The sequence below is a fragment of the Nothobranchius furzeri genome, chromosome 1 (assembly GCF_043380555.1).
Source record: "Nothobranchius furzeri strain GRZ-AD chromosome 1, NfurGRZ-RIMD1, whole genome shotgun sequence".
NCBI lineage: Eukaryota > Metazoa > Chordata > Actinopteri > Cyprinodontiformes > Nothobranchiidae > Nothobranchius > Nothobranchius furzeri.
In genome coordinates, this window is record NC_091741.1 from 80,920,792 (window position 1) to 80,992,880 (window position 72,089).

The 72,089-nt window shown below is 39.6% G+C and overlaps 2 protein-coding genes across 4 annotated transcripts; both read left to right on the top strand.

Moving 5' to 3' along the window:
* Positions 1 to 263: 263 nt before the first annotated feature.
* Positions 264 to 25,319, top strand: sfxn5b (sideroflexin 5b). Of its 3 annotated transcripts, none has more exons than XM_015949732.3 (14): positions 264 to 554; positions 12,796 to 12,864; positions 13,251 to 13,328; positions 14,668 to 14,694; positions 14,787 to 14,841; positions 14,955 to 14,980; positions 15,133 to 15,186; positions 16,229 to 16,285; positions 16,393 to 16,458; positions 21,904 to 21,994; positions 22,205 to 22,320; positions 22,736 to 22,821; positions 24,704 to 24,821; positions 25,016 to 25,319. In XM_015949732.3, the coding sequence occupies exons 1-14, from the start codon at positions 495 to 497 to the stop codon at positions 25,091 to 25,093; spliced, it is 981 nt and encodes a 326-aa protein (XP_015805218.3). In that variant the 5' UTR covers positions 264 to 494; the 3' UTR covers positions 25,094 to 25,319. The 3 variants fall into 3 exon arrangements, with proteins under 3 accessions (XP_015805218.3, XP_054595225.1, XP_015805210.1); XM_015949724.3 differs by lacking the exon at positions 264 to 554 and adding an exon at positions 2,777 to 2,971; XM_054739250.2 differs by lacking the exons at positions 264 to 554; positions 15,133 to 15,186 and adding an exon at positions 2,772 to 2,971.
* A 5,047-nt stretch (positions 25,320 to 30,366) lies between these two features.
* Positions 30,367 to 37,702, top strand: smyd5 (SMYD family member 5). The gene is made up of 13 exons (XM_070555026.1): positions 30,367 to 30,500; positions 31,627 to 31,735; positions 31,941 to 32,080; positions 33,045 to 33,166; positions 33,249 to 33,318; positions 33,406 to 33,510; positions 33,688 to 33,750; positions 35,930 to 36,000; positions 36,082 to 36,188; positions 36,367 to 36,423; positions 36,524 to 36,618; positions 36,999 to 37,069; positions 37,431 to 37,702. The coding sequence occupies exons 1-13, from the start codon at positions 30,408 to 30,410 to the stop codon at positions 37,582 to 37,584; spliced, it is 1,257 nt and encodes a 418-aa protein (XP_070411127.1). The 5' UTR covers positions 30,367 to 30,407; the 3' UTR covers positions 37,585 to 37,702.
* Positions 37,703 to 72,089: the final 34,387 nt, after the last annotated feature.

Below are 72,089 nucleotides of genomic sequence, written 5' to 3' on the forward strand. Positions count from 1 at the left end.
TCCATCACCTCTGGCCTTCAGGTGACAGCAGTTTGATGAAAACGTCCAGTGGAGTGATTCACACACACACACACACACACACACACACACACACACACACACACACACACACACACACACACACACACACACACACACACACACACACACACACACACACACACACACACACACACACACACACACACACACATCCTGCTGCTCTCATCCCTTCTTTTTCTTTTCTCCTCTTCAGGCCACACCTCCTCACTCAGGAGTGAACGTTTCAGCCCAACCTCAGCTGTTATCTCTCACAAGATCAATCCGAACAGTTATGCAACGCCTTTCAGCTGATCGATCATTTGGGATGTGTAGTCACGCGCATCAACTTTGCCACTGCGAAGGCAAGCGGATAAACTACAGCTCCCGACATGCTTAGCGGAAGCCACACAGCTCGACTAGTTAGTTCGCTCTTAACCCTCCGATTCAGTTCATGAATAAATAAAGAGTTTGGTATGATGGCGGAGTCTGTGGCAGGTCCTGTTTTCCAGCTCGGCAGACCTCGGTTCGATCAGGTAGGTCGGTTATGACCAACCGTCCGGTTACTTGTTGTTTTTAAAGGCTTTCGGGTGAAAACAGCCCAGTCCCCGATCCTCCGCCCTGCTCCGGATGCTGCTGCTGGTTTGTAGCGACTCCACATCTGATCACCACTCATCCTTTTGTTTCCGTGAACTTGCAGGTGATCAGAAACTTCTGACAGTGATTAGATCACTTTGTACTTTTGCTGCGGCGGTTCGGTAAATTAGAGACGTTAGTCTCGCTTCTGACACATTCAGCACGTTCACATTTATGTAACATTTTGCACGTTGATGCAATATTTAACTTCAGTTTAGTTTCTGCAGACAGCGCCATGTCCACGCTGGCGTGAGAGGAATTTGCGTGCACATTTCCCTCTAAAACCCATTTGCACTGGTCAGTCAGGTAAAGTGACCTTTACATTAACTGTCACTTGCATTTAAATTAGCACTACTGGGTTCAGTGCCTCTCATTAAAGCTGCAGCAACGAGGAAATGATTTACCTGATTGTGATGCATGGAGAAAAGTCAATATATTTGAATAAATAAGCCCATAAGCTATGGTTTTATATGTAGTTTTTAATACCACGGTAAAAAAAACACTATTATTAAACATTTAAATAAACTTCTGAATAAGATGCAAAATTAATGAATAACTTTAATCTTTTATGTATAGAGGTTCAACAGTAAATGAACCACAAGCCACATTTAACTCTGAATAATAACATCTTAAAAGCAATCTAAATGTAAAAAAGGGTCAGTTTAATGATTCTATGTTCTAAACAAAAATAACTCGCATGCCACTGTAAACAGGAAGTAGCCTACTAAAACCTAAATCAGGCTGAAGATCGTCTATCTGACATGTCAGATTCCCTTTGATGGTAAGACTATGTGGGTCTGTTTAACCACTGATCATTCATCAATGTGCTGGAAAACTCCAGACAGGAATATGGATCAATGATCAACAGAGTTTCACAATCTTACCATTAAAGGGTCTCAGAGATGTTATATAAGGGCTCTTCACCCTTGTTTTATTTTGGCAGTTTGCTTCCATTATAATTCTAAGTTAGTTAAAAAAAAGGTTTAAAAGGCTACAATTATATTTAGCTTTCATTATTTGGATTTACCTTTACATAGATCTGATTATAAATGTCCATCTTTAATAATGTGATTTAGATGTAGGTTGAAACCTTTACACATAATATTATTTTCTAAACAAACATGTCTAAAAACAGACTTTTCAAAGGGGTTAGCTTTTTTTTTGTTAGACGCTAAATGTAGCCAATTAAATGCAAAGTTTTGCAAAATGTAGCTATGGATTTGTCATTATATAACTTTATGATTGGCACCTCATAGATGAGCTGAGATTTTGTCCAAGTTATCCCTTTCTAAAACAGATCAGTGGTCATGGTTACTTTGTGGACCACAAACCCTTTCTGTAATATAAAAAGCACGAAAATAAGTATTTCATGAAGACTGAAGAAAGAATCTAGATTAAAAACATTTCAAACCATTTTTTTAAATGAACAAGCACCACTAAGTTGACGTAGGTGGATGCAAATCAGCCAAAAGGCATTACAAACCAATAGTTAAAAAAGTTAAAATATGTTGCATTGTAACAAGATCACAACAGTACAATTTAAACCATCAGCTAAACAAAACTAACTGGTACAGACCTGCTCACATGTCCAATAGAATGAGCACAAAGAATAAAAATCATCAACATCACCCAGAAAAACCACAAACGGCTGCAAGATTATTAGGAAAATATGAAAACAAGCTTAGATGGTGTTGGTGTTATTTCTGCTAGACACAGATCACGTGCAAAGACAAAGAAAAACAGCCTTGAGAAAAAAAATAAAACATCGACTGGGTCTTAGGTTGAAGGGATGGGGTATATTTACATTTCTGTGCCAGTGAACCTACATAATTTATTCCCAAACACTCCTGACACGGGATGCTTCTTTGTTCCCACAATTCCCAACAGGCAGACTTAACACTGGTATGGTTTTGTTTAAGATTTCCTTGTTGCATCTCCAAACTGGCCCAGATAAAACTGCAGTTCATCCCAGCTGTTTAAAGATGCTGCAGAACCTCACAGCTTGTTTCATTAAAGATAAATTTAGGTCACTCCTTCAATCAGCACAAATCTCGCTCAGTATTCCTGCCCTCGGTGCCGGATTCCATCTTTGCAGGCCTAGTTGTGTACTCTCTGTGGAGCTGAAACTCATGCATAATTAAAGCCGGTGTTCCGACTATCCGTGCTCCCTGTCGAAATGTGCTACTTTGGGGGAAATGCACATGCACAGGCCAATTATTGCGTCACAGGCTGTTTACAAGTTCAGACGCTCTACCTGTGGAAGTTTACTTTTAATCTCGTCACTTATCTAGTTACTTTCAACTCGTCGAAGGTCACAGTAAGTATTTCTTTGAGTTGTTTTATGAAATTACTGCTTGCTGTATGTTTACCTGACAGTTAGCTTGTGAATGGCTTCTAAAATATTGTTGTTATACTGTAAACAAGAAATGTCTCCCATTGTTTACAGTCATTCTGAAAGAGTCCCAAATTAATATCCAAAAGTTTTATATTAAACATATAATAAATTTATCATAGTTGTATAACAATCTCAAATTATACATTCAAACAAATAACTATATAGGTATTGGTGGGGAAAGCATGTTTGTTCTATGTGGATTAATTTGTCTAATAAAGGATTTAGGTAGAGAAATAGGATGGTAAGAGCTAACGTCTTACAAATCTCCCTTTTGATGAATCACTTTCTCGACATGGGTGAAAGTGCTTGGTAAATCGTCATTGTTCTGAGAATATTCAAATGTTTTTAGCAACTGGGGTTAATTTTTACGAAATGACTAAACTGTTTCTTACACTATCCACTTTTTTTCATAAAATTAATTAACAGCACCCACCGATTTTCAGTTAACATGGACAGACTGAATCAGCTGTTGAAATGTGCGTTGGTAGGAAAATTTGACGAGGAAGCACGGATAGTCAGAACACCGGCTCCTCACACGGCTCCTCTCACTCCTGCACTCTGACAGAGCAGCACATATGGCTTGTCAGGAAACGGAGACACATTGAGGAAATGGCATGGCAGTGATGGACACCCCAGAGCTGGGGACACACTCTTTGAAAGGTCTAAAGGTATTTTCCAGTCATGTCAATTATGATCTGATGCTACTGAGATAATTACAATGGGGACAGAATTTTCTGCTCTTTATAACTGATAAACATCTCAAACCAGTGAGTTGTTTTTGCACAACCAGTTTGCCAAAGAGACTCTTGGCATGAATTACAACTCAGCCTATTCAGACTGTTGGCATGAAAGCTCAGCAATTGGCATGCACAGTGTAGAAAACACCATCAGGATGTCTGACCAGCAGCTTGAAGCCTCACTTAAAGGGATATTCCACCCCTAGGTGGAATTTAGTCGGTTGCCAGTTCACCTTTAACATAGAATTATCACTGAGTAATTTTCATGGCTTTTTCACACTAAATGCTAACTGTTACCATTCACTTATATTGTGCTAAGCTAACAGACTACTGCCAGATTAGGAGAATGTCAGTTGATTACAAAATGCTTTTTCCAACTTATCTAACTCTGGGGAACATGTCAACAGACAATTTCGCTTAGGGGTGCAACATCTCTTTAAGCAGCAATCCAGCAAATTTCCTCCGTTCAGGAAATGTGTATGCTTTTTTTATTTTATTTTAGAAATTATTAAACGTAATCACTAGAGATGTTCCAGTTGATTGGCCACCAATTAAAATCGGCTGATTTCCGTTTAAAAAAAAAACGGGATTGTCTGATTTTCGATCTACTTATTTTAGAGCCAATCATACCAGTTGATTATCTGTCGCTCATACTTTGCAGCCAACAGAGACCTTGTATGTTGTATCATGCCTCCTTTGCCTGCATGTGTGCAGCACATCGACATATAAATAAATATTGGACAATGGGTTTCCATAGGCTCCAATAACACGTTTTTGAGGAGAAATTGGAGGTGGCCACCACCGCCATTTTGACAGTGTCACAGGTTCCGTCAAGCCCAGACAATTCCACAAAAGGGAAGAGAGGTGGAGCTGAGGGTGGGGCTGTAAGGCTGGGATCGACTGACGACACCCGGTCGAACTAGCTACAAGCTAACCTGAAGCTAATCCAAAGTTAACGCAGAGATGGGAGCTAAGCTAACGGAGGTAACAACTTAGCTACAACTGGAGTTAACTGTGCACAACACCAGAGCTTCTGAGTCAGAGATACGCCGGGCTGACCGCTGGGTAAAACCGGGTAGAACACAGAGGTCTCCGAGAGCTCCACAAGCCGGCAGCCGCACAGCAGACAAGCGCAGCTGCAATCTGAGATGCGCAGAGCTGCCGCTGGGGATAACCAGGTGGAAAGGTTTCCATCCCAGAGCTCCACAAGCCGGCTACCCGCGCAGCAGACAGAAGCCGCGACCAGACAGAGATGCGCCGAGCTGCGGGGAGGGGAGAACGGGTGGAAAACATCGGTCTCCCGAGAGCTCCACAAGCCGATAGTCGGAACCCAGCTCCACCAACATGCTATATTTCAACCCATTTTCTAAAGTGCAGCATTATGTTAAATGCACTGGGTTTTACCCTATTACATTTAAATTTCATGGTTAAACAGTAGATGTTAAAATCTAAGCTCAGCTTGGCAGTGACCTAAAATACATAAATATAATTTTACTTACCAAAAAAATGAAGTGGAGACTCCTTGGATGCTCTATTAATATGGAGCTAGGATTGGGACAATATTCAACGTAACTTGTACCAAGTTTTGTAACTTCGAACATGTTTCATCACATGTAACTTTGGATTTGTAACTTGTAACTTTAGTTTTCTAACTTGTAATTCTCAATTCGTACTTGTATTTCTTGTTTTGTAACAGGAACATTGTATTTTGTACATGTATTTTTTATTTTGTAAAATCAAACTTTTATTTTTTACATTTACTACTCATTTTGTAACATCAAACATTCATTCAGAAACATGAAACTTTCGTTTTGTAACTAGCAGACTTCCAAATTGAAAAAAATCAAGGTACAAGTTTGAAATCAAAACTCTCAAAACACACATTTCATTCTACAGGTACAAACCTCAAATCTACAGTGTTACAGATCTTTTTGTCTGGATTCTAGCATCAGTGGGAGGAACTTGGGTGGAACCAATGAGAGCACGAGTCTTAGCTACCAATCACGTTTCTCGAATTCCTGTCCAATCATTGGGAGAGGAGGGCAGGGTTCTGTCAGAGCTGTAGAGAGAGACTCTTTGAACTCGCCGACTCGCGGTCACGTGGTTCATGGAGCTCTCAGTTCCAAACATCCCACTGCGCCGTAAGTCAGTTTGAATGGCGTATGGTGGGACAAATCACAAAAATTTAATATAATCACATTTCCCCTGGCGATTTGTGGTAATTATTGAATTATATTATATATTATATTTTATATTATATAATATGTCCTAACTCCTTCACAAAGTAGCCTATTTACATTTTTCCGAGCATTTGTAGGAAGACAAACGCCCGTGACTGTTCTACATTACAGGAACACGACAGTCTTAACACACTGTAGAACACATTTAGACCACATGCATTACTATAATATATTATAGCAATACATTTGATGTAGTAATGCAACACTCTGCTCTAATATAAGCATATTTAATAACTTTAAGTCCTACAAGAAGCCCTAAACTCGAGTTGTAATATCCATTTTAAAGTGGTTTATTGAAAGCTAGAATTCTGCTCCAGCTTACCTTGAAGAAAATATGTAGCTGTTTATGCATTGAATGATGATCTATTATGTTCAGTAGAATACATTTTACAATCATTACTTTATATTTTTATGTGAAGACTGTACATGCATCAATAACCCAGTTTATCTGGCTTCTGTAGCAACTAATTACAAAGAAATTTTCAGTAAAACTGTGTGGTTCATCACAGTAGATAAAAAGTTTTAACTGTGAAAAAATGAACACCAAACTTGTACAACATGTTTAATAGCGTTTTTAATAAAGCATTTTACCAATATTATGTTAAGTCATTACATATGCACAAATAAGCTGAATCATTAATTATGAGCAATGTACTTAAGACCTAATGAAACTCTTTTGAATAACTTTATTTTGATTATTATTAAAATAAAATGTGTCCGTGGGTTAAAATTTGAAATGACTAATTTTAGGGTTGGATAAAATTTTAAAATGTAATTTTACAAATCTACATTTGTGGTTTAGTTAAATATTTCTATATGTACAAAAATAGTATTTTAACAAGCCCTTTATAGGTTGAATATCTTACATGGTTGGCTGCGCTGCACATAGCAATCGGTCTGAGGGAGGAATCAGAATTATGGCTTCCCCAAAAACGCAGAGAGAAGAAAATGGTTGTCTCAAGTCAGCAGGAGCAACCTCACCATGAGCAGAGATCACAATAATAAAAAGCTGTGTGCCGTGAGTTTAACGTGCACTCTATAATGTTTTCTATCAAGGCTCTACATGTTCTGCTCTCAACTGCACAAGGCTGCAATTAAACTGTTAAATGTGGCAGCAAATAAACTAATACACCACTCTACATGCACATGTAGAGGAGGGACAGTGTACTAAGCTTAGGCAAGGCAAGGTGAGACTCAGGGCTGATGCTGTGTTTGTTCATCACCCTGAACCAAGGAGGAGGAAGGACCCCGCAGTGAGAAGTACAGCAGAACCTCTGCATGTTGATCCACTGACCAGTGACCACACATATTGTACTCAAGTAAACTGTGGTACAAATCTTTTGAAATATTAGACATTTGTATTTATTTAACTGAAAAATGATTCTTTATTCTAACAGTGCCATTATAATTTCAGAGAATGAGGAAAGCAGCAGCAGCAGTAAGGCAAATGAGATGAGGGAAAGTGAGGGGGGGCATGAGATGGTATCAGGAGAGGGGGACATCCCAGGAAGCCATGAGGAGCCGGCGTCAGGGCCAGGAGGAGAAAGGAACATGCTATGCAACCAGGGAACCCAGCTGGAAAACCTAAGGGAGGAAACAGAAAATCAAAAAGGCATGAAAAACACAAGAGGCATTAAATGGAGTAAATAGACAATCAAAAAGGCTGTACAGCTCTGTTTTTCAGTGGGTTCAACAGGCTACAGGTTTCTTCAGGACACGAGTATCCCTCTGCCTGATGTTAGAACCCTGCAAAGACAAATGCAGCCCATTAACTGGAACCAGGTGTGTTGGGAGAGGTGTGTGACATGCTCAGTTTGAAGGTTAAAAATCTGACAGAGATGGAAAGAGAGTGTGTGCTTACTGTGGATGAGATGGCAATCACTCCAGGCGTGCATCACTCCATCACAGACCCAACTGGGATTTGCCACCACCGTTGTTCCCGGTCAGCTCTCCACTCAGCCACTATGAAAACATGAAGATGGACACACAACACAGTTTAACCTTTAATGGTTAAATAAGATTTTTGTTTTAGTAACTCTTTGACATTTGTTTATTGATAGTTGTGTTATTGTTAATTCTTATTTCTTGTCATTCCATAATAACAAAATTGCAAATGCTAATATTATAAAGCAAGTGGAAATGAGCAGTTTTATGGAAAATGTCTAATTTTTAAAAGTTATTGTTCGACTTCTGTTCTTGAAATATCTTAATTTTATTCTTATTACTTGAGTCCACAAAACAGAACATATCTTCTTACGTTCGTTATCCTGTTTGTCTCATGCTTCAGCAGCTTGTTGTAGTCAGTGTTATTAACTGAAAAATATTAAATAATTACTTGTCTTCACAATCACATTTTCTTTATTATTCATGGTCTCTCCATTTGCGCTTCCATTTCTGATGCATGTTCGTGTTGATACAGCAACCAGCAACGTATTGTACAAAAAATCCCAAATAAAACAAATAATGTAAAAAGTTTATAAACTATTTCAAACTGTGGGGAATATTTTTAAAACGTAGAATCAAACAAACTGAAAGAAACCCGTCTACAGCTCATCCTCCTGCTCACAACCAACAAGCTGCACACAGTTAGCTCATTAAAGGTTATCTAGCTAAAACTAGCAACATCAAATATCATCGTTGGCTTATTTTGGTATGAAGCGGTTAGCTAACGCTTCACAATGCAACAAAATGATGACATTTCATCAACTTACCGGAGAAAATCCTTCCGAAACACCGAAAATGAACTGCAGTCAATGCAGCAGCGGGGGCTGTTTGGAACTATTCGAAGCTACATGAACCACGTGACTCCTGCATTCCGTGTCGTAACTCTCTCTACAGCTCTGACAGAACACTGCCCTCCTCTCCCAATGATTGGACAGGAATTCGAGAAACGTGATTGGTAGCTAAGACTCGTGCTCTCATTGGTTCCACCCAAGTTCCTCCCACTGACGCTAGAATTGAGACAAAATGATCCGTAACTGTAGATTTGAGGTTTGTACCTGTAGAATGAAATGTGTGTTTTGAGAGTTTTGATTTCAAACTTGTACCTTGATTTTTTTCAATTTGGAAGTCTGCTAGTTACAAAACGAAAGTTTCATGTTTCTGAATGAATGTTTGATGTTACAAAATGAGTAGTAAATGTACAAAATAAAAGTTTGATTTTACAAAATAAAAAAATACATGTACAAAATACAATGTTCCTGTTACAAAACAAGAAATACAAGTACAAATTGAGAATTACAAGTTAGAAAACTAAAGTTACAAGTTACGAATCCAAAGTTACATGTGATGAAACATGTTCGAAGTTACAAAACTTGGTACAAGTTACGCTGAATATTGTCCCAATCCTAGCTCCATATATTTGTCCAATTAATGCCACAGCAAGTCATTTTGTCCAACAATTGCACAAATAATATCCAAAAAAGAATGCACAAACACTAGGGCTGGGGGTTAACGATTATTTTTAAAACGATTATTCTGACGATTATTTTATCGAATAGTCGACTATTCTAATGACTATTTAGAAAATTAATCTAATGATTATTTTTCTATTGCACAATTAACAAAAACCAGAAAATTTCAAATAAATTCCTCAAAAAAATTGATAAATTCTTACTGTAAGAGAATAAACACTATGGGCCTTCCATTTTGTATAACACTGCTTTTATTGTGTTGCGGTTGGTTATGTTCTGGTGACGTGTAGAACTTGGGAGTGCAGGCTGCTGCCTGAGAGGTGGTAGAAGATGGAGTGTCTCCATGCTGCTTTGTTTTGGTCACTTATGTGCGGGAGGGGAGTGGTGTTACGACTCTTCCTGGGGAGTTTGGCTCGTGTGCAAAAAGGAAGGGACAATAACGGGATTTAAAAGTTAAAATGATGATCAGGTTTATTTACAACAACAAAAATCATAAATCTTTCCATCCACAGGTTGGGAATAATAAAACTAATTCTGCCTGTGGGGAATTAAAACAAAGTACAAATAAGTAGGGATCCAAACTCTAAACTGGGCAGTTAAACCAAACTCAAGGTGATATTTTAAACTAAACTGAAAACCCACAACACTCTAAATGTAATAAAAGGGAGATCTACACCACAAAAAAGATGAACTCTAAACCAAAACGTAACAGCTTATCCAAACGCAAGAAGCTGTTAGCGAAAATGCTAACAGTAGCTTTACCAACGTTAAGTTCAAGTTACCAAGTTTAAATATACCAAAAACACCTAGCAGCAAACAGACCAGCACGGAGGAGAGACTGCTACCACCAAAACAGCTCTCCTCATGTCCGAAAGAAGCTCCTTTATGAAGGGAGAAACGCTCCCGGTGATTTTCTACATCTGCGGTAGACACGAAGCAGCGCATCTAATCCCGGAAGTTGTTGTCCGTTGCCGGGAGACGAAGGCAGCCAAAACAGGAAAGGAATCTAGTAGCGGACGGACATTGTTCCGGTTCTTCGGTATTTGGCGGAGATGTTAGTGAAGGCGGAGAAGAGGGCGAACTAGAGGAAAAACAGGCAGATTCCTCCTCTATTTACAAACTCCTGGGGATGCAACAAGTGGGCGCGGTGCGTCGACTTCAGGATCTGACGTCGACACATTTTTAGAATCGAGCCGTCAACGTCGTCGAGGCTTCGCTACAGCCCTAACAAACACAGAGACTCAAAATCCTGGAACAGTTTCCAGGCCAGACCGATGCTTTACTGAGGCCTTTCCACGGAGCTAGCTCTGTGGTCACGTGGGTCTGACGTGGCGGTCACGTGGGTCGGATGCTCATTAATTATACAGAATTTTAGGCTTTTAATACACTTAAACAGAAGAGTAAGAAAAAAATTCACCCCCCTCAGAGTTGTCATGAGTGTAAACTAGATAATTTAAACCAAAAATATGTTTTGGTACCAGGCTGTAAACATGTTTATTTTTGCTGTGAAATTGGTATTTTTAACATGGGAGTCAATGAGGATTTGCTCGCTTCTGACACCAGCCCCCAGCAGATGAGGGTGGAACTGCAATTTTTGGTACTTCCGGGATTGCTTCAATTTTTGAGCCACATTGTGGGAGCTTGGTGCTGCAGCAAAAGTTTAAAACTAAATTTTACTCTGTGAGAGTGATGTAATTGGTGGGGCAAGCTCGTTAAAAATGCATCAGTACAGATGTCAATCACAGTGGACGTAGTATTTATTTACAATCTGTCCTGCCTCCATACTTCCTGGTTATAGAGCCAATCAAAATCCATGGGGTTGTCCAGTCTGCTCCAGTGAGCGCTGCTGCACAGGCATTTATAATTTGATTCTATCTGGTAAAAAGCACCATCATTATGGAAAAAGTGATAAACGGTAAAGGAGCGACCCAGAAGTTATTTCTTGTATCCCTAAGAATCCACGGCCTTTTCGTTTTACTCTAACATCAGGTGAAGAAGGCTAAAAGCTAACAATGCTAACAGTGAATTAAGGAAAATAGTCTGCTCTAAACATATTTCAAGCTAACTATTTAAATTACTAACAACTCAATATTACAGTCAAATGCACGTATTTACTTATCAACTTACTCAAGGTACGGATCACACAGAGACTTCCGGGGGAGCCTTGTGAGATGGGGTGGGTCTTTAGGGGCCTTTATCCCCCAAAATGCCTTGAAATGACCGTAGGTGTGTGACTGTGTTTTGAAGGTGGTCTAAATAATATATAAAAACTAAATGCTTATAGATGATGTAGTGGAATAAATCTACCTACATTTTCCTTTTCAAACACTTTGTTAATTTTTTTTATTTGACTGTTTTTCTGTCCTATCTGTCCTGAAATATGTTTAAAAAATCTGTGTTCTCCACTTAGGTTTTTTCCCTTTTTCCGTACAAATAATTTCCAGGATTCTATTTTTAGTGTTTTTATGTGTTCTGATCATGTTTTTATTTGACTTGTATTTTACACATTACCGTAATTTCCAGACCATAGAGCGCATCTCAATATAAGCCGCACCGGGCTAAAAGCCACAGATATCTACTGAATTGAAAACGTAGTTTAACTGAACGTAACTGAACTGATCAGTATCAAACAAAACAGAAAAGTTATTGATTGGTTTATTCATCGTCCTCCTGCGCACTGACACCACTGAAGTCATCTTCTTCAGTGTCGGAGTTGAACAGCCTCAGAAGAGCTTCGTCACATACCTTTTCTGTGGCGATGTCAGTGTCGCTGTCCGTGTTGCTGTCATCATCCCGGGGTGAAGCTGGGAAAACAAGCAGCACCGTTTTACTGTGAAAAAAATCCTCCTGGGTGCTTTCCGTAGCACTCCTTTAACCATTCCTTCATTAGACTTTCCAGCGTCCATCCTTTCTGGTTGACTAAAGCCGCACCTCATTATAAGCCACATGGTTCAAAGCGAGGGAAAAGTAGCAACTTATAGTCCAGAAAATACGGTACTAAATATTTTTGTGACTGTTTAGGAGAAACATTTTTTTCAGTTTTCCACAAAGCTACATTTCGAGCAGTATGCTAGTTTCAGGTTTTCTTTTTTGAGTCCTTGTAAATATGCAGAATGTTCATAGCATAAATGTGCTAATGGGTAGTAAACATAATTTAAAGGGATGTAAAAAAGAATTTTCTGTATAACTAATTTGTGTATGTAGGTAGTTGAAACCTACAGCGTTATCACAAACCTTTTATGTGGTAACACAGGAGGAAGCCAATGCTGAATCAGGAAAACCTTTAGCGTACTATTGCTATGGATTTTTGAGTTAACTTTAAATAATATTTAACTCTGTCTTACTGTCTGTTCCAGAGTTCATTCCTTGGTCGTCTGAGACATTTTGTAGAAATCATTGACCCCAGCACCCTGTTTGTTTCACAGGTAAAACTCATTGTAATTGTGCTTCATTGACTGGTGTCTACATCGTGTTGTAGGTATTTAGTTATCTAACATTTACTTTGTTTTCGTTATCAGTCAGCTGGCTCATTGCTCAAAGGAATGTAAACAATGTGAAACAAGACTGTTGGAGGTTTTGCAGCTGGATCTGAACATTCAGACTTTGGAAATGTTCACAATTACTTCATGACAATTTGACATTGGTCAGGCGTTGTATTTTCAGCTTTTAATAGATATCATGATAACAGTGAAATTCTCGTTATAAATGCTAATATTTGTTCATCTTCACTGCTGTTGAATAGCTTCAGTTATTTCCACCCAAATGCAAAAACAAGAATTTGTGATTTTTTTCTTGTTTGTTTGTTTTGCAGGAAAAACTGCAGGAATGCATCAAACTTCTTGATGACTACAAACACGGCACCCTTCCACCCGGAACAACTGATCAGCAAGTGAGTGCTTGCCAATGTTAAAACAATGCAAATTAAAACAAAACTAGAGTTTTAATGCTTTACAGAATTGTTTTCAAACTGGTTTTAGTGGTTGTTGAACCAGAAACTTGAGTAGCTTCACACCGGACAGCACTCTGCAGTCCTCTGCTGATGAGAAACTGCACTAAACAACATTGTTGTTGGGTTGGCACTAGTGGAAGGACTCTACCTGCTTTACTGTGCTGGTAGCTCACATAAAGTCTAGCAGTTAGCTTCAGTTAGCATCAACAAAAAGCATAAGAAGAAGAAGAAGAAGTTTTTGAAATAAAGAGTTAAAACCAGAGTGTACAACATTGTAACTTACACTCATTTAAGCTGAAGGAATTGTGTTAATCAAACTAGTTATTGTTGCTTTGTCAGTTCACTTTTGCAGTTATAACCTATCTAAAAAGACAAGCAAAGTCCTATTTTTTGTTTCTGACCTGCCAATAATCATAAATTCATAAAAACATGCAAAACACCTTGTCTGTAGTCATCGTTTTCTGCAAATCTGGGGCAAGCAACAGCAGGGTTGTTTATGACTGTTGTAAATCTGCCTTCAACCAGTAGGGGGAGAAGTAGTAAAGTATTAAATATTACTGTAAATTTAAAATTGGTTTTGATAAGAAAAATAAATCAATAAATAAAAAAAAGACTGATCTGTTATTATAAAATGAGCACACTCAGCTCTAGCAACGCCAAACGTTTAGCTTGGTAAGTCATCCTATATATGTGAAAATATAGGATGGCCATAACCATTGATGACTTTCAGTCATGGGGTGGGATCTACGATTCCCTTTCAAACAGTCTCCGCGTGCTATTGGATAACTCTAAACGTGATGTACTCACCGCTACGGATGTCAGTCACCAGGGCGGTCCGCCACACACTGTTGAAGAAGATGCAAATACATAATTTTCCTAAATAAAAGACTTAAGTACTTCTGTCTGCTCTTGACTCAAAGAAAAGTCTAAATAGTCCAAAGTTGATGTCAAAGCCGTTTCAAACCAGCTGCCACCATCTTAGTTTTGCTCATTCGCACTAATAGTAATAATATTAATATAACAGCAAACCGAGTGCTGTGATTGGACCAAAATCAGACTGATTGGGGCTGCAGAGGTTCCCGTGGAGCGTGGCTAGACCAATGCAGAGCAAAATAATTTTTTCTCGGCAAACTGACGGTCTGGATTCTAGGTTACCAAACAATTACTAAATCAACATTAAACAATAACTCACAACTCCAGGAAGAAGAAAAATGTCAGCTTCTTAAAAGTAAGAGTTACCCATATTTCTTCTTAACTAACTCACTGTTTTCTTGTTTAGTTATGGGAAGCTCAGAAGATCAAACAGGTAAGTGAGTCATAAGTTGGTTCAGGTTGATCATCCATTCAACAGTCTGAGCTGCAGACAGCATGAAGAAGCTTTCCTGCTCTCTGCTGCAGGCCATCATTCACCCCGACACAGGAGAGAAGATCTTCATGCCATTTCGAATGTCAGGTGTGTTCTCAGATGAAGATCTTTGTGAAACCAGCAAATTTTTTCATCTGTCAGTTTTATTTATTAGTTTATTTATTTGTTTTTACACTAAAACCCATGTTTTCACTGTGCAGGTTATGTACCATTTGGAACCCCGATTGTAAGTCTCACATGGACGCCACATTTAATTCATGCATGTCTTGAAACGTGCCCAGCATTACAGATCTTCATGAACAGGGTCATGGACAGATGAAATAAAACTGGGAGCTTATTTTGTCACAAAATAAGCTCTTAATTCTTGGTTTCATCTAGGTCATTGGTCTTCTTCTCCCTAATCAGACTGTGATGTCCACCATTATATGGCAGGTACTGGAGATGAACATGTTTCACTGTGGTGACTGAAAGCATGTGACACTTTTAGAGTTTTCTGTGTTTCTTCTTTTTCATAATTTTGGTCAAATATTTGGAGTCTTTTTAAAAGTAGAAAACGTAAGTACTTTATAGATTTATCTCCAGTTTTTCTTTTTCCAGTTTAGAGGAAAATGTTTTAGAGCAAGAAATAAATACTGAATATAGATGTTTGTGAGATTAACACAAATTAAGAAAATATTGTAAATAGCACAGGGCAATTTTATCTATATCACTTCTCGTGGTCCATAGGGGGTGCTGGGGTGCTGCCCCGCCAGTCTCACAGGAAGAAGATGATGAAGATAGGGTTCACAAAATAGAAAAAAAAACATGAAAAATAAACTAAACGGTCTATACATCATACAGACTATAAGCGCTGTGTATAATTTACATTTAAGTGTAGTTTAAAAATGTTCTCTCACACTTTTGCCACACCCGAATCATCTTGTGACGTATTTCTTGGGGTGCAGCATTCTTTGTGCTAGCTTTTTTTTCAGCCTTTTTATTTAGCATAACTGTGTGTTGTTGAAGTAGAAAAGTGGATTCTATCATAGGATTGGTAATTTGGCATCACCTAGTGGTGATTTGTAGTTATCGCATCTGAAAACAGAGCTTAAATGCACCAAAAAATTCACCAGCCACCACTGGTCACTTCCATTAGACCAGATGACTAATTTATTACATTTATACATTATTGTTGGGTTTGCTGGCACTGTGACATCTTTTTGAATCAAGGTGCTTTACTAGCAGACTCAAAGATCACCTTTTCAGATGCATTAGTGTTGTTGCCATCTTAAAAAAGCTCTGATTTCTAAGAAGTCACAGCAGTTCAGGCACATTGTGTTTGATTACATGTTTACATGCTTTTTATATTTATCTGTGGTTAATGGCTCATTATACTTTCTAGTTAATAGTTTTAGTAAATATATAATATTTCATAACAGTGACAAAGAAAAAATTATGGAATCCTCTCTCTCTCCTCTCTCTCTCCTCTACTCAGTGGTTGAACCAGAGTCATAATGCCTGTGTGAACTATGCCAACCGTAATGCTACCAAGGTAAAAACTTGCACAAAGACATTTTTATTAGTTTATCCTTGTGTTCTAATCTTATTTTATTTGCTATAAATTTAAACTTCTTAACTTAAAACTCTTTCTACCCTCAGCCTACACCAGCATCCAAGTTTCTTCAGGGTTATGCTGGAGCAGTGACAAGTGCTGTTTCTATAGCAGTGAGTGTTTGCTTTTCTGTGAAAACATAACAATCAGATGTATTTATAAAGCGCTTTTCAAACAAAGTGCTACTCAAAGTGCTTTACAAAATGACCCCAGATTCCCATATCAGGTTAAAAACATTAACAGACATATGCAAGCACACACACAAGTAAAAATTATATTTGGCTGAGTCCAGATGAGCCAAGTAAGGTAAGGCAAGGAAATGCCATCAGAGGAGCCGTCTGCCCCGGCAGCATCAGGTCTTCCACACTAAGTCAGGGCGCTCAGTGGAGGGGGAGTAGAGACCCCCACCTATAGAGCGCCCAGGAAGCTACAGTCGACCACCGCTCCCGGGGCAGAGGGCCCCTACAGAGGAAACTGGATTAAAATGAGTAAAAAATATAACAAAAGAGCTAATATAAGGGACAAAAGTTAGAAAATAAGTAATAAATAAAATCATATAGACAGTAAAATAATAATATTAAATAATTAAACTGTGCTAAAATATAATCATACAAAACATGCAAAGCAAGCAATAAAATATAATCATGTAAAACGAGAAATAAAACTGTAGTAAATATTGATAAAAGCTAGCCTAAAAAGATGGGTCTTGAGCCTGGACTTAAAAACATGAACGTTCTCTGCAGCCCTGAGGTCCTCCGGCAGCTCGTTCCAGAGGCGAGGGCCATAACACTGGAAGGACGCCTCGCCGTGAGTGTGTGTCCTGACGTTAGGGATGACCAGGAGACGCCTGCCAGAGGAGCGCAGAGGCCGTGAGGGTTCATATGGTGAAAACAGTTCTGAGAGATAAGAAGGCCCAAGACCGTTAAGACACTTAAAAACCATTAGAAGAACCTTAAAATTGATCCTGAAACATACGGGGAGCCAATGCAATGATTCTAAAACTGGTGTAATGTGCTCCCGCCTCCTGGTCTTCATCAGGACACGTACTGCCGAATTTTGTAGAAGTTGTAATCCTGAGATGCTCTTTTTAGGAAGACCAGAAAGCAGGGCATTGCAGTAGTCTATCCTACTGGTGATAAAAGCATGCATCAGCATCTCCTTATTGGCCCGAGAGAGAATGGGGCGGACTCTGGCGATGTTCTTTAGATGATAAAAACCTATTTTTGTGATTTTTTAATGTGTGGGATAAAAGTCAGCTCAGAGTCAAAAATCACACCCAGGTTCTTCACTTGTTCAGAAGGATTAAAATACAGAGATTGTAATTTCGATAAAAGCTTCTCTCTCTGGGCCTCAGGACCAATGGCTAAAACTTCAGTTTTGTCCTGGTTGAGCTGGAGAAAGTTCTCTGCCATCCAGGATTCAATGTCTAAAATACAGTTAAAAAGTGCATCCATTGGCCGTGTGTCATCAGGAGACATGGAGATGTACAACTGAGTATCATCAGCATAACTTTGAAAGTTAACCCCGTGTCTCCTGATGACTCCGCCAAGAGGGAGCATATAAAGATTAAAAAGCACTGGGCCTAAAATTGAACCCTGGGGCACACCACATGTAATCCCATGGACCCTAGAGGAACAGGTTTCCAAACTCACCATGAAAGTCCTGTATGTGAGGTAGGATGTGAACCATCTATGTACAGCACCAGAGAGGCTGATCTGTTTTAAACAGTTAAAAGAATAGTGTGGTCTACTGTATTGAAGGCAGCACTTAGATCCAGTAGAACCAACACTGTCAACTTCTGTTTGTCATAATTTACTCTAAAATCATTTAAAATCTTCAGAAGAGCCGTCTCGGTGCTGTGGTTCACCCTAAAACCAGACTGAAATTTCTCTAGGACATTATTAGTGTTTATAAAATCATTTAGTTGATTTAAAACAACTTTTCTAAAATTTTGCTTAAAAATGATAAGTTGGATACCGGTTCATAATTGTTTAATTCATTAAAATCTAAATTGCTCTTCTTCAACAGGGGCCTCACCACCGCCCTTTTAAAGACGTGGTAATGCCCCCCTCAGAGTCTTACTCCACCCACGTATCAATTTTAAAAACTGTAACATTAGTAGGCGTTGCCTGGAGGACCGAGAGGGCGGAGCCGCGGCAGTGATGATGACGATGGCTAACTAGACGATGCTAGCTCACTTCACTCTGAGCAGTCATTAGAAGTGGAGGACGTTTCTCCCCCTCCTTACCCAGAGACTCGAGAAGAAAGGGACCAAGTCTATTTGGAGGAGACAAGCGGACCTGAGCCTTATTGTTTTGAGCTTGTGAATTGCCTGAAACTAGCGGAACCGACCCAACAGAACCAGCTCTGAATGGTAAGTAGCCATTAGCCATAGCATTGGATTAGCTGCAGGGTTTGGCTCCACGGCCCTAGAGAGCTAGTATTCAGCATGTTTTAGAGGTTTATCTGCTTCTACACACCTGGTTTTAATCAGCAACAAATAGCTGAGCTGCTTAACAGCTAATCTAACCTGTTAAAGCAGGAAAACCACTGAAACGTGCTGAATAGCAGCTCTCCAGGAGCCCTGGGCTCAAGTTAGTCTGCTGCATAGAAAGTTATGACACTACCCCATGAGAAAATTATTCTGTAATGTGTTCAGCCCACTAAAACTGCCCTGATTTCATTATTTATTTACTGATACTAGCTGCTCTTTTGGTTGCAGGTGATCCTTTGGTGTCTGCAGCTGGTCTCCTCTGCTGGTGTCGTCAGGATCAGGAGCTTCCAGAACAATGTGCCTTTCAATGACTCGTTCCCCCTTATTTGTTATATTAATTAAATAAATCTCAATTTATATATTTCCTGTTTTTGTTCATGTTCATAAATACTTAAACATGCTTGAAATTAAAACAAGCTTTTAACAGTGAGGTGCTAGTTTAATTAATCACAATAGAGCTAGTTAAACATGCAACAATGTGATAATTAAATTAATGTAATTTATAAATATCCATTAAAATATCAAAACTGGAATCAAAATGAGATATTTGGCAGCACAAAAAACTTGTCAAACACAATATTTATTATAATAATTGTAGGCAGACAGGAGACAGAGCTGATGGAGGTTCTCAGTCATCGAAGGATGGCTGAAGGCTTTCCAGGAACAGGAGATGTGGTGTTGTCTCTTCTCTCTCTATTCTGCCAGATGAGCTGATAGATTACAGGTGTGTGAGGACATCCTCATGCTGTCACAACCAGATGACAGGAGTTATCAGGTGATCAGCCAGGCTAATGATGAGATGCAGAAAGAAAACAAATCCAGGACAGTGTACAATAATAACAATAATATGTGGTGTTGCTCACCTTATGTGCTCTTATAGAGTTATTAACGTGTGCCTGCCTCATGGTGTAGAGTCCATATTTTGCTGAGTGTCCTGCAATAATGAAGGTTATTAGTTAATTTACTTTTGATAGCAAAAACAAAATATTTAATGTAAAAGTTATTTACCAGGTGAATCAGCTCACACGTCACCACCAAGTGTCAGGGCCAGAATCAGTAGCCTCCTTCATGATGTCATGATGTAATCACATACTTATGTAATTGTTAATGTCTTAAAAATTCTGAAATGTTTTAATTTTTTTTTTACCTTGAACAGTTCACTGAGCTTGCACTGTCACTGAGGTGGAAGCTGGAATCAACAGCAGACACCTCACATCTTGGTTTTTTCAGGGGTGTGGACGCTGCTCTGGGACTTTCTGGAAGATGAATTTCCGTCATGGTCTCTGTGGGTCACCAGACCCACAGAGACTGTGAGCTCTATTCTGGGTGGCTATGTAAAAAACAAAGAAGTAGCACATTTATAAATGTTTAAAAGAGCATAAAATCACGTGTAACAATAATCTGTAAAACAAATTAAAACTAGAAGGTAACCATTGCTACGGGTAAGGCTTCACGTCAGCCTGGACAAGTGCATTCTGACAGCCAGTGTCTTGGGTAGATTTAACCTGAAAAAAAAAAATAGAAGCACTTTGTTGTTGGATTTTATAAAGTCAGATAATATACAAAAGAACCATATAGGCGCTTTATAACATTCCTAGTGTGTGATCGTTATTCTAACGTAAAAGTCAGTCACATATGATGTGGAGAGCCTGAAATGCGACCTCCTGAACAGAATTCCTCATGGAACCGGGTCACAAGCTGGATTTCACGCTGTAATGCTGTCTGTCAACTAGTGCTTCATTAGTCACTGTTGCAGAATTACCGACTGACACAAAAACAACCCAAATTTTCTCCAAGCCATGTGGACCGTTTTGTCGGCCAGGGCTTCGAGATATGTTCAGATTCGCCGCTGATTCTAACCTTACATCCCGTTCCACATTTTGTGAACTTGACAAATTAGGCTGAAGGCAGTGCAGGCTGATATTAGCTAAATGGAGTGAACCACATCTCTTAAACTTTGCATTTAGGTAGGGAATTGTCTTAGAAGATGTTAAAATTTTTATTTAGCTTACTCACCTCAGACTGGAGCCCGCCGTGGTGGGGGAGCAGAGTCGGTGGGCTGCATCTAAATCGCGGAAGAGCCACGGTGGGCACAGCCTCCCTCTTCAAACGGAGACATGCAGAATCGCGGGTAAAATGCTGGTTGCAAACTACAGCACCAGGCGGGAGCTGAATGTTTTCCAGACACCGATTGCACGCAACCACTGGCGCCTAATTTCTAAGTCCAGCGGAAAGGAGTGCAACCCCACAGAGCCACCGCAACCATACTACACTACACCTTCTCACCATACTAACACGATATGGAGCACTAAACCTGAACTACTTTCCTAATTACACTAACAGCCAAACACTAACTAAACTACAATATCCAACAGCCAAACTAACACTAAATAAGTATGTATAACACAAAAAGCTATGCTAAAGACTAGGATATGCTAATGCTATATGCTAATGCTGAACTACGGCTAACCTCCTACACTCGCTTGCAAATCCAACTCCCAACTCGCCACAAGGCGTGGCCGAGACTCTCGTTGCTTTTATAACTTTGACACAGAGCTGCTACATAGTACTCTACTGGTTTACGTAGTATCTTACTCTTTAGCCATTAGCTAAAATTTATTCAAAATGACTCAAATTCTATGTTTTAAGCTGAAGGTGGCGCTATACTGTGGTATTTAGGCAGAATTTTTAAAGAAAATGCACCAAAATGCTAAAATAATGAATACACACATTTAAAACACTATTAGACACTCATTTATACAGTTCATCAGCAAAAAAAGTTAATTTAGACGTTACTTGCTCTTTAAAGGCAGCAGGAAAGACCCCCGTCTGAAGGGAGCAATTCATCAGGGTTAAAATCTCATCACTAAAACATCCATTATATCATTGTTTATAGTCTTCAGTTCTTTGAAGCATGTTCTAATGTCATTGGTGAAGCCACAGTTTAGAGTACCTCCCATTAAAAATGATGGTTTAGCAAGATTAAAAATGTGTTTTATTTTAGCTGATATAACCCAGGTGAGTACGACTGGCATTGATATATTTAGGGTTTGCTTCTCTATAGGTGGGTCTGAATGTTCTGATTCAGAAGGCCAACAAGCTGAGTCCTGCCACCAGAATGATCATTCAGAGATTTGTTCCCTTCCCAGCTGTAGGTGGGTTTTCAACGGCCTCAACCTACTTATCATGTGTTTCTTCTTATTGAAGTTATATGTTGTTCATGCTGCAGTGTCTTTAGATAAATACATTTTACAATATAGTTCTTCCTACAGTCCTTTTAAAAAACTAAACAAACAGAAACAACTTGAATTGATAATTTTTTTTTCTAAACTGTAATTAATGTTTGAGCTTTTGTTCCTTTTCAGCAAGTGCTAACATCTGTAACGTGGGTCTAATGAGACACAGTGAGCTGTCTGAAGGGATTGATGTCCTGGACAACAACAGCAATGTGGTGGGATCCTCCAAAATAGCTGCAAGACACGTGAGTGGCCTCTCAATTGGGGAGTCGGGCTAGGCAATAAATAGAATATTTATTGTTATTGAAATTTCTGTCCCTAGCCAATATAATTTTCCCATGTCAATAAATTTAGTAATAAAAAATGGAAAGAATTGTGTGGAATTAAGCTGTACCACCTCTAGTCACATGACAACGTGAGTCAAGTAATACATGTGACAGCCCCATCTAGTGGACAGATTTTTCTTTCTATGCATAGCTGTAGTTATCGTACATTTATCGTTATTGAGGTGAACTCCTCAAAATACAGTTATATTAATTTTAGGCCATATCACCCAGCCCTATCAGGGAGGTTTTTAAATGAGCTGTCATTATCTGCTCTGCTGATTCCAGTCAGCATCATATAAATCAGTGTTTACGTGTGTGTGCATATCCTTCTCAGGCAATAATGGAGACAGCCTTGACACGGGTGGTCCTTCCAATGCCCATCTTTGTCCTGCCTCCCATCATCATGTCTTACCTGGAAAGGTGGGTGCAAAAACACAATGGTGTTTTATTTTTTTAATTACCAGTGTTGATCTGTAAATACATAGTTGAATAACAAAGGAACTAATAAATATGTTGATGTCTAATGTGGTTAAAAATATAGGTGAGTTGCATATTTTGACAGGTATAAAGTACCTAGTAAAAAAGGGAAATGGCACTCTGTCACATGACTAACCTGCCAGAAGATGTCTGTTTGTGTTTTCCGGGCATTCATTAAAAACTGAGAAGAACCCATGAGTAATAAATTAAAAAACAGCATGTAGTTAGGTAAAGGTGCATCAAACCACAAATGACGTCCTCTAATGTTGAAGAAAACTTAAAACCACTTTCATGTTTTAAGTTTTTAGCTCTGAGAGCTATTACCTTCAAGGTGAAGACCTTTAAGAAACAACTTGTCTATTTCATAAAAAAGATAAACAGGCCTCTGCAAAAATGTGAGTAAACCTAACTTGTGCACAAACTAGTTTTTATCTTATTTTTGTCGAGAAACTGGGATACTAGGGGTGTAACAGTCCGCTAAAATCATATTTGGTTCGGTCCAGTGTTTTGAAGAGTTTGGTTATATTAATTTTTGGTATATTATTATTATTATTATGTTTATGTTTATGTTTATTCATTTCGCAGACGCTTTTATCCAAAGCGACGTACAATTTTTATAACCTATAGGGCATGTTGTGATCATATTTATTTAATATCTAAAGCGGCTCCTATAGTGAGCAGAACCAGGTGTCATCACAGGCTACTGATCTAGCATGATGTCTTTAATTATTTCCCAGGTTATTTGCGCAGCTATGAGTGTCACGCTCATACAGACAAGTGTTGAGTTTGACTGTTGATGCTCCATGTTTTTATTTCTGTAGCGAGCCTTAAAAACTCACCTCACACCGCCCAGAGTTTCTTCTTTAACCCTCTCGGGCTCAAAATAAGTTTTGATAAAAGGACGAACAACTAAGTCCTTCAGGGGTACTTCTGAGTTAAAAATGCTCATGAAATACGTATGTGGAGTAACGTTGCAAATCTGCAACGCCTGCCTCCAGAGGGTTAAAACTCTTTTTAAATAACCAGCTTCCTCTGCGCTGTATTTGTCATAGGATGAAAACTTTACATCAGTTGTCACAAGGGAAAGCTCATCAGACGTGTTTACATTTTTGCCGCTGTGTGCCTGCAGTGTGAGAGAAGGGAGGGAGGGGCGACGCTCAGTTCAGCATCTCTACAGGCTCCACAGTAGCAGTGACAGCCAGCTGGTTTGATCCGCTCTGAAAGACGCTGATCAGAATTTGCAGATCACATTTTTTAAATGGAGATCGGGTGCATGCAGCCATCATGCGTCACTCAATATAGCGTCTGTGCGGAAACTCGCCTAGGAACTTTTATCTGCTGCACTTAAATCACGCAAATAAAAATTCATTATGTAGCGGAAAAAATGAACCGAAACGGTTCGCAAGTGGACCAAACCAAACAGGCCGAACTGAAACGGTTCAAACCACCCCCCCCCCCCCCCCCCCCCCCCCCCCCCAAACCCGTGAACCGTTACACCCCTGTAGGAAACCAATGAGGGTTCTTGGTTTACTAGGGGATTCAGTTGGATTTACTGTGGTCTAAATAAAAATTGGGCTGCATTATAGCTAACATATGTTTTGCTACAAATTAACTTCACATAACTACACTTAAAAATTACTTTAATTTTTAATTCCCATAAAATCAGCAGTCTGATTCATTCAGCCTTCTCTGAGTTTTCCTCCCTCCAGCTAAGTGAAACAGCTCCCTTAAACGTGCACATGATCCAAAAATAACTGCAGGCATTGCAGGATCAATCCACACTGAAGGCTCACGTTGCCTTTCATCGCTGTCCCGACTTTTTCAGGCTGCGATTCCTGCAGAGGAACCGTCGGTTGTTGCTGCCCATCCACAGCGTTGTTTGCCTGATTACGTTCGGCCTCTCCCTGCCTGTGGCCATCAGCCTGTTTCCTCAGATGTCTCAGGTACAGTCAGTGCTGCTGTAGAGGCCAGATGGCTCAGGCAGCAGCTGTTCACATTAGCTTTACCCCACTTAGCGCTCACAACCCCGCACTACCTCTTATTCTGTCTCTTCTGTTCTCTAATGAAAAAGGACTGAGAACTGAAGGGTAGAGCTGATTCTTTTTCTTTAACAACACTTCTTTTTCTTTTGTGGCAGATTGAGGTGTCTTGCCTTGAGCCGGAGATCGCCATGGCAACGGATTGCAAAGTGGTAACCTACAACAAGGGTTTATGATGGATGGCATGATGTGGGAGAAGGCTGCGTTGTGAATAACTGTAATTGAGAACATATTGCAGGGTTCAGGAATGGCCAATGTCATTATTTACTGTTGGGTTCCTGTGCACTTACAGAACATCACAAATCTGGGTTATTCCGCTCCCAGGAGGGCAGCTTTTATCAAACTGTTGTTTTTGTTGGAGCTGGAAGAGGCCAGAGGATTTTTTGTCACACAAACTGTTTATAGATGAGCATTTTCTTACTGTAGAGTTCTTTTTAGAGTTAATATATTTTATGGTAAATACAAAATGTGTTTCCTCACACTTACAATGTTAAGAAGCAGCTTATGAAGTTTGACTTTTTCTAAAGAAAAAACAAAATTCATAAATGTTTTTTTCCTACTGGAAAGTTTTTTTCTGTGGTGAAAAATGTTTCAGCTTTGGACCTACAACTAAAGTTGCAAAAAGTTATGAGCCTGAAACGTTCTGGTTAAAGATAAGAATCATTACCAGTGAACCGTTTTACAGAAGAAAAAGCTGAAAACTCATGTTACCTCTTAAATCTATCTATGGGTTTATCCTTTTTGCAACAATTAAAGCTAAATAGCTCTGTAGATTTTTTTCTCCTTTCCTCAAAGTTCATTCTCTTGTTATTTTTATCACTTCATATGTTACCATCTTAAATGATTTATTCTAGAAAAAAGTGATCAGGAAAACTATGAAAAAGCAGAATTTATAGGGAAAGAAATTCAATATCTCATGTCAATAATTTTTTTAAGTTAATTTAGCAGTTTGTATAAACCAGCCTACACTTTTATCATATCAGCTTTGGAGCAATGATATAAACAGTGTTGTGATTATGTCTATTTTTGGTCTCTGAGCTCTGAAAACAAACGATCTGATTCTTAAGCTACTAAATTCCAGGTGTGGTCCCAGGTAGTCGTCATCCCACGTGTTCTGGTTTGGTTCCTCGCAGCTCATTGGTGTGAGCCACGAGTTAGACATAAGAAGAAGTAGCATGAAAGTTGCTGAATGTCAAGGAGCTGCGGAAATCAACTGATAATTTATATTTATATGCAACCCTTTAGCTGCTTTATTGCAATTAGCTTTTCCTTCCATCAGGAAACTTGTCATAAGGAACACATTCAAAAGATTGTGGGTTGTTTTCCATCTTATGTGCCATATTCAGAGAAAATGTATATAGAAAATATTGTGTTATAGATTTATTCAATGGTAAATATAGAAACCATACATGCTCACTGGACAGAGGCGGCAAAAAAAGAGAAATCTTACAAAGTAAAAAATGAAAAGAGCATAGGTAAAGCTCTTTTACTCTACATACACCTAACATGCGGCTGCTATACTGCACATTAAATCATTTAACTTGTATTTATCCATGCAGCCAGATAATCTGAGATAACATTACTGATTTAACTTTAATGATGTTTTCCTGGCATCACTGTTCTTAAAGCACAGCTGGATTTGTTCTTAACAAGTTATGCAAAAATTTAAACATAACATTTAAAAATTATTATGATGATTATGTGTAAAAACATTTGTATAACAAAGTTTATTAAATGTTTGTTAGACAAACCTTTGTATGTTATTTTCCAATATTCAATAAATGCTGTTTTGCTGTGAATGTGAGAAGTGTTTCCTACTCTTCAGCTGCAGGGTTGAAAAAAGGGTTTTCTTCTAAACTGCTGCTTTTGAATCAGTTATTCATTCATCCTAAGAACACTAATTATACAATTAACACGTAAAATGTGTTCTGACAGAAAAAGCTGAATGATTTTTTACTTTTAGTTTCATTTAGCTCACCTATTTAAAGACTACTAAATTTTTATTTAACCAACAGATGTTTTTCTGTAAGTTTGTTGTTAGGAATAAATCCTTGTGAGGTCTTTTGCATTACTAACAGACAATGTTTGCTTGTCTTTTGATCTGCATAAAACAAGTAATAGATGGCCATCATTTCTCTGCCTGTGTGGTAAATAGCAGAGATGACAATATACCGTTGACTTTGATTTCAGTACAAATGCATGATGCAGTGATAGTTTGCAGTTACAGCAAGTTGACTGATTTATTGTACCAATAAGACAAAAAAATTAATGGTGTGTGTTTCTTCTAGATTTTCATTTTCAAAAATTCCTTGTTGTACTTATAGACCAAAAACATTAACATTAGGTTCATTCGGGTATAAGCTTCTGCTAAATAATTAAACATAAAAATATCAGGAGCTTAAAGTTGAGTCCACATAATGTGTCCGTCTGGAAGTGAACGTTGTTTTTATTCTTATTGAAATTACTGATTTATAGATATCTGAAATATGTATTCAGTCTGCTCAGCCAAAAAAGTCAATACCAAAAAATACGCTCACACACCCAAATATTTTGTTGGACCACTTTTAGATTTTATTACGACGCACATTCACTGTGGCATTGTTTCAATAAGCTTCTGCAATGTCACAAGATTAAATTCCATCCAGTGTTGCATTAATGTTTCTCCAAGATCTTGCATTGATGATGGTAGAGTCTGACCGCTGCACAAAGTCTTCTCCAGCACATCCCAAAGATGGTAAATGGCTTGTATTTGTATAGCACCTTCTTGGGGTTCAATAACCCCCTAAGATTCACAACACAATCAGTCATCCTCTCATTCACACACTGGTAATGATGAGCTACAATATAGCCAAAGCTGCCCTGGGGCACACTGACGGAAGCGAGACTGTCAAATACTGGTCTCTTCGACCAACACCAGAAGGTAAAGCAGGTTAAGTGTCTTGCCCAAGGACAATAGCAGCATTCTCTGGTGGGAGCTGGAATCAAATCTACAACCTTCCGATTGCTGGACAACCTGCTCTACCTCCTGAGCTACTGCTGCCCAGATTCACAATGGGGTTAAGGTCTGGACTCTGTCGTGACCAATCCATGTGTGAAAATAATGTCTCATGCTCCCTGAACCACTCTTTCACTATTTGAGCCCCGATGAATCCTGGTATTGTAATCTTGGAATATGTCCGTGCCATCAGGGAAGATGGAATAACCTGGTCATTCAGTATATTCAGGTAGTCAGCTTGTCACAAGTCACAAGCCGAGGTGAGTGCTCCTCCTCAAATAAACCATCTTTGAGGTTCTTTTCCCACATTTGAGGAGCGGAGGGGACACCAGCTGCGCTGGATTTGTAATCAGGTGTCCTGGCATAAAGGGAGGATGGAGACACCACTCGACGCCGGATGATTGCCACAGTTTGGTTAGCCCCAGCCACTTGTACTTGTCTAGTTCGCAAGTTTATCGTGTTTTTGGATGACCTTGGATTTTGACTTCGGACTCGTCTCTGAACCCTCGTCTGTTTTGTCATGTCTAGGAAACCCTCTATCATCTCCATTATCTTTGCCGCCAGAGACCCCGGAACCCTCAGGACCACGTCCCATCCTCCTCCACGGCACCTGTCCGTCTCCTCTCCGCTGCCTCACCCACCTCGCTCACCAGGACCCCCTCCCTCGCTCACCTCGGGTCGCCACCATCCCCTTCGATCTCAACATCTTGACTCTGGACTATTATCTACTGGTCATCAACTCACTGGACTTTCCAATGCTTCTTCTGTTCCCGTTTTTGTAATAAAGAGACTTTATTTTTACTCACCACAGCAGTCGTGTTGATTCTGCATGTCTTGGGTTAGACACCTCCCACAAGTCATGAAATAGCTGACCTCGTTGTTGGAGCACATCCTGTTGCTGAACCTAGACCTGACCAACTGCAGTAACCCCAGAGCACTGCCTTCACAGGCTTATATAGTAGGCACTAGGCATGATCACAACATCTGCCTCTCTTTTTACCCTGAGGCACCCATCACCCTAGAACAGGGTCCATCAGAGCTCATCAGACCAGTTTTTAATAATGCGTTGGATCCCAAATTTAGTCATTTCTTCAATCTCCTTGTTTTGAGAAAGATGTTTTCTCAGCCAGTGATCTGACCCATCTCAAACAGACATCATCTTTCCCACCACCACCAGATGTGTCTTTCCACATAGTTGTTTAAGAAAGAAGTAACTCATTGAACCAAATGGGTCATGATCATGACACCTCCCTCTGTTGCACCAAGGCGTAATATGCATTTACAAGTCAGGCGTTGCAGTAATATCACTACCAAGTGTGGCGGCACGAATACCGTCAAATTTCTGCAACACCATGCTACCATGGCTCGTTCATAAGACACACCATAGCTGTAGTATTACGCTGATTTGCTGGCATGGCATTCAAAGTGGGCTCGAGGAAGGTGCTTTTCCAATTAAAAACACATTTCATCAAGCTTTTTCCCAAAATCAGACACACGGCATAGCATAATTAAAATAAGAATATAATTAAACAAAGTCATTTAAAATCATTTTAAATATATCCCATCAGGTAGGCTAGAGAGTCAATAGTAAATTAGCAATATGTTTTCAATAGCTCGGGGGATGTTGCAACCTGTAGGCTGCACGAAAACAGGCATAGTTACCCACTCTGAGTTGATTCTGGAGAGTGAGTGGACACATTCAATGTGGATCAGACCACCTGTTGTTCCTTCTGCAACAATCATCCTTACACCATTGTTCACCTATTCTGGACCTGTACAAATACCACTAAATTCTGGTCTGATGTCTTTTCTATTAAAGAAGGTTCTTCCTAATGCGGCAAGGTGAATAAATGAGGGCCCGGGCGGGATTCAATCTCCAGACTCCCGGGTGAAAGTCATACGCTCTAACCAGTCAGCCAAAGGGACATCCCCTTGATCAAGTAGCCAGGGCGCATCATCAATCGGGACATTGTGACAGGACGCTCATACTGTCACACTAATGTCTCCTTCTGTTTGAAACATTTTATTTTTTTAAGATAAAGAAAGTTATAGAAACTATATGCTGAACCTAATTTTCATTTTAGCTAAATGTTATATTCATAAATGTAAATATACCCATGTCAATCCTCTTTTACCTGTCTTCGTGTGTGAAATTACAAAATATGCTGATTCTATCAAAAACTCCATAAAAGCCATAAAAACTTGGAACTTATTAGAAAAACATGACTTGAATAATTGGTCATGCATTTTTTCCCTCCCTGCCCCATTTGTTCTTTGATTGTTCTTTGTATTCTTAATTTTTGAACACTGTTGGCCCCTTTGTTTGTTTGCACTTTTGTGCTTTATTACGGTGCTATGCACGATACCCAGTTTTACTAATAAGGTTTGTAAAAAACATATGTGGATTGACCGATCCAAGATGGCGGCCGGATTTCTCGTGCTCGAGTGGCCAATAAGGAGTCTATGACGTCTGTGGGTGAAAGGTCGTGTAAAACATGGCGGCACCCCTGGATGACATGTTTTCTCTCTGTGAGGATCCCGGGAAAGTCGCCAGCAGCGTGGAAGTCAGATTTATTGACAATTTAAAGGTTAGAGTCAATAATTTATCCAGATTTGCTGAAATAAGTCAGAGTTTGACGTATAGTCTGTGTTTTTGTTCGCATGTTTGCTGCAGCACTGCTGCCTTCACTGCCAGTCCCGAGCCCGGAGAGTCAGCGATATTTATTGTTTAATGAGAGAGAGAGAGAGAGAGAGAGAGAGAGAGAGAGAGAGAGAGAGAGAGAGAGAGAGAGAGAGAGAGAGAGAGAGAGAGAGAGAGAGAGAGAGAGAGAGAGAGAGAGAGAGAGAGAGAGAGAGAGAGAGAGAGAGAGAGAGAGAGAGAGAGAGAGAGAGAGAGATGTCTAAAATATATTTAGATATACTGGATTGTTTACTATTTTCTTTGTTGTCATGTTGTTTCTCTTTATCTGCTAAGCGCACATCAGGGCTGGTTTTGCGTATCCTGGTATATGCTTTAGTTTCTATGGTCACTAGGTATTGGTCAGTTTTACAAACAACTTCCTTGTTTTGCAAACTGGGGATAGTTTTAATGAGTGTCACAATTTCGCAACAAAAGTTGTAATCGCTTCCGTCAGTGCGCCCCAGGGCAGCTGTGGCCACATCGTAGTTCATCACCACCAGTGTGTGAATGTGTATGTGTGAATGGACGAATGATACACTGTAGTGTAAAGCTCCTTGGAGTCCTCTTACTCTGAAAGGCACTATACAAGTGCGGGTCATTTATCATTATCATTTATCATAATAGTTCAAGGAAAACATGCAAACACTGAAAAACATTTAGATAAGGACCGCTTATATCAAAACAATGAAATGAGGATAAATCTAATCAGAATATCTATGACAATTAATCAGATTTATTCATCAGTGCCCCCTGATTTCCAGAGATTAATGAAAATAAAGTTCTAAAGCAGCCTGATATCCCCAGAGGAAGATGGAAGCTTATTTCAAACGATTAAATTGATACTTTGTCTAAAACCGGATCCAGCAAATAAAACTATGAATATTTAATTCAAGTGACTGGGTATGCAGCACTACGCGTTTGCACTGATTTGAGACCATTTTCAAGGATGCTTCTCTCTTTTCTCCTTAAATTCTACTACAGGTGTGTTTAAACTAATTCTGCAGCTACTGAATGTTTTGTCGTCCATGTTTCAGGGTAAAGGTCTTTTTGCTAAAAAGAGCATCAAGAAGGGAGACACCATTTTTACTGAGCGGCCTCTTGTTTCTGCACAGTTCCTGTGGAATGAGCTGTATAAATATAAAGGTGAGAGATGCAGATGAAGCTCAACACAGAGTCCACAAGACCACAGAACCGTTATGATCTGACTGTCAGATCATAACGGGGTGATGTTGCATGCAACCATAAGCAGACAGCATCAGGATGCGGTCTTAAAATGAGATCATTCAGGATTTTAGGTGGAAGTTTTATTGCAAAATAAACTAAAAAATGTCTGCTTTGCCTCAAACAGCCTGTGAGTACTGTTTGCGTGCTTTGGAGACTGCAGAAGAAAATGCCCGTAGGCTCAGCGGTAACCCTGCACTCAGCCTTCCTCATGCTGAACTCTGTTGTGTTCATCCAGAACTTCACCAAGCCTGTCCTCAGTGTCAGGTACGTCCACACAGAGTCCACAAGACCACAGAACCGGTCTTCAGTATGTGGTTTAAGGACCAGTCAGTTTTACATAGATAAGAAAATGAGATCATTTCTCAGTCATATTCTTACAGTAATAATTTTGTGGACGGCACGAGTTGGGAGACCTGCTAAACTGCATTAAAGTGAAGATGAGTGATTGGGTTCTTCAGGCTGTAAAGACAAAAACATGCATTTTATTTAACTCCCTTAATCAAAATGCATAAAACAGATCAGCCTTGCCGCGTTAGCAATAAACACAGGTTTGTCTTATTTTAGGGTAATAATGTTATTAAATAACTGACTCATGCTACCTTTTGCAATCAGAGGGTTCACCCCCTGTTGTTCAGTAAATAGAATGCACTTTAGCCACTTTAACATTGGCCCGTTTTCCTCCAAACTAAAGTTTATGTCTGTTTTAAACTCTGCAAGAGTTGGAACAGAATTTTAATATTTAAAAATTTTAGAAATATCTCATTACTTTCCTACTGTACTCTTTTTCCAAACCCAGTGATAGGTCTTCTTGCTCACCAGCTTTTTTCTCTATTATTTCTGTGCGTTCTGGGCTAGCTTGTTTTCTTTCTTATTATTTTGTGATTCTACTTTTTCTCCCTTTTAATTTTATATTATTGTTTGTAATAATTAATATTTATGTGCGGTTGTGAAGTTCCTCATGATTTTTATCCCCAAAACATAACATTAAAAAATCTTTCTTCATTATCTAAAGACAACAACACATATGTTCAACAAAACATGTATATTAAAAGGAAATGTTTGAATTAATCCAACCACCATTTGTAAAAAGTATATTTCTGTCAACTCAATATTCTGTAATTATATATTTTTTTTCCATCAATAATTTTATTTCTATCCAGAGACTTGGGTGTTGGTAAGCATTACACAGCGTGCTGCCTGAACTTTTCTCACCTGTTTTCACTGACAGGTGATGTACTGCAGCAGCGAATGTCGACAAGCTGCTGCGGATCAGTACCATAAGGTTCTGTGTCTGGGTCCGTCTCAGGACGACCCAAATCATCCCATAAACAAGCTCAAAAACACATGGAGGTGAAACAGCATTTCATGGAAGATCCCAACCCTCCATTGTGTTCTCCCTCCTGTCTAACGCAGGGCTTCTGTGTATTTTTAGGAGCATGCATTATCCCCCTGAGACCTCCAGCATAATGCTTATGGCCAAAATGGTAGCTGCTGTCAAACAGGTGACTCTCGTGGGTTCTAAAAGCATATGTATCAGAGTTTCTAATCCAGTTTGACCATTCTTAATATTATGGTGGGTTGTTTTGCAGGCCAAAGACAAAGCTCATTGGCAGAAGCTGTTTTCACACTTCTGCAGTCGGACAGCGAATGAGGAAGAAGAGATCGCCCATAAGCTCCTGGGAGAGCAGTTCAGGGTACGCTAGCGTTACACTTTCTATCTGTTGCAGTCATGAGGTCACCAAAGTGTTTTAAGTCTTCTTGATGCCGTTATCACCGTGGAGAGTTGAAACGCCCACGATGGCTGAGTGTACGTGATGTGTGTTTTCTCTTTATAGACTGTAACATTAATATGTGTTGTGTTTCATGTGCAGGGGCAGCTGGCTGTGTTAAACGGTCTTTTCACTGCAGCACTTTATGACGATCACCTCAGTCGGGTCAGTGTTAATCTTCTTTGGTCTCATTTAGTCCAGATTTTTTATGATTTATGAAAACAGGAAATAAAATAGATGAAATAAATGTTCCTGTCAAGGTGTTGGATGCTTTTATTGTTCTAACACCCTGCAATGCAGTGATCTCGTAATTTACTCCTTACCTGTTTTTGCTTTTTTCACTTAAATGTTTGACACAACTAAATAAATGTCGGTATGAAAACAAAACAACCAGAGAAATCAAAAATGCAGTTTATCTGCTTTTCTTTTATTATTTTACAAACTTTTGCTGTTCATTTGTTAAAGGTGTTGACAGGGAGGGCTGTTGTTGGTTAAGCATCCAGGAAACAGCAGAGAACGTCTCAGCTAGTAGACACTAGCGGTTAGCATAAGCAACTCCACCACACAGCAGAAGCTCATCCAGGGTCGTGTTATTTGTGGAGATAAAACATCAACGTTGCAAAGCAAACAGTCAGTGGTAGAGTCACATTGCTCTAAGCCAATCAGAGGCGAGATGTCCAAATATTGGGAAGTAAGACTCCAAATCCTCTCGTCTGAAGCTCAGCTGTGATGTGGCTCACTGCTAGTTCCTGGAACTCCCCCCCCCACAGTAACTTACAAGGCGTTTATTCCTACTAAAGACATCTGCAAATGTATTGATTGAATGAGTGTTCAACACCTTTAAAATAAAATCATTTAATATTTTCCCTCCAACATTCAAAAAACAGCAGCTGCTGGGAACTTTAAAGTGGGAATATTATCTTAAATTTGAATTATTACCTAAAAATTTTCAGAACTACTTTGATATGATGAATTTATAATGACCAACTTGATATTTAAAGGGGCATTATGGAAGTTTGACAGCCAAAACATGTATAGAAATAATAAATTTCTTTTTCATACATTCTCCTGCAATGCCCTTGTACTGTAGAATGAGCCCTGGCATTTTTACTGTGATTGTCTGTTTTTCTGTAAAATCACAGAAAAAGAGTTGCTCGGGTCGAGCAGGCTGCTTCATGAGCGTTCACGCTCAGGCATAGCCCGTAGCATTTGCTATCTGTAGCTTTAGCAGCAGAGAGTGAGGTAGTGCCAACTCAGCGACTTTGTCGCCGTTCCTAAACGCCTAGTGCTGAACCTAGCTACATTTCTGAGGACCCTTAGCTACTTTCTTCTAGATATTTCCTGCAAATTAGCAACAAAATAGCCATTTTCACTCCAAACCGTTCTTTGAATGTTGTTTCAGCAGTCATCAAGGATATAAATGTTACAGATACGAAAGATGTTATTGGTGCTTTAGCTCACCTAGTAAGACGCCGGACTCTCGTGCAGAAGATCCGGGTTTGATTCTGGATGTGAACATAGTTTGTTTAGAGTTTCTTTTTTACATAAATGGTATATTTTTTTACAGTAAGATGCCCAAATTTTTATTTGAGACTCGCAGAACGGCATTGAATTCACAGTTTAAAAAGATGTGGGTTCAACTTTCATTTTGGAACAATTTTGCAAGCAAGGCAAGGGAATGATCTGAGCATGCAGGAGGACGACCCATCTTAAACCTTTGTCGGCTGTGCTGAAGAGAAAGGTACAGAACCAAATTATTTAATTAATTAGCTGCGTGTTCTCCTGTCCTCCGGGCCACCCACACACACACACACACACACACACACACACACACACACACACACACACACACACACACACACACACACACACACACACACACACACACACACACACACGGGACTGTCTCAGCTGTTATTTTCGTTAAGGAGTGTGCACGTACAGCATGCGCGGCTCATGCACGAGCCTACTATTGAAGCTGCCGTTACGCTTTTGGCCTGAGGGGGCAATCGCGAGCTTAAAAAATTCAAAACTCTGTAAAGTCCCTTTAAACATTTAAAAGTCTAATTTTCACCCTTAATAGCTGTAGAGTCCAACTTTGACTTTAAGTTGATTAATAACTAAATAAAGTAACAGATTTTTAAAATTTAGAAAATCAGAGTAATATGGAAAAATACATGCATTTGGTGAGTTTGGAGGATTATTTCCTGCTTGTCTTCCTATCACTAAGATCACTTTTTAATTAGTTCTTGAAACATGAAACCCTTAACCAATAAATAATGTTTAACTCTTATATGAAGCCTCTCTGGTGCAGAACTGATCCTTAGCTGTGTGAATGTTGCAGTGGTTTGTTCCGGAGGGCTTCTGCTCTTTGTTTGCTCTGGTGGGAACCAATGGTCAGGGAATCGGCACCAGGTAAACACCTGCCCCTGGACAACGCTCCAGACTGGCTATAACACTTTGTTTGCTGTCTAATCTCTTTGTATGTAATTCCAGTTCGTTGAGTCAGTGGGTTCACGGCTGTGATGCACTGGAGCTCCCTGCCCAGCAGAGGGCGCAGTTGGACTCTTTTATTGACCAGCTCTACAGGGACATTGAAAAAGGTCACTGTTTTATCTCAGTGCTGCAGTATTTTGTGGAGTAAAGAGTTGTTGTTGCAGCTGAGCTGATTTTTAACCGTCATTTTGTCGAGTCACAGCCAAATATTATAGGAGCTGCAGTTTTCAGCAGTGAAAAAGGTTTTATTTTGTAGCAAAGTCAGAAATGTGCATTTCCCTGCAGAAACCGGAGACTTTCTGAACTGTGAGGGCTCTGGACTCTTTCTGCTTCAGAGCTCCTGTAAGTCTAACATGTTAACAAAAAGCTGTAATGCTGAACAAGAGACTGATTGGTGACTTTTTTTTTTTTTTGGTGGGGGGTGTATGGCTGACCCTTGCAGGTAACCACAGCTGCATCCCAAATGCAGAAGCTTCCTTCCCTGACAACAATTTCCTGCTTCACCTCAGTGCCCTGAGTGACATCAGCCCAGGAGAGGTCAGCTGACACATCTGGACTTGTGGTGATAACTTCTGGTCTAGTAAAGATGGGACAGAACATCCCTCTGCGGCTTGGTGTTCTCCCTCGTCAGGCAGCATTAGCAGGCTGAGCCGTTCAGGACTGCAGCGGGTTTGTCAAGCTGTCAGAAAGATTGAGAAGCCCTTCTGCACGCCGCAGCAACGTCTCAGCGGTTGTGCTACTTTCAGAACCAAGCTCTCCTATAAATGTTGGCGAAGGCGGGAATTTTTCACTAGACTCCTCTAGCTTTCTCTTCAGCATGTAGACTTATAAGAAATACAGCAACCTGTCTGCAACCCATCAGGTTGTTGTTGGGGCTCCTCAGCCAGCTCACGGCTGTGTTTTTCTTCACTTTTCAGGAGATCTGCATCAGCTACTTAGAATGCTGTCAGCGGGACCGAAGCAGACACAGCAGACACAAGATTCTGAGGTAAACACCTGTAATCCCCGGATAAATCATTCAAACATGGGTCACACTCATGTGAGTTCTGCCTGGATCGATAAAAGCCCTTCTGGCAGGGGCGGGTTCATGATGTAAACGTTGGACTGAGCTCCCAAGCCTCAGCAAGTAGGAGAAAATATATAAAAGTTTAAACGTGCTGTTCTGTTGCTCCATCTTAAGAGGGTGCAGTCTCACTGCAGGTCCACCTCATGCTGGCTGGTTCAAAGCATTAAAAGTGACACAAGTATTAATTACGATGTTAAGCAGTGGCTTTAGTGCACAGCAGCTGCAGAGCGCTTCCTATTAATGCAGCTCTTGTTCTGAGTGCAACTCCACGTTTTCTTCCCAGGGAGAACTACCTGTTCATCTGCTCGTGTCCAAAGTGTGTGTCCCAGATGGACGAGCCAGATCTGACATCCGAGGAAGAAGAAGAGGAGGAAGAAGGCGAGGCAGAAGGGGAAACGGAGGGGGATGAGATGGAAGATGAGATGACAGATGTTTGATGAAAGACTCGGCCGTAATGCACTCGGTTGTTCCTGTTTCTGCAAGCTATGAAGCCAAAAACAATAAAAGAGCAGTTCAGATCATGATCTGCATGTCAAAGGAGCTGCTCAAAAGTGTGGAACCGTGTCGTATAAGCGGCATATTAATGGCTGTTTTCAAAGTGTTACAACACCAACCCGACATAAACCCGCAGGCCGAGGGTTTGTGGGGGGCTTAACTATTAAGATGTACAAAAATCACCTCTTAAACCTGCAACCGTTGACTTTCTTTTTTTCAAATGGATGATTGTCATGTCAACGCCTATGTTGGTTGGCTCAAAACCACACAGGGAACAAAATCAGTATTCAAGTGGTTTCTGGCACTCAGCAGGTGTGCAGAGAAGTTTGTAAGGTTTGAGCACTTTGAGTAAAGCATGGCAGAGTTTAATAAATCAGCCTGCGTTTAAACAAATCCACTGTCTTTTGAGAAAAAGTCATTAACAGAGTGAAGCTTTAGCAGATAAATGCAGACCTGCTGCCTTTGTGTTTTAATTTGATTCAAAATAAAGACCCTACATAGCCCCTACTACTAAGATGGCCACTATCAAATAATTGTGATTTTAATGGCTGTACAAACGATAAGGACATTTGAATCTTTCATTGGCAGAAAATTGTTTTTTAGAAATGAAAAATAAAAAAATAAAACCCATTAGAACTTTTTTCCCCAAAATCTTCAGTGTTCCTAAATGTACCCTCATAAGGACAAAGTGCATCTTGACCTTGAAATGCCTGATTAAACGCATAAAGAATATTTTTCCATACAACTCGAGTGTGTGGAGTCATGCTGGAATGTGTTTAAATGAGCACAAAGACCAACTATTTGATTTTCTTATTGTGACCATATTATGATTGCAAAACATTAATTCACACCTGAAACACAAAAACGAACTGAAATGTGAGTTTTTATCTCAAATAGGAGTTTGCAGTCGTGAAAGTTGGTGTCTTAAAGGCGTAGTTCAGATCAGAAGTGAGTTTCTGGTGAAAGCTTATGAACAAGTCATGGCCTCAGGAGAAATATAGATTAGTTCTTATGAAAGAGATCAGCTAACATTAGGGCCTAGTTACTAAAGCTGGGTGTGCTCGTTTTTAACAGCATGACTTCCTTGCAGAGCAAAGCTCAAGAGTCATGTTCTCACGCTGTATGATCCCATGCCCTTGTGCGACCTGACTGCCCACACTGGAAGTGTGGTAACAACTCATTGGATGGAGGCGCGCGGCCTTTGGTGCCCCCATCCGACGGAGAACCCAAAGTAGATGTCATATTCAACACACTCCCTCCCCTACTCTGGCAACCCCAATATCAGTTCAACCCCTGTCGCACACACACCGAAGGAAGATCCACTAACACCAAATTGGTGGCATTGTTTTATGAAAGAGGATTTAAAGTGTTACGTCCCTCAGCTCGCTAGGAGAGATGTGTAGGAGGGAGTAAAAGTTGTAGTGTGTAGGTTTATTAATAAAGTAATTGTGTCGCCGAACAAAGGATTTTATTACAACAAATACAAAGAAACACTATAAAAGGGAAACTGAAAGCGCCAGGCCAAAAGGGCTGGGAGGAGGGGAACTAACTAACTGAAACATTCTTTTACAAAAAACCCCTAAACTAACGAGAACCGTCCTGAGACGCTCAGGGGAAATCCAAAAGCGGAGTCGAAGGCCTGTCCAAAGTCAAAGTTTACCAAAAATCCTACCGATCGAGAGTCAGAACCACTAAAGTACCACCAAGCTAATCACACATGCACACGAGGAGAAGAGAGAAGCCTGAACACCTTTGTGCCCACACTTCCCTGTACCTTCTCCCAGACTGAGGGCAGGAGAGCAGCTTTTAACAGCTGTCCAGTGGTTGCCGGTGATTACGAACAGCTGGGCACCGGGACACTGACGAGGCAGAAGCCACCGAGGCCATCTTGTGGCCGGAAAGGGGCAAAGCACGTAACAAAAGTGACAAAGCCCTGAAATGACTCATTCTGGAGGGTACTGAAAATATTAAGAACAAACCGATGAGATCATTTTATGTGAAAGGGATTTTGTGAACAGACTCAGGGAACATGTTTGGTGTCCACCATAGAAATGTTTTAACTTAAGAAAAAAAAAGTCATGTTTCCTTAAAGGTTTACAAAATAAAACAAATGGCCACAGTAGTGACTTCCTTCCACGTTCAGCCACCAGAACGTTATAATTTAATCTGCGTTAACTTGAAGATTTGCTTCTCTTCTACTCTTATTTCCTGTCCTGGCCGTGAAGACGAGGCTTTTATTTCATCATCATTTCATTACAATTACAGCCTTGTCATTTGAAAGGCATTCAGCCTGTGAAACACCAGTTGGTCTTCATGCTATGAGCTATGGGTTTAAGTTAACTCTCCTGTAATGTATTATGGAGACCTTGAGTAGAAAATTGCTTTGTCAGTTATTGTTTGTTGTTTATTGAGAACAGTGTTTTATACGGTGGTTCCACACAGATGAGTCTGCTGCTGTTGCCACACATGAAACAATAATGCCTCGACGACTGTGATCACAAATGTTTTCAGTTACTTAAATAAAGGAAATATTACATGAAGTCCAGTCGTCTTGCTGTTTGTGTTTTTACTAGTGGATGATACAGTTGTGTAAAATTTAAATGTAACGGCAACAAACTAGCAGTGGTTGGTTTTACTGCGCGCTCATAAACCATTTAAATTGGATGACTGCTGAGTCATTTATCTGGTTAACACAGTTCCTGCTCCTACCACACAGGAACGTGCTAGCCAAATATTTGTTCACCTCTCACATACAAATGCTTAGTTAAATGGGCTTTCACGGGGGGCTCTCCAGGACAACGCATGGAGCCATTAGTAAAATAATTAGGACACAAATCACAGTTTTTTTTAAAAATCTGCTTACTTTGAGTTAAATGTTTCCAAAATTGTTGTCAGGAGCGTGTTTCCACTGATCCCTTTTAGTTTATTGGCAGATCCACTGCTGTGGTTGATAAAGCATCATGCTTTTCTTTTCTTTTTGGTTTTCATGTCATTCCAGCAGCTTGCACATGCTGTTGCTCTCTCTCTCGTTTTGTAATGCAGCAAACACCAGTAGGTGAAAGGTCTGAGGTGAGGGTCATGATGTTAAAAAATTAAGTACAAGCTTTTTACTCAGTCTTGACTTTTTAGCAATCTTGTGAAAAATGAGCTCATCATTTGGAAATAATTGAATCCTTCTAAATAGATTTAACTCAGATTAAAAACAGGACACTGGCAGAATTCATTGACATCATTTATGCTTTCCTGTGACACGCTACTAAATTACCGTATTTTCCGGACTATAAGCAGCTACTTTCCCCCCAATCTTTGAACCATGCGGCTTATAATGAAGATTTTCCTTCACCTGCCAGGGGGCGCTTTAGCAGAAAGTGAAACAGGTGGAAGTCAAAAGTGGAAATCGAGGGAAAGTGCTTATTTTAATTTAGCACATGCAAACAGCCAGCACGACGAAGAATTTTTTTTAAATCCATACCCCCTCATCATGATAACTACATGTATGAGTTTATATGATGCCGCATTTAAGTTGAAGGCCATCGATCTGGCAGTAAAGGAGGGAAACAGTAAGCTTGGCATGAATGAATCCATGGTTCGGCGCTGGAGACGGCAGCGGGAAGAACTCATTCAAGCCAGCTTCACCCGGGGATGATGACAGCAACACGGACAACGACACTGACACCGCCACAGAAAAGGTATGTGACGAAGCTCTTCTGAGGCCGTTCAACTCCGACACTGAAGAAGAGGACTTCAGTGGTTTCAGTGCGCAGGAGGATGATGAATAAACTAATCAATAACTTTTCTGTTTTGTTTGATACTGATCAGTTCAGTTACATTCAGTTAAACTACGTTTTCAATTCAGTAGATATCAAGTAGATTTCTGGGGCTTTTAGCCCGGTGCGGCTTATATAAGTACAGTTCCATGTGTTTTTTAAAAACTTAGTAGGTGCGGCTTATACTGAGGTGCGCTCTATAGTCCGGAAATTACGGTATGTCCCAGGGATGTAAGATCTTGAAGAAAATTGATTCAGAGTTTGAGGAAAAAATTATGTTTATATATATATATATATATATATATATATATATATATATATATATATATATATATATATATATATATAATGTGTGTGTGTGTGTGTGTGTGTGTGTGTATATTTGGCCAAGTGAGTGCCCAAACAGGAGAACTGCCATCTTCCTCTGTGGTACCTGTCAGTACCCTGGGTGTAGCTTTCTGGATCAACAGTTAAACCTCCAGAGCAATATTTGGAAACTCAGCTAAAAATGACACAAGAGTAGTCAATGGAGATGTTTTCAATGTCACTCTTGGACTGTAGAGTGATTGCATGGAGGAATGCTCCCTCATAGTCTAAAATGTTTATAAAGAAGGACTTTAAAGGTACAATGTGTAGTTTGTACCATTAATCTCTGGTAAGTATCCTTCGAAATTTTATTTTGAAGGATAATAATTAAAGTAATAATTAAACAATGCCCAGTTGTTGAAAAATATTAGCGGCTTCGTAACATATAACCATAAAAATAGAATTTAAAATACATGGGAGCGGGTCTAAATCTCTGGGCAACGCCATTTTAAAGTTATGTCTCGTTAGTTATCATCACTCTCAGCATTTGACCCAACCCTGTGGGGAGCTACAGCAATGGCTGCGTTCTGGAACTATTTGGTGGTTTAGACGCCATGTTTCCCTCTACGGAAGTCCGTGAGGACAAAATGATTTGTAAGAAACGATTACAAAACTTTCACCATTCATGAACGTTGTTGTTTTACACATTTACCTCTTTGCTCGTTGCCAGTGATGACAGGGAGTCTGATGTGCTCATCATTTTGCGGGAGGTTGCACTCCCAGAGATTTTTGACCCTAATGGTCATCCGTTGGTAAGGTCTTACTTGAACACCAAAATACAGCTTGCTATATTTTTGCTTTAGATTTAGGTATGCTCTGCCCCCCATCACCAGGGAAAATACACATTGTCACTTTAAATGATAAAGACTGGTATTCGTTTTCAGAACCCTTCATTCCAGTCAACTGGTGGTCTGTGGGACACACCCAGCCTGCAACACCTTTCCTCCCGGCCCCCCATTATTAGTTAATCAGGAATAGAGAAAATGCATGTTTTACTTTTTTCTATATCACATAAACAAACTAAAAAACAGCCTTTAGTCAGAAATGACTACAGATTTAGCTCTCGTTCTACATTTTTTATTTAATCTGCAGCAATTCTTAGAATCTCTGTTTTTGTACTTTCCACTATAATCGTGCATAACTGTGATGTCTCGACTAAAACTGCTCACGGGTTTAAAGTAACAAACGTACAAGTAGACAATATTTACCAGGTTGGTAGGCAGAGCCAACAAAAGGAATTGTAATTAAGGAAGGAAACACGCTGAATAAGTAATTAAAGTTATTTAAAATCCTACTTTGGAGAAAAATAATTAAAGATTAAACACTTTATGGCAAACTGAATGCTTGAAATACGACGTCAAAGTGATGGAGAGCGGAACCGTTTCATAAACGGGAAGCCTAAAATGTCATGGTTGCCCTCTAGCGGCTTGTGTTAATAAAGGAAATATCAACATGCACAATAAAAAATGTAAAAAAAAAGCAGTTTAAAAGGAAAAATAATATATAAAAATTAATATATTAAGATACAATAATAAATAAAATAATTTTAGAAGAGCATCTGGCCCATGAACAAATCTAGTTGAACCTGCTTTTTTTTTTTTTTACATAAAACCCACTGAACACTGCTGACCCTTCTGTGTGGCAAGTGAAAACAAATCAAATCTGCTTTTTTAATAGTCAGAGACTGTGTGTGAGGTATTCCAGGGAATTATAGACATTTTTTGCTTTCAGATTTAGGAAACTTCCTGCATTTAATGGAAGGTTTGATGTTCTGCTGCCGTGGCTGCCATTCATCGTCCTCTGCCAGGACGCATGGGACGTATGAAAGTTAGTAAATACCCTAAAACTCTGATGGAGTAGAATTCATTCAAGGTGACATAATTGGCTTCATAGAGCTACAGTTGCTGTTGGGGAGCATGAATCACTTTTATGTTGAGCTGTAAGATTGTTTAAGTCTGAAGATCTGAAGGAAAGAGATTTTATCTTTAAAAGTCACATTTAATTGTTTTTGGAATTGGCTGTAAATTATTATTGGATTGAAAATTCAGTTTGAGATGAGACAATAAAAGACAAACAGAGGAAACAGATCAGTGTGTCAGCGTCCATCACACACACACGCACGCACACACACACACACACACACACACACACACACACACACACACACACACACACACACACACACACACACACACACACACACACACACACACACACACACACACACACACACACACAGAAAAACCAAACTGATGCTTGTTCATTACAACTCTGCTTTAGCGTTGAATACTGAAGTAGTGACAGTAAAGCTCTCAGACTCATAACTCCACGTTTCCTGTTTAAATGTGAAAAGCTGTAATGTGCAGCTGTCAGACAGCAGGCCTTCAGATGTAAAACAAAACTGAAAGAGGAAATAAAAATTATTTTCCTGCTTCTTCTTGTATCATAACTGATGCGTTACTGCTCTTTTTTTAATATTCCTATTTTGTTGTTTGTTTTGACTGAAATAGGCAGCAAAACAGTTTTTTCATGAAAACTACTGAAGTTTTATTATTTTATTATTGAGTTAGGATTTTAAATGTTTTTTCCAAGTACAGTACAGGCCAAAAGTTTGGACACACCTTCTCGTCCAATGTGTTTTCTTTATTTTCATAAGTGGATTCTCACTGAAGGCATCAAAACTATGAATAAACACATGTGGAGTTATGTACTTAACCAAAAAAGGTGAAATAACTGAAAACATGTTTTATTTTCTATTTTCTTCAAAATAGCCACCCTTTGCTCTGATTACTGCTTTACACACTCTTGACATTTTGTCAATGATCTTCTAGAGGTAGTCACCTGAAATGGTTTTCCAACAGTCTTGAAGGAATCAAGATAGGTGAGTCTGTGAATGTTCGGTGACAGTGTGACATAGATCTGTCAGGATTTTCACATTCTGGATTTTAACTGTCTATTTTCTATCAGAAGCTAATGCAGGAGATAGGTGTAGGAGACTATTTTCATGTTCAGCCTGCATGAAAACCTCAATGACTGATTAGGATCAGAAATGAAAATGTAACCATGTTTTTTAAGTGTCCCACATTTTTAATGCTAAATGTGATAAACTTATGTATTTGAATTTAATCTCAAAATAACATTAGAATGATGATTGAGTATCAAAGTCCCCAACCTGAGTACCGAGTCAGGTCTTTAAGTCGAGTCACAAGTCTGTTTGTCCAACTTAACCCTTTGATGCATGAATTATGAAATCTTCAACCATGAGTTTTTTAAACAATTTTTTTCATTCATTTTTATGTGTGAATGAAACAAATTTCAACAAATATTTTTTGTAACATTTAATAATTAACAAATAATTTATTACATGTCCACCACAGTGGACAGCGTGCATTCTGAACTTGAACTATGTTGGCTTGACTTACTGAAGTCCAAATGGAGGGGCTCCAATGCAATAAAGTCTTCAACAGCTGTGCTTAATAGCAAAAATAAATAAAAATAAATAAATAAATACATAAATAAATAAATAAATAAATATTTTGAGAACCTGTCTACTGTAGTGACCATTATGCATGAAGGGGTTAAGGGCAGCTTGAGTTCAAATCTCAAGTCTTTCTCTGGTTTGTACCAACACCAGCCCCAACAGATGATATGAAGGAACTGTCACTAAGAGTATTTAGGTCAAGCACCATCCCGGACTTTCCAAAAGTGTTGAAATGCTGTGTGTGTTTGTGTGTGAATGAATGACTGTTTGTGTTGTAAAGTGCCTTGGGGGGTTGTAGGACTCTAGGAGATGCTACATAAATGCAGGCATTATCCTTCTCATTTCACTTCAGACTTCAGTTGCATCCCATGTTAACCTACAAAAGTTTCACAAAGTGACATGAATAAAGTGCATCATGCGTATGGAACTCAGGACACTTTGGACTCAGGGTGTCAGAGGTTTTGACCCCTGAGTGGATCTAAAGTTCCGTCAGATATTATCCCTTAAAACCACGCCAGAATCTCTGCAGGAGTTCTGTAAGTTCTTTGGGAGCGTAGCTGGTCCAGAGCACCACTGAGGGGGTTGAGCTCATAAAGGCCTCCACATCACACAATCTGCCTGTTTCAAGTAGGAAAAGCTGAGAGGTCAGAGTCTGTTCTGACAGAAGAGGGATGGATAGAAGCTGGTTTGAGGACCGAAGGGGCGAGAAGTGAAACAAGTGTTTGAGGAGAGGCAAAAGGAAGAGAGTTTTGTGAAGGGCCATTATGACTATGCAAAGAAAGAGCCTTTTATTCTGGCAAATCGAGTGTAAAACACTTCAGATGTGTTTCAGAGAGTGAAAGTGGCATATTACTGTTGTTGCTGTTTAACGCAGAGGGAAAGGTGAGGGTACTTGACTCTTTTAAGCAGAAAAGAGGACATTTACAAATCACCACAGGCAATGGTAGGTGCATAAAATGCTATATATTCATTCTTTTTGTAAAATTGGGCTTAACATGGATTCATTATAGATTTATACATGTGCAAAGTTTACCATCACTTCAAAAATGTTCAACGAAGCACCGGAAATTCTCTTTCTGAGTAGAAAAAATAGCAAATGAGCTGGACTTAACTATGTAAATGAAAAAGATCTAATTTGACATCTAGAGCAAAGAGCTTGATTGGAGCTAATTTCATCCTCTAACATTATAACGACCAGCAATATTTAGAGTATAAACAGTCTGAATGTAACGGAGCAGCCAGCATGGCCTGTGGAGATTTTCAGGAAGCTGAAGGTAAAATTGCATTAGATGAAATCATTCATCATTCAGACTAATTTTCCATGTTTTTCCACGGAAAACAAGTAAAGTTTCCGAGTGAGTGCCTCACCCAGGAATTTTTGTTACTTTTGCTCCAAAACCCTAGAGTTGAGCGATGCAAACATTTATGCAGTTGTAGCGAACAGAGTGTGTGTTAATCAGCTGTTTTTATACTATTTTATAAATTGCTGCAGCTACAGTTGCTTACTCAAACTAACCTTTCACTTATGAAGTTAGTACAATTTCAGCTTTATTTTACATCTCCATATACTTAAAGAGCAAGTCACCCCCAAATCAACTATTTTTTTCTGATAAACTATATAAATACGTGTCTAATCGTGCTGCAGACACGTGTAATCAATAGTTTTGCACTTTAGTGCATTTTAGTTAAAATTTAAATTTTCTGCCTGAAACTGTCAGTGTTGTGCTGTTATCAGGTAAAAACTCTTCACGGCATTTGAATTTAAATCTGTCACCGCTATTGGCTAAGAGGTATGTTATGACGTAAACTGGTACATTATGATGTCACAATGTCGTGAGTGTGTGTGTATTTGTTAGTGGCTCTACCCTCTCGGTCTGCTAGGCAACAGCATTTGTTGCATTTTTCAAACATGAAGTGGGAGTGAAGTACTGTATGCTTCTTGTAAGGGGTGACTTGCTCTTAAAGAGCAAGTCACCCCCAAATAAACTTTTTTTTTTGCTGATAAACTAAATAAACGAGTGTCTAATCGTGCTGCAGACACGTGTCGTCAATAATTTGGCACTTCAGTGCATCTTAGTTAAAATTTAAATATTCTGCCTAAAACTGGCAGTGTTGTGCCGTTGTCAGGTAAAAACTCTGCACTGTATTTTAATTTAAATCAGCCACCGCTATTGGCTAAGAAGTATGCTATGATGTAAACTGGTACATTATGATGTCACAATGCTGTCGTGAGCCTGAGTGTGTGTGTATTTGTTAGCGGCTCCGCCCTCTCGGTCTGCCAGGCAACAGCATGTGTTGCATTTTTCAAACATGAAGTGGGAGTGGAGTTAGACTCTGGTAGGGGTTGACTTGCTCTTTAAATGTATTTCCCTTTTTCTTTCCTTGGGTTGTCAGGTTAAGTAATTATTGTTTATTTTTAAAATGGTACCACAAGGTGGTAATAAACAACAAGCCAAGTAACTAAACCATTTCTCACCGAAACCCACCTATTTGCTGCTGATTTGTCTGCCGGGGTCATGGGGGTCCGCTTTGTTTATGACTCCAAGTGCAAAAGTTTTCTAAATGCCTCTTTGGTTGCTTGAAGTGTCCAAACTATGAAATGAGAGCTGGTTTTTAGACCTAAACACAGTGAGTGTGCCTGAAACGGATCCCATATGGAAACAATCTGCAAACAACATTAACTCTGTCCACATCAGTTACCACAACAGATACCACTGCTGCCTTGCAGGGACACCCCAGAATTAACTGATAAATGAGTGCTTCATGTGAAATCAGCCGACCTGAAGTGAAGTTATTGCACTTTAGCTCACCCCGCGTTAAAATAAACACGAGAGAAATGCTGGTTGTGGAACACAAACATGGCTGCCGAGTGACCCAATGGCTTTGATCAATGTTTGAGATTTCTGTGGTTCATTTCTGCTGAAATAATGTTCCTGGTTACCATCATGGTGTTACAAATTATCAGCAGTTCCTCTGCCATGTAGTTATCTGTGCTGCTTTTAAAACATTGCGGGCAGCTCAGTAACCTCACATTCATCTTCAGTAAGAAACGTTTAAAGCCTCATTGGCATCAAATAAATCTTGCTGCGCTGCCTGAGACTGTGGAATGGAACATGAAGAATTGAGCTGTGAATCATTCAAACGGAGGCTGTTACATTACACCAGAACATAATGGCACAAGGTTTTGACTATCTGAGAATGCCTTTTTTTTATATAGCTGATATAGTTTAGTGAGCACAGACCTTACTTTGTGTAGAAGAAAGAAGCTCCCAACGACAGTGTGTTAAAACAAATCTCTTTTATATATAGGGGCAAAATGCAGCAAATGATGAGTAAATGAACCTCAAAAAGTCCTTTTTGTTTCAGGAAATGAACTGATTGTAGTGGTGTTTCTAATGTGTTTCTGACTGGAACTTGGCATTTAACGCTTTGGAGTCATGCTAGCTCCTGTTTGAGCAAAGGTTCATAGTGTACTGTAGAAATCAAAGATACAATACTTTTACAGTGAATAAACCAGAACACAGTCTAATTGCTCAGTTATGTTGGAAGGAAGATCACATTTTAAAAGATTTCATTCTCAGCCGGCTGGGGGGTTGTCATTTTTTCTGCTTTTAGAAAGGCCAAACAGGGATGTAGTTGTTTACGATCTGTCCCACCTCTCTACTTCCTGCTTCTACAGCCAGAGCTGGGTTGCCAAGTCTTTGGTGGCAAGCACTGGCATTTGTAATTCGACACCAGCTGGCAAAACACAGCAGCAGAATGTAGCAGGAGCGACCCAGAAGATGTTTCTTGTAACCCTAAGAAGCCATGACATCTTTTTGTTTTACTCTAATGTCAGGTAAAGACTGCTAGAGGTTAACGTCCAGCTTCCTTCCCTCTTCAATCCGCCTGTTTAATAGCATGCCCCAGCAAAAATGACTGTGACCAACACTACGGTAAATCTAGATTGAACTAGTAATCTTTTATTATTGTATTCCTTTTAAAATTCCTTTAATTAAGTGTATGTAGATGTGAGCAGTCTTTTAAGTTGAGTGTATGTGTATGAGTGTTTTGATGCTGTTTTTATGTGTTTTTATGTTTTGATGCTGCTTTTATGTGTTGTGCTGACACTCTGACTGCAAATGAAGTTCCTAACAGATAAATAAAGTGAATTGAACGTTGAGCTAAAAATGCTAACGGTAAATTAGAAACAAATAGTCGGCTCAAACAATCTCAAGCTACTTTTCAATGACCAACTAGTATAGTGGTACATATTTATCTACTTATCAACTTACTGTGTATGACTCACTTTCGCTCGGCATCTAGAATCTTCTGGTGCTGATATGTAACTGGAAACAGTTCCTCGAGTGGACTCTTTGTTTTGATACTTTGTCTGCAGTACCCAAATTTGACCACAGGATGTCATTCTTCCATCAGTGTGCCCCAGGGCAGAGTGACTACATTGTAGCTCATCTGCATGTGAATGGGTGTTTGGTTGGGTGAATGACTGTGTTGTAAAGTGCCTTGGGGGGTTGCAGGACATAATAAATACAGGCTATTTACCATTACTCTTTCATGGCTTTTTAATTTGATAATTAAATCAAATATATTGTTATGATGTGCATCACATTTGTGTGGTTTCTTTAGACAATTTGAGTCTTTTTTACTATTTTTTCCAGTTGCTTATAAAAAAAAACAATGTAATGGAATTATTATTAGCACATTTGACAAAAAAAGTTTTGTATGCTACTCCTCTGCTCACTGTATGTGAAGGCCTTTGGGAGGTCTACTCTATAATTTAACTCTGAGTCTGATGCTTGGCCAATTAAAATGAGACCATTGTGATCTATGTGAAAGAGGTCATGTGTGATCAACTGCAAACGCCTGGATGGATTTTTTTTGTTTTAAGGTCATGCCAGATATTCCCACTGAGACCAAATACGTTCCGACTCATGTGGTGCAAACGAGGCATTTGAAACACTCTAGCTATTCAGATTTATCTCACTATCTCATTTTCACATCTCTTGCAAGACATTCAACATATCTTTGCTGCATGGGACTGATGCTTTTTCTTTTCTTTGGCTGTGGCCTTTCAAAATCAGGGATGCAAAAGGAGCAACAATGTCCAATTATATGCAGCTTATTCTCACCAGTCGGAATCATAAGCATGCAAGCAAGATAGCTCAGCTAGATAAGACACTTTTCAATATCAAGGGCTTCTCTCACATCCTGTGGGCAGCTGGCTAATGGACTGTTCATCACATAAAAGGTCACATTTGTGAACCAATTACAACAGGAATCTATTCCTTGTGGTGCAAGACATGAATGAGACAAGATATTTCTGTTAATCAGACAGTTTCCTCATTTAGATTACAAAAACTGACAGAGATTAAACTTCAGCATTCACAGCAAGTAGATGTATGAAAATATAAAAACTTGTTTCTAATTTGCCATTAAAGCAGATTGCTGGAGACACAAAAACATTTATGTCTAACACAATTAAACACTTAAAAAAATCTGTTTCACCCTAATATTAGTTTAGCAAATGTTCCAGAAGGTTCATCAGCCTTGCAGTAATATTTATGTGACATTTCAAGCTGTCTTATTTCTTAATTTCTTAATTATTTTTCAGCAATAAAGAAAAACTTTTGCTTTAATGCAATAATTTATAAGATGGAACAATGTTTTTCCATAAATTTTGATTAATTTAGGCCAGATATTAAAAATGGCACAAAAGGATTCTCTAAACAAAAGTAACAAAAGATGTCCAACACTCTAATACTTCAAAAATAACTGCCTTCCCTTTTAGTTTGTCCATACTGGTGTTTTAAGCTAATTTGTCTTTTCATCAATCTGAAGAATAGTTCTGAAAGAGCCATTGTAATCTGACCCGCTAAAGACGTATGGCCTCCATATTTGAATTGAAAAAGAAAAAATAATCCATCATTTGTATTTTTCTCTGCTCCGTCCCACATGAAATGGCTTGCGTGTGAAACCGAGCCCACTTTCCCTTCCTCCCACATGGACATGAAGCCTGAGGACATGGTTCAGCCAGCGAAGGGCGGGGGTTATTTAAGGACCTCAACATTTCCATTGATTACACATAAAAAGACCACAGAGGCACCTTGGTTCACAAGACCCCTTCATTATGATGTCATGGTGAGATGGCCCAGCTACCGATTTCTACATTGATGCATCACTTCCCTAAATGTCTGTGTTGCTAAATGTGACCTATGGGCAGCTGATGAATTCAGAAAAACAAAACAAAACAATGTTGACTAGTGCTTGCTTAGTCAACCTGGGTTGTTACTAAATTCTCTTCTAGACTTTGTTTGTTGGATTTATTGCAACATTTTCTGAATAAAGTGTGGTTAATTATCAATATCATTTCAACTAATTACACAAAATCACATATCCACAGTTACTAAAAGACCAAGGAATTGTTTGCATTTTTCTACTTCAGTCCTTTTGTTGGAATTGCTGTTACTGCACCGTCTAGATCTGGTGGATGACAATGCAGAGAAAATTTCAAATCATAGAAAAAAGATGAATGGCTGGAGCAAACTGGTCCTGAAATTTGTTTAACTGGTGCAAACAAAAAGAAGGTTTTGACACAAAATGTCTTCTAAGACATTTTTTTGTTGAAACATTAGTTGCCATAGATGTCCCTTGGGCTGCCAAAGCACCTGTGTCACTTATTGGATGATGCACAACGTGCTTCTCTATTATTAAAATTTCAAATCAATCAGGGAAATTATCAGTTTTTTCCTCACCCCAAATGTCAGCTGGAGTGTGTGTTGGACAGACTCCTGGAGGAGCAGCGCACATACACATCATAGACCTGATATTCTGTCTGTAACTATTGCTTCATTCAAACATGCAGTTTTTCTGTGGTGTCTGCTTCAGAGCTCAATAAAAACACCCCAGATCATTGCATTAGTGCACGTTGAGGGTAACACATCAAATCTGTCAAAGCATTATTAATGATCAATGATTTACACCCGTTTTGGAGCAGCATGTGCCAGCGTCACAATTATCTGTTTTATCAAATAATGTTTTGCATATTTCAGCAATGATGAACCATATTTAGCTGTTTTTACCACCTGACCTTGTAGGGAAAAAACACCCAAGTTTTATGAGCAGCAATGGGAGAGAATTAAGGGTCCTCATAAATATGGGAAAGAGCTTTGTATAATGTTTCACTTGTCTCATTCTAGAGGTTTCAAACATTGTATACAAATACCTCTCTCAAAAAGTAAAAGCAACAGTAGGGACATCTGCATTTTAATGTGAAATCAACTGGAATGCTAAGGACTGTTCAGGGGCGTTTGGTTATTTGTTAGTGTAAATCTTCAGTTTTCAGATATTTATCAGAATTTTATGGACAGAGGTTTTTAGGCTACAAAGTTTTCTATAATTTCAATAAGTGTTGGTACTTTAGCTTCCTTTCTGTTTTTGTCCACTATCACATTCTTCTGTACCTGCTCATGATGGGGGACTGTTGTTGAAGACAAGATTTGACACAGTCTGCTCATTTCCTAGCCTTGAAATCGAGACGGACCGTAGCCATAGCAAAATGATTCTTCTCTGCACGTCAGTCTAGTTGCACTCCATAGGGGTCTCAGCAGGTCTACCTTTGGCCTGAGCAGTTTTGTGTTATGATACTCACAGCTCTCTGTTTGGTGGGCCAATCACAGTCCTCTATGGGTTTGGTGGGTGGGATGATGCAATGGAGCAGAACAACTATGATGACTGCTTGTTTGAAATGGCTTTGACACCAACTTTTGGACTTTTTGAGTCAAGAGCAGATAGAGGTATAAGTCCTTTATTTAGAAGAGACAATCGTAAATTCCACCCCACGACTGAGATCTGTCTATGCGTCGTGGCCAGAATATACAATCACAGATGGCTTGTCAGGCTACTTATTTCCTTGAATACAACAACATTTTACTAACTGACATTTTATTATCCTCTGAATCTCATTATAATACAGTGGGATTAACTGATTGTTGACTGTTGGACTTGAATCTGGACCTGAAATAACTGGAAACATTGCTATACAGCATGTTAAGAAATGTTTTTTGTAAATTTGTGCAATTGAACAATGTAAAATAATAAAATGTTTACAAATAAATATACATAATTTTCCTTTCCGTTGTATTTTCTTGCTTTTTCAGAAAACAGACAAAAATATCTGGGACCATTATTCTACATCAGATGCTTCCTCATCAAATGAACAGATAAAACATTTTAAATGGGAATACTTTCAAAGACCACCACTATGCAACATCCAAACAAAATTTCCCACATGGCAGCACAACAATCCTCCGCAAAGCTGTTCAGCCCAGATAAATTGCTGAATCAGCCACATCTCATGTTTTTGTATGATACAGAGAGCGTCTTATTCCCCAGACAGATGTGCTTCTAAAAGACTGCTCTGTCTAAAATGGAGCTGTTCAAAAAAGTTTCTCGTTTCAGTTTCTGGCTGCAAAATCCACCAGGACAAAAAGTGAGATTTAAGCACAAGCTGGAAATGTGATTAGGGTCTGAACCTCAGAGGTAGGGAATCATTCAACAAATCCCATACCTGCCACTATAATTCTGTCGTGGATCCTCAGGAGACATTTGGCGTTTTGTTAGCATAAACCTGTTTAGTGCGACAGGGGATGAAGCCCCCTGAAGTGACAGATGTTTCTCTGAAAATGATGGGAAATTACTTTTTTGTGGTGTTTGTGGAAAATATTGTGTGGTTGAGACACTCTGGTTGCTCCAGGCTGTTTGAAATCGGAGCTTGATCCAGTATATATTTCTCACATTTTTTTAATAGCTTGCATGCAGAAATGAAGTACACTTCTGTTTAAGAGCAAATAAACTGAAGCCTCTTCTTTCCTTTCCCATCTTGCCACCACACAGATCATCAGTTAAAAAACAATCTGAGGTTATTTCACACTCTTCAGATTAAAGGGCCGTTGGTGTCTCAACCAAGGTGCTCTTAAAATGAAATAGTTAGACACAGAAATAAAATATGGGGCAAATTTTTGTCTTAAGATAAAAGAACACTAACATTCCATCTGGAATGAGTTTTAATTCTCTGCCAAAACCTAATAACTTCTGGGATTTGAGGAGGCACTTTTTAGCCATTAATGTACCTAGAAACGAAATAACAGCATATTTGTTTCAAGTGATGGACCGTCTTCATTTGCCAACTTGTGGAATTGTATTACAGATTTTGCAACACAGCCATGTTTGTCCATTTTTAATTTCAAGCAGTGTAGAAGAGAAGAAAAACAAAGCTCTCTCTCATGAAACTGGCAGTGTGTTTGTGTGGCTGGTTCAAAAGTCTTGAGACACCAGAGGGAAATGCATCAGACCTTCAAAGAGACAGCATAGAGGGGTGTGTTGGCAATTGGAGGGTTTGGACAGCTTGAATGTGTACAACACAACACCGGTTAACAGAACAGCACACAATGAACAAAGTATGACCCATTGTCAAAAGAGAAGAGCAATAGTGAGGGCACTTGTCACACACATTTGTCACAGGGTAAAAATGCAAAAATCCCCCCCCCCCACCATCTGATCAAATATCAATAGAACAGACTTTTTGTGATTGATAGAAGGATCTGATTCCCTCCCACCTCCACAAAACGTCTACTTTTTAATTGTAATGAATCAAAAGGGTACATTTTCACCATCGAATTGACACAGTCATCTTTCATACACGCCAGAGCTGCAAAGTCAAGGTTACACCAGCTGGAGGATCCAGACACACAGATCAACCTGTTGCTCACCACCCCTCCTTTCTACCGGAGCCGTGACGGAGCCGTCAGCAGCACGTTACTGCAGCAGCACGTCATAGCTGCTGATAGGAACCGCTGTGGTCAACAAAACCTTTTCCACTGGAGCCGTCAGCAGCCGTCAGCAGTGCAAATCGGCCGCGTCTCAGGAGCAGAATGTCGCGGCCTTTATGCGCCGGTTCTATTTTCTACGCGCGACGCCTCTGAAACGGGTCAAGTTTGACATTTTTGGGGAAGGAAAGACAGGAAATTGGACACGGAAATGGAGCAAAGCTCCAGAGATTTTCAGAATAAAGAAATGTACTGCCTTCCGGTTGCTTTACTTTAAAAAAAAGTTACTAACTGTGAGGCCCGGTGAGAAGTTATCACCTAGCTAGCGGTCTCCTTTAAGTATAACGGCGTTACTAACGGCGTTCTTTTTTAGGTAACAGAATAATCTAATTAATTACTTTTCCCACTGTTGCAACGCCGTTATCGTTACTGGGGACGGAAAGTTGGGCGTTAGTATGTGCTTGTGGAACGTTGAGCAACAGTGTGAGGCTTTCTGACCGCCACACTTCAGCTGCAGCCAGGGACTTGTGTCAAGCCAGCCTCCAGTTGGACAAATGCAGTCAAGCCAGCCTCCAGTTTATTGTCGGTTCCCCGTCTATTCAAAGTATTACGGGAAGGGATGTGGAAACCGGATTTCAAAATAAAAGTAAACTTCGATTGAATTGACAGATATTTTAAGAACATAATAACATATAATTTAGGCTTGTTCACTATTAGCGGTCTGTCAATATCAAGGCCATCTCATTTTGGATTTCAAAGTAAAAGCCCTGTGAATTTTAAACTCAGTCTGATGTTGCCTTCCAAAACAAAGGCCTTTTTTAACTGTCCACAATTGACCTAATTTTCAATGATTTCAAAATGCTCTAAAATAGAAAATTGCTCTTTCCACAGGGTAATTCCACTTTAGATCAACAGTATACAACCCCACAGTGATACTGTATCAATATCAAGTTATTCTGATGTTTCCTTCCAAAATAAAGGCCTTTCAAATTGTCCATAATTGACCTACCTTTAACGATTTCAAAATGCTCTAAAATAGCAAATTGCTGTTTCCACAGGGTAATTCCACTTTAGACCAACGGTATACAACCCCACAGGGATACTGTATCAATATCAAGTTATTCTGATGTTGCCTTCCAAAATAAAGGCCTTTTTAAATTGTCCACAATTGATCCAATTTTCAGTGATTTCAAAATGCTCTAAAATATAAAATTGCTGTTTCCACAGGGTAATTCCACTTTAGATCAACAGTATACAACCCCACAGTGATACCATATCAATATCAAGTCAGTCTGATGTTGCCTTCCAAAATAAAGGCCTTTTTTAATTGTCCACAATTGACCTAATTTTCTGTGATTTCAAAATGCTCTAAAATAGCAAATTGCTGTTTCCACAGGGTAATTCCACTTTAGATCAACAGTATACAACCCCACAGTGATACTGTATCAATATCAAGTTATTCTGATGTTGCCTTCCAAAATAAAGGCCTTTCAAATTGTCTATAATTGACCTACCGTTAACAATTTCAAAATGCTCTAAAATAGCAAATTGCTGTTTCCACAGGGTAATTCCACTTTAGACCAACAGTATACAACCCCGCAGTGATACTTTATCAATATCAAGTTATTATGATGTTGCCTTCCAAAATAAAGGCCGTTTTAAATTGTCCGCAATTGACCTAATTTTCAGTGATTTCAAAATGCTCTAAAATATAAAATTGCTGTTTCCACAGGGTAATTCCACTTTAGATCAACAGTATACAACCCCACAGTGATACCATATAAATATCAAGTCATTCTGATGTTGCCTTCCAAAATAAAGGTCTTTTTAATTGTCCACAATTGACCTAATTTTCAGTGATTTCAAAATGCTCTAAAATATAAAATTGCTCTTTCCACAGGGTAATTCCACTTTAGATCAACAGTATACAACCCCACAGTGATACCATATAAATATCAAGTCATTCTGATGTTGCCTTCCAAAATAAAGGTCTTTTTAATTGTCCACAATTGACCTAATTTTATGTGATTTCAAAATGCTCTAAAATAGAAAATTGCTCTTTCCACAGGGTAATTCCACTTTAGATCAACAGTATACAACCCCACAGTGATACTGTATCAATATCAAGTTATTTTGATTTTGCTTTCAAAAATAAAAGCCCTTTCAAATTGTCCACAATTGACCTACCTTTAATGATTTCAAAATGCTCTAAAATAGCAAATTGCTGTTTCCACAGGGTAATTCCACTTTAGATCAACAGTATACAACCTCACAGTGATACTGTATCAATATCAAGTCATTCTGATATTGCCTTCCAAAATAAAGACCTTTTTAATTTGCCCATATACGACTTTTTTTTTAACAATTTCAAAACGCTGTTTAAATAGATTTTTGCTGTTTCCACAGGATGATTACATGTTCGATCAATAGTATACAACCACACAGTGATTCCATATCAATATTAGGTCAGTCAGATTTTATTTATTAAAATTTACTGAAGTGGATTTCTTGTCTTTACATATTAATGACACAATCTTTTCTTTGTATTTGTAATGTTATGAAATAGAATCATTTTAATAAAAGTAAGATAGGTAAATCTGTTTATCTTTGAAAACAAATCCCAGAAAAGGGGAACAGCTCAATACAAGGAGAGTAAATTGTAAAGTCCAAAAGGTGCAGTCATGATAACATTAAAGGTGCTTGCTAACCCAAAGCCCTGCATGTGTGGTGGTGTGATGGAGTGGGGATGAGGAGGGGAGGGAAGTGAAGGCAAAGTACACTTTCGTGTGGCCAGGTCCCCCGCTGATCCAAGTAGGCACCCCTGGAAGCCACAAATGCCCATCTGGACAGGGGCATACATTAGCACCACCACCAAGCCCCACGGAGCATGGGGTAGTGGACCCACCACAGAGGAAAATACATCCACCCAAACATTCAATCATCTCTCTGACTGCATAAGACAAAATACACCATGGCTGAGTTTATTCTCCACCTCTGTACTAATTTTAAAGATAACTGTTGTCTTTTTTTGTGGGTTTTAAATGTGGTGAACACTTGACAAACAAAGTAAAAAGAAAAAAACAATACTAGACTATTATAAATTAAAGGGCCTTGGAGATGTCATTCAAACTAAAACCAATGCACATCAAAGCATACATGTGAGTAACAGAAAGAATAAAAAAACATTTTAGAATAATTCTAAGGTGGAATTACCTTGTGAAAACAGAAATTATTATTTTTAGAGCATTTTGAAACTGTTCCAGGAGTAAGTCTGATATGGGCAATTTGAAAATGCTTTTATTTTTGAAAGCAAAATCAGAATAACATGATATTGATACGGTATCACTGTGGGGTTGTATACAGTAATAATTTGAATAGACGGGGAACAGAAAACAAACTGGAGGCTGGCTTGACTGCAATGCTGGAATTGGAGGCTGGCTTGACACCAGTAGCCAGGGAGAGAGAGGTGTCGGTAACGCACTTACAAACACGATGATGATTGGCCGGGTGGGCGGAGACCCTCAGTGTTCTCACTGTCACTGCATGCTGTAGACACAACAGTGCAGTGATGGGAATAACGCCGTTTAAAATAACTGCGTTACTAAAAAAAATACTTCTTTCAGTAACGAGCAAACTAATTAATTACCGTCTTCTTTTATCAAAACATGGTTTCTGTTACTGATAAGGAAATGCGTGCGTTAAGCAGCGAGGTGTGTTGAAGCTGTCATCAGCTGATCAGGAGCTAAAGAGGCAGATGTTTTCATCCAGGCGCATCAAGAACGAGGGAGATGTGATGAATACTCTACGGCTGCAGGTGTGGATCTGCAGCCGTGCCCTTCTTAGCGTGACAGCGGGGCGTCCCGAAGGTCCACTCACCTGTTCACCGCTCAGACATCCTGATCTTCTACCTTCCTAGATCATCCAGCTGTAACCTGTTTCTGATCATGTCTTTAGTCCCGCTGCAACACTGATGCCTCAGTCTCAGACGTCATGGAGCTCAGGTGTTATTAGAACTACCTGTGTGTGTTCACCACCCAGCTTCAGCTCTTCTGTGGTTGGGTCTGACCCAAGTTAGTAAATGTAAGTCCTCCATCAGGCTTGTGGCTGTTCTAGTGTCATTTTAAAGGATTTTATCTATTTAACCATTACTAGACTACCAGCAACAGAAATGCTACTAATAACACACAATTATGAGAAGCTGGAAAAATTAGAATACTGTGCAAAATTACATTCATTTCTGTAATTTAACTAGACTGAGAGACCATTTAAAGGCTCAGGAACCTTTAAAAGGTGTTTCAATTTGCAATTTTAAATTCTAGCTGATTGAGGTCTTGTTAAATATCACACAGTGACCTTTAAACAGTCTAGATAAGTGTAATGTTCCTGTTAGTAGTTCCTCCTGTTAAGTGCTTATTTATTTAAATTATTCAGGTTTATAAAAAACATTTGGACATACATTTTATTATGTTCCAGTCATCAGTCATTTATATTTCACTATTGTAGTAATTATTGGATGATTTAATGAAAAAAGTAACTACGTAGTTATTTTTCTAGGTAATTAGTTACTTTTATAATCTTGTAACTCAGTTAGTAACTGAGTTACTTTTTTGACAAAGTAATCAGTAACTATAACTAATTGCTTTTTAAAGTAACGTTCCCAAAAATGCAAATAAGTAACTGGAAAACTTTAACCTTTGTGAAAAATGTTTAAAAAATGAGTGAAATTGACAATATGAAAGCTAAAATTGCTTAAGTCGAATTACTGAGAAGCTGTTAAACTAGTAAAGACAATGTATTAGATTTTTTATTTGTAATGTATTAAAAAATCACCTCTGAGCCTTTTAGATGTCTACAGGTAAAACTTTCCATTTCACTTTATTTTCATTTAAAGGCTGACTATGTGATTCCAGAGCTTTTACATGACATACAGTAAATGGATAAACTGAAAGGTCAGATGCATATCTTTTATCCTGTTTCAGGGCTTTGCTCTATGTTTCCCCTGCATCTTTAAGACTTCCCAATTTCATCAGTGGATTGATGGGCTAAGAGGAACAGCTGCATTTACTTCAACTTGTTTTTAAGTAGTTAAATGTAAACAAGTTTACTTCATAGGGTTAAAGGCTTCTTCCATACAAAATCAACAGATCAGCTTTGAGTGGCTTGATGCTTTGAAAAAACAGATTTTTCAGAGACTAATCAAGTAAAAGGGCATGGCTATAAAACTTGTTACTAAAAAAGAGGAGGATCGGACTACAATTAACAAGACACAATGCTTACATGGAGGGCGATAAGACCAATCTCTTGATCAACAAAGTGTGACCTGTGCAGGGTGAACAGGCATGAAGTAAAACAGGCTGCAGAATAGACAAAGGAAATTAAATTAAAGCTACACAAAATCACAAAATTGGGTTAAAGCCAATGACAGAACCATGAAATATGGTTTTGGAACACAAAACTAGAAAACAACACAAATATGAAAATGGCATTTAAAAAATGTAACATAAAATCTCAAAAAATAAAATTTTGCTCAAAATGAATTAACAGAATCCAGTTCCTTGCGTTCAAAGACTGAGCTAATGCTGAAGACTTTTGCACAGTAGTGTGTATGGTGGCCACATATCTAAGTGAGGCTCCTGTGAATTAATAAACGTGTTTCTATACAACCCTCCACTCTCTTACACACACAGGAAGCCACTGAATTATGGATGCAGAAACAGGAAATTCCTTCTTTTACCCTCTGTCACTCAGGCTGTGACCTTGCACTACATCAATTAGGAGTGCTGCAGGCAATCAGCAGACCTCCTTGGAGACTGAATAAATGTACCCCTAATTCATAAGGCCCAGTTGGACCTCCCTCCACAGTCTTTACCTGATGGGCAGCTGTGGCTGCACTTCATGCAAACATTACCGTCATCTCGCTGAACAAATCACACAGCAGCAAGGGTGAGATTGTTGCGTTTCCTCTGCTCTGCTGCATCCTTTCTTATTCATGAAGGGTCTTCTTGTGTGAGGTCAGGAGGGTTCAGTTCCACTGACCGATCACTGTCAAGGTTCTCCATTTGTTCATTGTGATTTGTCAGGCGACTCGTGGACTTTTATAGCACTGCTCCTTGGAAAGTCTCGTCTAATATAGTGTTGATTATTTTAAAGCTGAAAGCACATTCTCTCTTGTGTGTAAACTTAGAGCCTAGACATTATTTGTTTCAACAGGTGTGTTTCTGTTACCTGATCAGTTTAAGTATGATGATATTTCCCACCTTCTAACCTTTGGAAGTTCTAACAACTGCTGGTTGTGGCTGAGAAATTAGAGCTAACTGTGCTGATCAGCTAGCCTGGAAAGCCAGACTAAATAAATGTATTATTTAGTCTGGCCATGCTCCATTGACGGCTCTCGGTTGTGGGGCGGGTTCTACCGTTGTCTTTCAAATGATCTCCACATTCCATTGGACAATGAATGTGACATACTCTTGTTTCACTCTGTTGCATCATCCCACCCACCAGGCATATAGAGTGCCCTGATTGGCCCACAAAGCGATAAAGCTCTGTGATTTGTTCACTAAGCAGATAGAGCACTATGATTGGCCCACCATTATGGACCAATCACAGCTCTTTATGTGTTTGAAACCCCTCTAGAGAGCTGTGATTGGCTAGCCAGAGTCCTGGTAGGAGCTGCTGAGGTTCCAATGGAGCGTGCCTAGACCATTCTTTGCAAAGCAAGAATTTGGTCTAGTTCACTAGGCTACTGATCAGCATTAGTCTGCATCTCGCTGTGACTATTGGCATCTAGTGGAACACGGGAAAATATTCCCATTTTCCAATAGGATGACACTGTCGTGTACACTGTACAGGATTAAAATATAAAACCCTGTATATGTACTGATTTATACTTTTCCAACCATTCCTGATTCTCATCAAAGAACAAATTCACTAGTTTCTTTTTTTCAATTAATTAGCAGTGGTTTCTTGTATAAACTTGTGAGTTTATACAGTTTATACTCTGTTGGGGAAAAAGCTCTGGTGCTCCTGTTTCAGGAACTAGAAGTGAGACAGAGGAGAGGTGAGCAGAAGACGGCAGAATTTGGAGTCCTAATTCCTGATATTTGGACATCTTGCCTCTGATTGGCTAACAGCAACACAACTCTACCACTGACAGATGTTTTACCTCCAAAAATGACACAGCCCAGAAGGAGACGTGCACTGCTCTCTCCTGGATGCTAGATCAACAACAGCTCTCCATTGTGAGCCTACATGGGTGAGTCCATGAATGCTAGTTTTCATTGACGTGCAGTTGACTGACTTTTCTAATCTGGGCTTTTACCTTTGTATCGGCGGCTAATGCTGCAAATAGGTGTAGAACAGTGGTTCCCAAACATTTTTCACGAGGACCGTCTTTCCTGTGTCCAAGACAAGCCAGGGCCCCCAACTCCTTACTCGCATGCTCACAGTATAAAGCAAATAATTTAACTTAATGCACTCATAAAGAGCTATGCCTCTTACACAGAGTTTTGATTATACTTTTGGGTGTGTTAATGGAATTTTATAAATGTAATTTTTACAAATTTGATTTTGGTAACCTCACGACATCTCCCTCTTTCCTCTTAGAACCCTAAGAGACAGGCCATTTACCATTTTACCATGTTCACGTTCAGCCTGCATGTAAAACTCAGAGTGACCAATCATATTTAAAAATTAGTAAGTAAACACTATTTATCAGAGAAATATGACTTTAAGACATCTTTTAAAATACTATAGTTAATATCACATATTTCTTAAAATGAGGATAGAGCTAAATACATTGACATAGATTGTGTCAATATAATTTCAATTTATTACTATTAATAGAAAAATACAGAATAATTTGTTGCGTTTCTTAAACTGGAATACTTACTTATATAGATGTAGTTATAAATGAAAACTGCAATTTATTAAATCACATATTTGTTACTGTATAAATTCCTATGTGTGAACATTTACGTGTAAAGATGATTTTATATTTATGTGCATACAAAGTAACATGTTGGAATTGTAACTTTAGGGAAAATGTTTTATGAATGGCCCGACTATGTGGGGCAAATGAGGTCATTTCTGGCACTTTCTCACACAGTGACTACATCAAGAAGGGTAAGACAAGTCTGTTACTGTTGTGAGCGGAAATTTGTTGCACAAACTTAGCAAAAATGCTGCCAAATGACAGGGACTGTACAACTCGTACAAGGAAATTGAAAACACTTGTAACATCTTGGAACATTTTGGAAGCTTCCTCTTGCTGTTTGCAGAGGGTCACTTACAATTACAGCTCTATACGGATCATCAAGTGTTCTTGTTAAGACACTGTTTTATTGGAATCTCTACAGAAGAACAAAGGGGAAGCTCAGTGTCACGTCAGTGACTCATACAGTATAGACTGTAAACCGTGGACAACAGAAACATCAACAAATATCACAGTTTTATAGTGACCTGTTGACAATATTTGGTTTCATTCAAACGTTTCCAACTATATTTGCACCAATAGCTGTGAACCATTTGTTTCAATCAACAGTATTAATAATCATGCCTTACTAACTGACAGTTGAAAACATGATTTGATATAGATTTTATGAGTTAAAAAACATATTTCAATCTTTTTGAACCCTGTCAAATTTTCACTCTGTGTTATATTGTAGCCATTTGCTAAAATCAATTTATTATATTTTTTCCTCATTAATGTACACACAGCACCCCATACTGATTAAAAAAACACAGAATTTTAGAAATTTCTGCAGATTTATTAAAAATGACAAACTGAAATATGACATAGTTCTAAGTATTCAGACACTTTGCTGTGGCGCTCGTTTAACTCAGGTGCTTTCTATTCTTATAATCATTGAGATGGTCCTACACCTTTACTGGAGTCCAGCTGTGTTTGATTATACTGATTGGACTTGATTAAGTAAGCCACACACCTGTCTATATAAGACCTTACAGCTGACAATGCACGCCAGAGCAAATGAGAATCATGAGGTCAAAGGAACTGCCTGAAGAGCTCAGAGACAGAATTGTGGCGAGGCACAGACCTGACCATGGTTACAAAAACATCTCTGCTGCAGTTAGGTTTCCTCAGAGCACAGTGGCCTCCATAATCCTTAAATGGAAGACGTTTGGGATGACCAGAACCCTTCCTAGATCAGGTTGTCTGACCAAACTGAGCTACTGTGGGAGAAGAGCCTTGGTGAGAGAAGTAAAGAAGAACCCAAAGACCACTGTGGCTGAGCTCCAGAGATGCAGTCAGGAGAAGGGAGAAAGTTGTCGAAAGTCGACCATCACTGCAGTCCTTCACCAGTATAGCATACCAAAAGGGTCAATTTTCACCTATAAATTGATCAACATAACCTTTCATCTACAGAAATATTTGGCCTTCCAAGTCCAGAAGGTTCTGCTCAGTGCTTGTTGACATTCAAGAAAGACATAATGAAACTGTTCGTCCTCCTGTACTCACTGCGTGAAAGCCAGATGTCAAAATTCTTCACTCTGAATAAGTGAAGACTCCATGACTTTACAGTTATAAGTTAAATAATCATATGTGATGAATGATGTTTAAATCAAATGTTTGAATAATCTGTGCTTAACTCAATGAATTTGAAATTAATATTGTTCTTACAACGATCCATTTCAGATCGTATGATCAGTATGTGTTTGATTTAACAAGTTAATCATTGTTTACACTCATACACATTACAATAAGATACATATTAAAGTTAATATTCACCTCACATAAGTGTTTTGATCATTCTCATTCACAAAGTGTTAAACACCTTTTGTATCTGAAGGATGGCGTGGCTTTCTGAGGGATGTTGGTAAATAATCAGAAACGTGTCAAATTCGAATTTGCCAAAAGTCATAACATGGTGGTTTAATAAAACAAGAATTACTTCCCGATTAATTCAGTTTCTAGCTGATTCTCAAACTGGCCAACTCAGGAACAAGCATCTTTGAGACAACTTTTTGACCTCCAGTCCAAAGCCTTTCTGCGGTGCGGTAAGCTGATACAGCCAAACAGCTCTTTTCAGAGCTATTTCAACTCTCAGACGTCCACCTTGGACACAAACAAGCATTCCAACTTCCTGCCTTCACCTGGAGGGTTCTCAGACTGGACGGGTCATATCGGAGCTGTCTATGGGTTCCTGATATCAGAGGTTCACTCCACCGTCAGTGACCCGCACGACCCCCCGGATCAAACGAGAACCTCCACACCAAGGGTACGTAGACTTGGCACGACAGATTGCGTCTGATGCTGTTTTTAATAAACAACTCTCTAGTTTAGAACCAAACAACAAATTCTTTTGCACCCAGAGTTCACAATTTCTCTCAGATACCAAGAATGGTTGGTACAACATCTAGCTCCCATCACAACACCTCACATCCACTCCATCACATCTCATTATTCATATCTTGTCATGTATTTTAGGAAAAATAATTAAATTAATTTTATAAACTATATACCGACTCTGTCTGAATTAATACAAAGTGTGTTTATGGTCCCTAAAGAAGCAAAGAACCCTAGAAACTTCTGATTAAACACTCAACGATCAATCAGATTGATATTTTGTATTTATATGGAATTATCACATCTTATTGGTCATAATTAATATGTTTTAATTGCTACATCAGTCAGGGCTTTAAGGCAGAGTGGCCCGTTGGAAGCCTCTCCTCAGTGCAAGACACATGAAAGCCTGCATGGAGTTTGCTAAAATACACCTGAAGGACCCTGAGATGGTAAGACATAAGATTCTCTGGTCTGATGAAACCAAGATCGATAAGTGGTATGTGTGGAGAAAACCAGGCTCTGCTCATAACTTATCCAACACAGTCCAATACGAAAATGTCTGCAATTCTGTGTTTTTCTGTCAATATGGGGTGTTGTGTGTACATTAATGAAGAAAGAAACAAACAATTGATTTTAGCAAATGGCTGCAATATCATAGAGTGAAAACTTGATGGGGGTCTGAATACTTTCCCTACCCACTGCATATGTTTCTACCATGTGGGCTTCTGCTCCCTCACGCCACGCAGGAAAAAAAAAACCCATACATTTATTTTTGATGTTTGGTTTTAGGGATTATGTGCCTAAAATTAGCCATTTCAAAAAGTCCCCATTTGTGACATCACAATCATGGAAAGTAGAATAGAACCACCAGAGCGACAGATGCAGGAGTAACAGCTCTACCCCAAGTCTCTTCTGGATATCGGAGCTTCTCAGCTTATAGCAGATTGAGTGGGGGATGGGTGGGTGTGGCCAGCTCTAGCTTGTTTCTGTAAAGTGACAATTTTGGAAGGTACTGAAACTGTCAACAATAAAACAGCTGGAATTGCTTTGTATGAGAGGAAGTTTGTGCAAATAACTTTATAAACGTTCTTTGTAATGACCATAGTACTATCATAATTTAAAGTCATACTATGTTCCCTTTAAAAAAGGAATCGTGCATTTTTAAGTTTCAATTCATGAAAAACGACCACACACAGTTCTGGAAAAGACAAATAATCCAAGTTCGTTTGTCACCAAGTTCATGTTTCCTGCTGTTACATTTGAGTGAAAAACTTAAAGAAATTATTGGCAAATAGCTCACATTAGTTCTGATAATTTCACATAATACAGGCTTATCCGCAAATCCCCCAGCAGAGTTTCAGAGTTCATCTCTGGCTGCCTTGGTGTTTCCGTTTTGGGAACCTGACACTTACTGGAGCTTGGAGCCATTCGGTGTTTATCAGCAGGATCAATGCAGCATCTGTGTCTTCCCCCCCACGAGACTCTGTGGGATGTAATCCTTCTTCAGCCAAGCAGATCCTGAATCTTCCAATTCACTCTCGCTCCCCAGGAGACACGCGGCGCACGTTTCACGTAGATCTAAGTAACCGTGTGTACTAAGGCATTTTTGCAATATGTGATGAGAGGTTTGCATCATAATTTTCCTCAACACACACAGTGTGGATTACACAGCCTTATCATGGATTTTATTTTAAAACAGTGACGATCAAGCTGCGTGAAACATGAACACAAGGATGCTTTTTTGATCAATATTCATACTTGTGTCACACACAGTGAATAAGTGGATCATCTCTCAGATCAAGCTGAATTTTGTGAGTTTTCTAGGGTTAAACAGGAGTTTGCATGATTTCCCTGAGTGAGACTTTGGTGGATCTCAATTGAATGTTAAAATTAACATCTTCTGCGGCATAAATTTGTTCTTTTATGATAATGTACCCGTAATTTAATCAAATGTAGTAAATAAAGTGGCAAAATTCTCTTCAGTCACTTTAATTTCAACAAGCAAAATACCATAGAGAGAAACACGCAGTTGTAGGAAGAAATTTTGTAATTTTCCATATTAAAAATATGATGTTTGAAGAGTTTTTGCCCATATTTAATTTGCTCATGAAACTTTGGGGAAGTCTATGTCAACCATCTTAGTAAATGCATTCAGTAGCATTTACTCTGACCTATCGGTGCCACTCACCTGCTTATAGTTGTCAACAAGATAATGATATATGATGATATATTTTAACATACCATGCAAATTGACGTCGTTATATAACCATCTCAATGAGCTCTGATTGTACCTCCACTTTAACAGAGTCCTTATCAAGTGCCTTATCAGCCTTGCCTCTGTCAGAGTAGCCCAGGGCAGCTGCTGGTTACAATGTAGCTCATCATCATCATCATTGTGTGAATGTGTGTGAATGAATGGAAGACTGGCTGTACTGTAAAGCTCATTGGAGTCCTCTGACTCAGAAAGGCATTATACAAAGGCTGGTTATTTATGTTTACCATTTAAATTAAAATGGATTCCGTGAACCAGTAGAATTATGTTTCACTGAGAAAAATTGGTAACAATACATTTGATACCCTGGTGCCCCAGACTCTGGAACTCTCTGCCCCTGAATGGACTCAGTGGTCTCCCTTAAAAAGCAGCTGAAAACTCACCAGGCTGGCTTTGGTGTGACCTGTTGATTCTTCATTACTAGCTTCTATTCCAGGGGTGTCAAACTCATTTTAGCTCAGGGGCCACATTGAGGGAAATCTAGTCCCAATTGGGCCGGACCGATAAATTTAGAACAACTTCAGATTGTTTTCTTTGTTTTAATACAATCAATATAGACCAAAGCTGGAGCCTGAGGACAGTGTAGTACAAGTACAACACCTGAAGTGTACTTGAAAATTTGAATAAGTAAATAAACATTCCTTAGTGATTCAAAGAGCTTACAGATCACATGGCTAGATCAGTTTCATGCAGCACTTAAAGTATATTTGACTCATTTTACTTTACATCTTTTAGCTTTCACCAGCACATCAGTATCAGAAGTCACATCCTGAGTGGCAGCCAACTTCAGGATGTGATTCAAGTTCTTGTGTGAGCCTTGAGCGCAGCTTTTTTTAAAATTTATACTCATTACAGAGGAAACTTGCTCACAATGATAAGTTTATTTTCACTCTACATTGTAAAGTATGAAAATAAAGTTTACACAACCATCTCGCGGGCCAGATTTAACCCGTTTGCGGGCTGGATGCGGCCCACGGTCCGCATGTTTGACACCCCTGTTCTATTCAGCCTTTCCAAGGAACCATTGATTACCTCTCATTTTCTCTCTCCCTTTTCTGACATTTTTAAATCAATATTTTTTACCTTTTCCAATTTTATATTTTAAATATAGTTTTTTAAATATAATTTTTTTGTTGTTCTTGAGAAGCATCTAGTGATTTTCATCTTGAGAGGTGCTATGTAAAAGACAATTTCTTCTTCTACTTCTACTTACAAGGGTGTACATGGGCTGCATGGTGGCGCAGTTGTTAGCACTGTTGGCTCGCAGCACGAAGGTTGCAGGTTTGAAACTCTGCTGCGGCCTTTCTACGTGGAGTTGCGTGTTCTCCCCATGCATGCGTGGGTTTCCTCCGGGTACTCCAGTTTCCCCCACAGATCACAACATGGCCTATAGGTTATAAATTGTTAGTCACTTTGGATAAAAGCGTCTGCTAAATAAATAAACATAAACATACACAAGCACTTATGGGGTGTGTATATGGTATTTATTGGCACATGTATTCTTCTTGTACTAATAGTATACTAATGAGTACACGGCTGTATTATGTAATGCTACTAAAAATTGCATTCTGAAATATTTTGGATTAGCTTTTCAACTGTACCAAACAATATTGACTAGTAGCAGTATAACCCAAAACAACAACTAACAACAAACTTCCAGTTACCATTGTCGAGTGCTGCTCTGCTGTCTCTCTTCACAGGAGGCCCTCATTACTTACCACCACTGCCCCTTGTTAGTCATTAGGTCACCCAGTGTATGTAGTTCAAGGTTTTCAGGTCAGACCTTTATCTTTCTCATGCTCTTGTTTGATTCTGGATCAAGACATTTGGTCTCCTCCTTGAGCACCATGTTTGGACTGGACACAGGAAGCCCCTGATACTAAATGACAAAAAAAGTAAGTTAACGCTGCTCTTTTCCAACTTACATAAAAACATGAGTTTGTGACAGAAATAAGAATAAATTAACAAACTACAAGAATAAAAGATGAAAGGAGTTTTGAAACTAAAGTTTTACCATACCCAACAAGAATAGTGAATACTTCCTTGTTGTGTTTAAATTTAGTATTGTCTCTGATAAAAAGGTCAGAAAACCTGAGAATGGTGGAGTGAGACTGTGTAGCCTTCTGTGATGAATAAAGTTGAGTAAACAAACCAAAACAAAGCTTGATCCAGAAGAAAGAAAGCTAATAATTTGCCTTTCTTGTAGATATCACTGGAGGCAATCAAGGACATTAATGGCAAATCTGCAAAACAAGCTACCTTAAAACTTTCTTTCATATCTCTTAACAATGATCTTAGTACAGCTATAAATATGTTGTGGCTTTTCAAAGACAAAAACAACCAAAAGAAAACAAAATGTAGTGGTCTAAAAATCATCCATCCATCCATCCATCTATTTTCATCCGCTTATCTGGAGTCGGGTCGTGGGGCCAGTAGCCTAAGGCGAGAGGCCCAGACTTCCCTCTCCTCAGCCACTTGGGCCAGCTCCTCCGGGGGAATTCCCAAGGCGTTCCCTGGCCAGGTGAGAGACATAGTCCCTCCACCGTGTCTTGGGTCTACCTTTTAGGTCAACTCCCGGTTCGACATGCCCAGAAAACCTCACCAGGGAGGTGTCCAGGAGGCATCCTGACCAGATGCCCGAGCCATCTCAACTGGCTCCTCTCGATGTGGAGGAGCAGCGGGTCTACTCCGAGCCCCTCCCAAATGACTGAGCTTCTCACCCTATCTCTAAGGGAGAGCCCAGCCACTCTTCGAGAAAACTCATTTCGGCCGCTTGTATCTGCAATCTCGTTCTTTCGGTCACTACCCAAAGCTCATGGCCATAGGTGAGGGTAGGAACGTATATCAACCGGTAAATTGAGAGCTTCACCTTCTGACTCAGCTCTCTCTTCACCACGACAGACCGGTACAACGCCCGCATCACTGCAGATGCAGCACCAATCCGCCTATCGATGTCACACTCCAGTTTTCCCTCACTCGTGAACAAGACCCAGAGATTCTTAAACTCCTCCACTTGGGGCAGGACCTCATCCCTGACCCGGAGAAGGCATTCTACCCTTTTCCGAATCAAGACCATGGTCTCAGATTTAGAGGAGCTGATTCTCATCCCAGCTGCTTCACACTCGGCTGCGAACCACTCCAGCAAAAGCTGAAGATCACGATCCGATGAAGCCGACAGGACCACATCATCTGCAAAAAGCAGAGACCTGATCCTCAGGCCACCATAACGGATGCCCTCCACACGTTGGCTGCGCCTAGAAATCCTGTCCATAAAGGTTATGAACAGAATTGGTGACAAAGGGCAACCTTGGCGGAGTCCAACTCTCACTGGGAACGAGCCCAACTTACTGCCGGCAATGTGGACCAAGCTCTGACACCGGTCATACAGGGACCTAACAGCCCATATCAGAGGGCCTGGTACCCCATACTCCCGGAGTACTCCCCACAGGGCCCCCCGAGGGACGCGGTCAAACGCCTTCTCCAAATCCACAAAACACATGTAGACTGGTTGGGCAAATTCCCACGCACCCTCCAGGATCCCCCTAAGAGTATAGAGCTGGTCCAGTGTTCCACGGCCAGGACAAAAACCACATTGCTCCTCCTGAATCTGAGGTTCAACAATCTGACGGAATCTCCAGAACCCCTGAATAGACCTTACCAGGAAGGCTCAGGAGTGTGATCCCCCTGTAGTTGGAACACACCCTGCGGCCCCCCTTTTTAAATAAGGGGACCACCACCCTGGTCTGCCAGTCCAGTGGGACTGCCCCCATGTCCACGCGATATTGCAGAGCCACGTCAGCCAACATAGCCCCACAACATCCAGAGCCTTAAGGAGCTCCCGGCGGATCTCATCCACCCCTGGAGCCTTGCCACAGAGGAGCTTTTAAACCACCTCAGTGACCTCAGCACCAGAGATTTGAGAGGCCAACCCAAAGTCCCAAGACTCTGCTTCCTCACTGGAAGATGTGTCGGTGGGATTGAGGAGGTCTTCGAAGTATTCTGCCCACCAATCCACAATGTCCTGAGTAGAGGTCAGCAGCACACCGTCCCCACTATAGATAGTGTTGGTAGCGCACTGTCCCCCTCTCAACCTCACACACCAACTCAGGCTCCTTCCCCAACAGAGAGGTGACATTCCATGTGCCAAGAGCCAGCTTCTGTAGCCGAGGATCAGACCGCCAAGGTCCCCGCCCTCAACTACCACCCGTCACACACTGCACCCGAACCCTTTGGCCCCTCCCACAAGTGGTGAGCCCATGGGAAGGGGGACCCACATTTCCTCTTCGAGCTGTGCCCGGCTGGGCTCCATGGGTGAAAGCCCGGCCACCAGGCGCTCGCCAACGTGCCCAACCTCCAGGCCAGGCTCGGGTGTGTGTGTGTGTGTGTGTGTGTGTGTGTGTGTGTGTGTGTGTGTGTGTGTGTGTGTGTGTGTGT

Coding starts and splice junctions, on each gene's coding strand:
- smyd5 (XM_070555026.1), top strand. CDS start 30,408: ATGGCGGCACCCCTGGATGACATGTTTTCTCTCTGTGAGGATCCCGGG. Junction 31,736..31,940: donor TGAGCTGTATAAATATAAAG/GTGAGAGATGCA, acceptor TGCCTCAAACAG/CCTGTGAGTACTGTTTGCGT. Junction 36,424..36,523: donor CTTTCTGCTTCAGAGCTCCT/GTAAGTCTAACA, acceptor TGACCCTTGCAG/GTAACCACAGCTGCATCCCA.
- sfxn5b (XM_015949724.3), top strand. CDS start 2,831: ATGTGCTACTTTGGGGGAAATGCACATGCACAGGCCAATTATTGCGTC. Junction 2,972..12,795: donor TCAACTCGTCGAAGGTCACA/GTAAGTATTTCT, acceptor TGTCTGTTCCAG/AGTTCATTCCTTGGTCGTCT. Junction 22,321..22,735: donor CCAAAATAGCTGCAAGACAC/GTGAGTGGCCTC, acceptor TATCCTTCTCAG/GCAATAATGGAGACAGCCTT.